This window comes from Solanum stenotomum, chromosome 11 (assembly GCF_019186545.1).
Source record: "Solanum stenotomum isolate F172 chromosome 11, ASM1918654v1, whole genome shotgun sequence".
Taxonomy (NCBI): Eukaryota; Viridiplantae; Streptophyta; class Magnoliopsida; order Solanales; family Solanaceae; genus Solanum; species Solanum stenotomum.
Window position 1 is genome coordinate 3,042,416 of NC_064292.1, and position 66,623 is coordinate 3,109,038.

At 32.9% G+C, this 66,623-nt stretch overlaps 4 protein-coding genes, 1 long non-coding RNA gene and 1 pseudogene across 11 annotated transcripts in view; 1 reads left to right on the top strand and 5 right to left on the bottom strand.

Annotated features, from left to right (window-relative positions):
- Positions 1 to 2,728, bottom strand: part of LOC125843836 (abscisic-aldehyde oxidase-like) — a 13,807-nt gene extending 11,079 nt beyond the window's left edge. Inside the window, exon 1 of the mRNA XM_049523050.1 lies at positions 2,560 to 2,728. Within this exon, the coding sequence (XP_049379007.1) occupies positions 2,560 to 2,707 (148 nt within the window). The 5' untranslated portion in view covers positions 2,708 to 2,728. The remainder of the gene's footprint in view (positions 1 to 2,559) is intronic.
- Positions 2,729 to 9,021: 6,293 nt separating this feature from the next.
- LOC125843847 (indole-3-acetaldehyde oxidase-like) lies at positions 9,022 to 9,775 on the bottom strand (annotated as a pseudogene).
- A 4,517-nt stretch (positions 9,776 to 14,292) lies between these two features.
- Positions 14,293 to 23,693, bottom strand: LOC125843835 (abscisic-aldehyde oxidase-like). Of its 4 annotated transcripts, none has more exons than XM_049523046.1 (11): positions 23,545 to 23,693; positions 22,093 to 22,255; positions 19,005 to 20,684; positions 18,103 to 18,356; positions 17,779 to 17,988; positions 17,312 to 17,530; positions 16,275 to 17,237; positions 15,917 to 16,006; positions 15,386 to 15,484; positions 15,038 to 15,227; positions 14,293 to 14,767 (listed from the first exon to the last, which is right to left on the bottom strand). In XM_049523046.1, the coding sequence occupies exons 2-11, from the start codon at positions 22,238 to 22,240 to the stop codon at positions 14,535 to 14,537; spliced, it is 4,086 nt and encodes a 1,361-aa protein (XP_049379003.1). In that variant the 5' UTR covers positions 22,241 to 22,255; positions 23,545 to 23,693; the 3' UTR covers positions 14,293 to 14,534. The 4 variants fall into 4 exon arrangements, with proteins under 4 accessions (XP_049379003.1, XP_049379004.1, XP_049379005.1 ...); XM_049523047.1 differs by lacking the exon at positions 23,545 to 23,693 and adding an exon at positions 23,367 to 23,410; XM_049523048.1 differs by lacking the exon at positions 23,545 to 23,693 and adding an exon at positions 23,257 to 23,329.
- A 13,745-nt stretch (positions 23,694 to 37,438) lies between these two features.
- LOC125843833 (abscisic-aldehyde oxidase-like) lies at positions 37,439 to 57,237 on the bottom strand. 4 transcript variants are annotated; one of them, XM_049523043.1, is made up of 11 exons: positions 56,923 to 57,163; positions 55,562 to 55,736; positions 42,655 to 44,165; positions 41,803 to 42,062; positions 41,480 to 41,689; positions 41,128 to 41,346; positions 39,898 to 40,860; positions 39,315 to 39,410; positions 38,754 to 38,852; positions 38,402 to 38,591; positions 37,439 to 37,970 (listed from the first exon to the last, which is right to left on the bottom strand). In XM_049523043.1, exons 1-11 carry the CDS (start codon positions 57,068 to 57,070, stop codon positions 37,747 to 37,749), a joined length of 4,095 nt encoding a protein of 1,364 aa, XP_049379000.1. In that variant the 5' UTR covers positions 57,071 to 57,163; the 3' UTR covers positions 37,439 to 37,746. The 4 variants fall into 4 exon arrangements, with proteins under 4 accessions (XP_049379000.1, XP_049378999.1, XP_049379002.1 ...); XM_049523042.1 differs by lacking the exon at positions 55,562 to 55,736 and adding an exon at positions 45,005 to 45,099 and having other exon boundaries at positions 42,655 to 44,340; positions 57,018 to 57,155; XM_049523045.1 differs by lacking the exon at positions 56,923 to 57,163 and adding an exon at positions 56,640 to 56,773 and having other exon boundaries at positions 42,655 to 43,671; positions 55,068 to 55,736.
- Positions 39,968 to 51,864, top strand: LOC125843849 (uncharacterized). Its single transcript, XR_007444066.1, has 2 exons — positions 39,968 to 40,098; positions 51,832 to 51,864. It is a non-coding gene; the product is annotated as an uncharacterized LOC125843849 (long non-coding RNA).
- Positions 57,238 to 63,028: 5,791 nt separating the features above from the next.
- Positions 63,029 to 66,623, bottom strand: part of LOC125844017 (uncharacterized) — a 20,807-nt gene continuing 17,212 nt past the window's right edge. The window contains exons 12-14 of the mRNA XM_049523239.1: positions 65,980 to 66,041; positions 64,581 to 64,683; positions 63,029 to 63,683 (exon numbers count right to left, since the gene is read on the bottom strand). Coding sequence (XP_049379196.1) covers positions 63,507 to 63,683; positions 64,581 to 64,683; positions 65,980 to 66,041 — 342 coding nt within the window. The 3' untranslated portion in view covers positions 63,029 to 63,506. The remainder of the gene's footprint in view (positions 63,684 to 64,580; positions 64,684 to 65,979; positions 66,042 to 66,623) is intronic.

The following is a 66,623-nucleotide window of genomic DNA, read 5'->3' on the forward strand; positions in this document are numbered from 1 at the left end:
GCCCCCTATACCAAAACAAATGTAAAAACAAGTTTCATTTAAAAAAAAAAAGAAGACTTTCTTACTACCTCACCTTTTATCACTTTTTCCTTTTTTTTGTGTGAATGCAAATCTTTTATCCATTTAACTACCACTTTTAAATGGATAATATGTGTATTATTCATTTTTATCCATTTTTAAATGAGTTGGATATCCAACCCATTTAAAATGGGTAAATATGAATGGATACCCATATTAATTATCCATTCTGACACCCCTAGTTGTATTGGTGGGAAATAACAAGGTACCCCGGAAACTAGTCGAGACACACAAATGGGGAAAAATTTTAACATGGTAGAGGCACAACCAACAAAAGGTGGGTGAGGCTCCATTAACTTTTTGACACATGGATAAGTGAGCCATTTATCTACTTTAAAGATATAATGCTACCACTAACAAGAGAGAGAAAGTATATTTACACAATAAATTGAGTTGAACATATATAAAATATGCAATAGAAATTAAAACGTGGGTTTACTTCTTCTTTGTTTTAATATTTTGAGATTATATTGAATATGTTACGTAGTTATATGTTAGTTTGACAAATTTATTTTGATATGGTATCTTTTCTATGTAATATAATTTGTATTTTTGTTTTCATTGCAGTTACTTTTCTACTTTAATTTTTTTTTTTTTTGATAAAATAGTACTTAAAATTTTGTGGAATATGTTTAATTTATTTTATTTTTAAAAAATATTTTACTTTTTTGTGAATTTTTTAAACTAATGATTTATTTAAGTTAAAGATGGCTAACTTTAGAGAGAAATCAAGATCTGAAAAATTAATCTTTATTTCTTTTCAACATTGGTGCAACTTTTTTTCTAACATCAGCAAAAATATTTATAAAAAATTACAGATTCAGTTTGAATGTCAAAATATGTAGTTTTGATTTACCATCCTTTGATTTTATAAAAATATTAGGAAAGAAAATTCAAAATTTAATTTTTCAACAAGTATAAAATGTGGATCCACAATCATTTTTTATTTTATTATTATATATTTAGTGAAATATATTATTTCTGATGGGATTGAGATTAATTATAAAATTTATTTTACTCTTGTTATTTTTGTTCTAGGTTTATAAAAATTCTTCAAACTAACATAAACTACAATAATAATAATAATATATCCAATGTAATCTCAAAATTAATATAATATTAAAAATTAAAATAGAAAAGCAGCAAATGCACGTATTATTTCTCTTGCATTTTTAAATATTTTTTCAACTCAATATATTGTGTAAATATATTTTCTCTCTCTTGTTGGTGGTAGCATTTTTGCTTTAAGTAGATAAATGACCCACTTATCCATATGTCAAAAAGTTAATGGAGCCTCACACAACTTTTGTTGGTTGGGCTTCTACCATGATAAAAAAATTTGTGAGTAGAATCTTATCTTTTTAGAAAAAAAGTTACACCAATGTTGAAAAGAAATAAAGATTAATTTTTCAGATCTTGATTTTCTCTCTAAAGTTAGCCCTCTTTAACTTAAATAAATCATTATTTTAAAAAATTAACAAAACAATAAAATATTTTTTTAAAATAAAACAAATTAAACATATTCCACAAAATTTTAAGTACTATTTTATCAAAAAAAAAATTAAAAGTAGAAAAATAACTGCGATGAAAACAAAAATACAAATTATATTATGTAGAAAAGATACTATATCAAAATAAATTTGTCAAACCAACATATAACTACGTAACATATTCAATATAATCTCAAAATATTAAAACAAAGAAGAAGTAAACCCACATTTTAATTTATCTTGCATTTTTTATATATGTTCAACTCAATTTATTGTGTAAATATATTTTCTCTCTCTTGTTAGTGGTAGTATTATAGCTTTAAAGTAGATAAATGACCCACTTATCCATGTGTCAAAAAGTTAATGGAGTCTCATCCACTTTTTGTTGGTTGTGCCTCTACCATGTTAAAAATTTTCAAGATGGGCTTGGACACCACAATTGTTCAAAAAGAAAAACGTATTTATACATGTAATCAAAGGCGAATCTAGAATTTCAAGAAGACGGGTGCACCATTATCAGGGGCGGCTCTGTCCCTTTAAGAAAAAAGGCAACTAATTTAGCTTTCAAATTTAAAGGGCCTTATTTATTTTAGCAATAATAAATATAAATTTTTCATAAAAAAAAATAAAAAAAATATTAAATACATTTGCAAAATAAATAAATTTTATTCTAAGAAAAAGTCATTAGAAGAAGTTTTAAAAAGGTTGAATGCAGACACTCTTTTATGAATAAAATAAAATGCAAGGTTGTGAAAATGCAGCATCTGGGAATTGATCCCTCAACCTCAAAGTGGAAAACTGACACTCAAACCTGTGAACCATCCAGTTGTTTATGTCATGGGTTCCTTCAGTTGCTATTTGATATATTTTAAGAATTATACAAGTAATACATCGAGTTTTGTCGGATGACCACGGGTTCAAATAACCCATTTTTTAAGCTTAAATTCTCCCCTGCATGTAACAGAGTGGTGAAAGAAAAGAAGAGCATTACCTTCACCACAACCAAGCTTAGGACTCTTGAAACAAGTCTCAGAGCGCAAGAACTCAAGCAAAGTTGTTGAAGGATCCACATATGGCAGCTCAAACCTCTCTCCATTAACTGCAAACACCAAATTCCCCTTTTTCTGTGTTTCCTCCATTAATACAATAGCCTCCAACTTGACTTTTAACAAAAAATAACTTTATGCTACATTATAAAGGGAAAATGAGGCTCACAGTTATGTAAAATGTGATGATTATTTTAAGAGATAAGAGTCTGAAAAATATCCAAACTTTGATCGAATTTGCTATTGCGATACTAAACTTTCATAAGGACCTATTACCTTCCTAGACTATTTAATACCGTATTTTTTACCCCATGAATTATTTAAGAGTGTATTTTAAAGGTATATATGTGCCCACGTGGACACATTACTATTTATAATTTTGCATTATTTTTTTATGTCCACGTGGGCAAATATATATGTTTAAAATACGGTATTAAATAGTCTAGGGAGGGAATAGGTCCTCATGAAAGTTTAGTATCGCAACAACAAATCCGACCAAAGTTGGAGTATTTTTTAGACCATTATCCCTTATTTTAAAAGAAAATATTTCCAAGTTATAATAGGGATAATAGAGAAACAGATTCAATCATTTTGAACCACTCATGCCACAATTATATTACTCGGAAGATATGCATTGTGTGTTCGGAAGATATTCAATATATTTTTACAGTGGATCTTTACTTGCCTTATTATATGGTGAGAATCGAAATAAAAAACTTATGGATATTTCATATAGGTTGTGTCCTTTTTATGTAGGGCTCACACCCCTATCCCCCACTTCCGTACCTTCTAATTGCTTTCAAAAATTAAATGGCTATTTTGTTCTTTAAAATCATTATATTAAGAACATTTAAATGCAAAGGTGTAATTATACAATTTATGTAAACATAACAAATGAAAATTTCAATTAGAAAAAAAAAAAAAGTCAAATGATTGTATTTTATTTACTTCAATCTTTTCAATTCATTTGAATATTTTTATCTTCCATTGTTTATTCAATGATCTTCCGTCTCAATTTCCAATTGTTTATTTAATAAGACATTTCAAATCAAGTTTTTTTTTACTTCTTATATACTTTCCTTTGACTTTTATGTATAAAACATAAATATTACTTTAACTTATTTTTAGATTAATAAAGTCACTTTACTTAAATCTTATATCCTACTAATCACTCCAACCGACAGAATTTAAAAATGGAGGGATCACATTCCGTCCACTATACCTCTTTATGATGTTTAATATTACTGGTCCAACTAATTTAGGTTATCATTACATCCATAGTGGAAAAACCAATACTTTCTATAAAAAAAAAATCTCAATTTTTGAATTTTAAATTCGAGACATCTGAATATATATCTAATAAAAAAATCAAATCTCGCCCACCACACCTTCTAAACGTGTGAAATTTCATTGAATACTACAGCTCATGGAATTGTTGTGGTCATAATAAGCTCAACCATTGGACTGAAAATCTTTATTATATTCAGTAAAAAACACGTGGGATGAATATTTTAAATTTTTTAAAAAAATCTCTTCCTTTTTTTAAAGAGATTTATTTATTTATCACTAAAGCTACCTTCAAATATAGCTTCTAATTCACTCAATCATCTTAATTTCTCTACTAATCATCTATAATTCAACTAATACAATAGTCCCCTATCCTAATTTATATATTACTCACTTTTGTTTTTAATTTCCGTCCGAATAAAAGACGTATGTTTATGTTTAGTACCAATTTAACTTTAAAATATCTATGATTTATGTAATGAAATGATTTATAGCTACATAAATATCTATGATTTATTTTAAATCACGACTTTCAAGTCTTTCTTTTTTTCTTGAACACCGTATCAAGTCAAACTGCCTCGTATAAATTGAGACGGAGGGAGTACTATCATTTTATTGCAATACAATCTAAATTTACACTGTCACGACCCAAAAATGGACGTGATGGCACTCGTCTTAACCCACCAAGACAAGTCAGCCTAAAACTCAACCATTACAATAAAATGCAGAAATTTTATAATAAACTCAAATATACCCCCAAAATCTGGTTATCACGTGTACAAGCCTCTAAAGTATTACAATTGATTCAAAAGAACAACACAAGTCTCATATGACATTGTTTCTAGAGTAGAACAAGATCATAAACAGGAGTAAGAAGGTCTGTTGAGTTGACAAACAGCTATCTCACAAATCTCCAAGAAGCCTCGGAAAAGAAGGGAATAACAAGTACCACAAAAATCCAGGCTCGTAACCTACAAAAATTTGTAGAAGCAAGGGGTGAGTACCAAACCACACGGTACTCAGCAAGTAAACCTCTAAACACGAGCTAAGGGGATAGAATACAAGTACTCCTTACACCCCAACCGAACCTTCACAACTACAATCTGTATAAAACCAACCCAACCTCACAATTCACAATTTACAAAGCACATAGCTTAACACAACACTCTAACAATTGCATATCCTCAACAACAACACTCTAACAATTGCATATCTTCAATAACAAGCTCAATATTCATTAGTCACAAGTTCCATAGAAAGGCACTCACAAGATCAGCAACATACAAGATCAAGTTCACCAATAATAAAGAAGTGCAATGCAATGAAATGCAATGTCAAGTATATTGATGCATGTCTGACCTAGTGATACACACCCGCTGTCTCTCAGTCCGGGACCCATGGGGGACATATCTGTCCATGCATCCATCGCGGCGCGCGATACGACCCTCGATAATAGTAACCATCGCGGCGCGCGATACGTCCCTCGAAATATAGTATCCGTCGCGGCGCGCGACACGTCCCTCGAAATATAGTATTTGTCGCGGCGCGCGATACGTCCCTCGAAATGGTACATCCTTTTTATTTTCTTATTCTTTCTCAATGCACATAACACTTGTCACAACCATGTCTCAGAACAATACAAATGACATGTTCACACAAATAATGAGGAGATGACCATTTTGATAACATTGCACAATTCACAACAAGACAATCAGGATACAACATCAACAATGATTCAACAAACCTTTCAAACAATTTTCAACATATCACACAAACAATTGATCACATTGCCTTTTATTATCCCTTTTTCACCATTAGAATTAATCAATGTGGACAAGTCAACCCATCACCAAGCCTCGTTACCCTAAACACATATTACAAGGAAATACATGAATTCCATACACTTAACAAGGGTTTAGAAATCCACTTGCCTCAAATTAATTGAACAATCACTCCGGGTCTCGAGTCTTCCCATCTCGTTGAACTTCCAACTCAAAGCAATCTATTCAAATAAGTAACCACGATAAGATTATGAAATTAACAACACCCACATTACTATGTGTTTAGCCTTGAACTAACAATTCACCTAAATTTATAATCAAGTTTGTAAATCTTGATGTCAATCGACATTTCAACTATCATATTTCCAAGTTTCAAGTCTAGAGTTAAGTCCTAACTCCTCCAATACCATAATCTAATGGTATTCATATAATATAATATATCTATTATTCAATTATGTATATTAATATGCAAACTTAAATCATAAGATAATGACCAAATTTAGAGACGTAATCAGCATCCTTAACTATTGAAAACTTTACAAAAATCTAAATCTCGTCATTAATTTATTTAATTTATCACAGTGTATTCATAATGGCAATCATTGGCCAGCATCACATGAAGAATGGTCACTTACAATCCTTTGTTCTTAAAAATTTCCAACACTACAATACATGACCAAAACCTTTAACCAATCCACAACTCCAACAACCAACATGCTACAGTGCATCGGCGTGCACTCCAATTTCTTCATCCAACATTATTTAATATATAAAATGGGTACAGATTGAGACAATTGATATTTAATGGCTTTCCCACAACCCCAAAACCAATTAACATACTACAATTCGGTCAACTATATATACATATTTAGTATATATTTGTACAAGGATAAAAAATTAATTTGATAGATTTTGTTCCTACCTAATACTCGTTGTTTCCCTTGTTGAGGTCGCATAAGTTCTTCACGAACTTCTCAGTTTTTGCTTTCGTCCGCATAGGTGAGTTTCTACCTCTCTTTTTCTCTTTCTCAAATTGTGGACTAATATGTTAAACCCTACTAACTTATTTTATCATGGGTCAAATAGCATAGGGTCTTAAATAAATTATCACTTTAGCCCATTAACTGTCAATTATCTACAATTACCCATCAATTAATTAACTCAAGTTAAACGAATAATCCAAATTTCCAAAAATGATTTTTCGGGTCATTACATACACCGAGGTTGATATAGACAGAATAACAAATAAACTTTAAATCACACATTTTCTATTAAACAAAACAGTTCAAATTCTTTATGAGGATATACATAAAAACAAGTATTCAGTATCTATGTTGCTCGGACTTTTTAAAAATACCCCCAAGTGCCTGTTGGCTCGTCCTTAAATAGTGCATTTTTTGAGCAACCGACACGGCTGAGGCAAACAGTTTTGGGAGTCTGAGAAACATAGTTTCAGTACAAGAAAAACTCAAATTATATGGGAATTTTCTTGGGAATTTTGAGTCAAAATCTGCATGTATTGAAGTTTGTTGCGGATTTTCCTATCAATCAAAATCCATTGGAAATAAGCTCGTAGGTAATTATTACCTGTGAATTTTAAAATTCCTAAGTATATTACTTGGGGATATTAATTTCGCGTGTAATTTACCTACGAATTTTTTCACAAGAAATTAATTCTAAAAATTCGCAGTAATTTTTGGTAAAAATTGGTAAAAAATTGTGAGACTCGAAGGAATTTATTTATTCTATTTTGCCTTTCGTTTTTCTTTATATTTTGTTTTTCCCTGTTCTTTTTCTCTCTCTCTATATTTAATATGTTTTCCTTCCCAATTTTGTTTAATTAATATAATAGTGCACCTATTTGTTTTTTTTTTTATGTTTAATTTGTTTTCACCCCTAATTTAATTACTTGAACTAGCAGACTGCCATATTAATTACTAATCTAGGAGGAAACCTTGTATGGCCAAACTTTTTATCCTTATCCACCGATGTGGTATAGACTACAGAAGTAGTGATTCACAAATATTACATTTTAATTTTATCCAATTTTCCTTCAATAAATCAAATATGTAAAGATAATAATATTTATTCTCTATTTCTAATATTTCTAAATAAAGTATTTCATCTATTTCAACTTACATTCTTTTTAATATACGTAAATAAAGTAGTTCCTTCGTCTCATGTGGCATCTTGAGATCCAAATATATTTTTCTTTGACCGTATTTTTTTCATTTATCTTTTTAAAATATATGAATAAATTATTATTATTATTTATAGTACTTTTACGTAGTTTTCAAATATGTAAATTTTATTTCACAGTATTTAAAGATTTTTTATGCTTACGATAAAAAAATAATAATAATTAAAAAAATAAAAAAAAAAAATAAAAATATATATATATATATTCAAAAATATTTTTCATTTAATAAAGATTTATCTATCGTACAAGACAATTAAACTTTATGCTAATAACAAATATAAATAAAATATCCTCTTCTAAAAACATATATTTAATTACTCAGTAATACATAATTTATTGAAATGTAGTAAGCCATATTTCAAAATTATAGCTGAGTTTTTAGTTTTATTTAAATTAGACGATAATTCAATGAATAATGAAAATTCAACAATGAGTGCTTTTTCTTTCAAGAAGAAAATTATGAATATAATTATGAGAATTATATGTTTTAAATAATAAAGAAAATGAAACTAAGACATTTATTATTATGACTCTAATAACACATTAAACATCTGTTAACAAAATCATTGGTATATGATGATTGGTAAAATTATTTCACCAATTTTACCCCATTAAGTAAAAGAGTGTTTTCAATTAAAGCACTCCCCAGCTAATCCGCATACCGCAGTGACAAGACTTTGAATAATTCCTTCGGTATGTAATTTTCGTGTAAAATCTCATTAAATAAATCCATATCTAAATTCATAGAACCAAACTCTCAAGTAATTCTCTAACTTAAAGAGTTCAATTTTTTAATATCCCCAACAAAATCCGTATGTAGTCTTTACTTGGGATTCTTCTGCCAAATAATAAAGGAATTTATTTTTGTTCATTTACTTGTGGATTTACCTACGAAAATATTACGTGCAAATTAATTTCCCCAGCTAATTCTCCAAGTAATATTTTGCGCCAAATTTACTTGTGGATTTTCCTTCAAAAAAAATTTCACAGGTAAAATATTGTAAAACTTAGGAATTTTATAATTTTGCATGTAAATTCGTAGGAAATTCCTGTGGATAGCATTCCTAGGAAAAATTCCCAAGTAATTCATAGTTTTCTTGTAGTGTTTAGTATAACTCGAGATGCATGTTGAAACACTTTTAGTTAGATTTCTGAGCCAAGATACTTTCCAAGTATTTTTCCACATAATCCAGGCCACACTGTGACTTCACAACGGGTATTATTATAGATAGAATTCTGAAACAGACCCATCAAGCTTGCCCCATAGTTTGAGCTGTTCACGTGCTGCTATAACAGTTGCACAGTGGACCGAAGCTGCCAGAAGCAGTGGCGGTTCACCAGATGCTGCAAAAAGAGTAATCAAGTTAAGATTCAACAGACATTGGATATGTTGATGACATTGGACTTAGTCTAGTACGTAGAAGTAAATGAAAGTATGAAGGGAATTCCTCTATCTCACAGAAAGTATATTCTTGATCTACTTTTAGAAACTGGAAAGTTGCCAACTAGACGTAGCAGTACTCGACTGAATCCTCATGTCATGTGGACGTATGATCAATATCTATGCTCCAACTTGAGGGGGAGAGTTACAACCTAATGTTGGAATAAGATATTGACTTGCATTCGCATTACATATTTCTTTGTACGATTTTCAAGAATCAGTTGAAACATGTTTGCAACATTTTCCACTAAACTGAGTGAAGAATTGATTTCAAGAACCTTTCATGATGTTCATTCACAGTTATATGCAAATAACTTGTTTGACAGAATAATACCTTTAGACGAGAGAACACGTTTTCAATGACGTCCACTATTTAGCACATGAACATTGAAATTCTGAGGTATAGTGTCAATTGTCGGGATCTTGTATTTCCAAGTGCTATTCGAGACCATTAATCCGTCTTCGTTGGTGAGATATTATTCGTGCATATTTTTTATCTGTAACACCCCGTATCCGAAAATAGACCAAATTGCAGATTTCTAGTGTTGCAGGTGGCACCCATGGGCACCATCCATAGACCGTAGGAGGACCCACAGTCTGTGGTTCGTGTCAGCAACCTCCCCCAGAACTCAGCCTAAAAATTCAGCCAAGTGTTGACCCACAGCCGAACCTACGGTCCGTAGGTCAGGTCACGGACCGTGGTTCGTGTCCGTGGATCGATGCCCCAAAAGCCCAACTTCAGTCCCGATTGACGGTTGACTAGCACAGACCGTCAGTTGATCGACGGTCCGTCGGTGACCCCAACAACAGTTAAGTCAGGGGTCTTTTGGTCTTTTCCTATTCCGTTGGACCCCTAAACTAAGACCCTAAATTATGAGATTTTAGTCAGTTTAAGCCTAGAAACATAACTAGAACTCACCTAAGTCACATCATTCATCAAAACTTAGAAAAAATTAGAGCGTAAGAGGAGAAGAGAGGTCAAGAACCCTAGTTCAAGAACGCAACAAGGTTCCATCAGTTCCATCCCCAAAATCGAAAGATTTCTCCATGAAATTCGTTGCTAGGTATGTGAGATTTCACTAGTGGGTTCCTTTCGCCCATTAGGTCCCTAGTTTTCCATCAGATTCTTGATTCCCTTATTATGACTAGACCTAGGGTTTTCTATAACTTCAGCATATTATCATGAATTAGTTATCTAAATGTTCCAAATCAGATTATCATGTTATTATTCAGATTATTGCATGAATTTCAGAGCCCTAGCTATGTAGTTCTTTAGTTCTAGAATTGCACATGCTAGGCCAGATATTTCAGATATACATGCCTCAATTTTTGAATGTGTCATTATTAGTTTATTAATGTGCATTCTTAGTTGCATGTCAATTTTGAGCTATCCAGTATATCACAGTAAATCAGTCATAATATGTTGTTAATCATTAAATCTATTGGGAGTAGCATAATACCGAGTTGGACTAGGGTCAGCTACCCATATAGTCCCAGAACTACGAGCCACGTAGGTTGTAAGTCCCATTTGTGGGCATCATTTTAGTGATCATGCCAACATGCCTCTACACCTTTAGCCATGTGTATTGGGTCCTCTCGATGAGGCGTGTATATATCGGACCCCACATTTGGTTTTATTGTCGGTTATTAGTAGCTCCCACAGTTCAGTCAAATTCCATTGCATTGACCATATTTCAGTATAGTCAGTATTTAGTCTTAGCATGTTATAAATTGGTCATTGCATTCAGTTAGCTCAATATTCAGTATCTATATCATGTTCATATTATACTCTTGCTTTATTGCTCGTTCAGTTATATGTTTATTTCAGCTTTACTCTATCTTGCATGCTCAATACATTTTAAGTACTGACGCATACTATGCGCTACATCTTCTCGTGATGTAGGTCCAGGTCCTCAGCATCCAGATCAAGCTTAGATCGGTTCCCGATCTCCAGTTCAGCAACATCAATGGTGAGTCCTTATTTTTCGAGGACAATAGTCGTGTTATCTTTCAGTTTTCAGTCTTTAGTTTTAGTTTTGCTAGATTTAGCTGGGCATGTCCCAACACTTTTAGTCAGTTAGAGGCTATTTTCAAACATAGTTAGATTCAGCTTAGTGTTTGAGTTTGATATTTCTTTTGTATTAAACTCTTAGATTTGATATATTCATTTTTAGTATATGGGTATTCCCCATTATTTCAAATTTGCTTATAATTAGCTTCCGCATCAGTTATTATTATTTTTAGTATGCTCATGTCATGCAGTAGGGTTAGCTTGGGGTCACTTGTGATCCTAGGTCCCATGTCTGCGTCCAAGGGTAGCTCGGGGCGTGACAAACTTGGTATCAGAGCACTAGGTTTAAGTGTCCTAGGATGTCTGAAAGATCGCGCTAGGTAGAGTCATTTTCATGGGTGTGTAATGAGCACCATATATAATAAGAGGGAGGCTACAAAGTGTTTTAGGAAAAATCTTCATTTTTTTGTTACTCTTATCATGCGTAAGGTATGATCTAATTACGTTCTAACTTGATGTTCTACATTTCAGATCATGCCTCATCGTAGAGCTAACACCAGGAATGTGAATGCCAAGAACGCAAACGCAACTCCTCCAGTCCCAGATCAAGAAGTTTCGAATGCAGAATTCCGGAACGCCATTTAGATGTTGGCTCAGAGTGTGGCCAATCAGAACAATCAGTGGGTTCCAGGTCAGGCAAATGCAAAGGTTGGATTAGCTGCAGCTAGAGTGCAGGATTTTGTTAGGATGAATCCGCCAGAGTTCTTAAGATCGCAAGTTGGTGAGGATCCCCAAAACTTTATTGATGAGGTCAAGAAGATCTTTAAAGTGATGCAAGTAACTGGGAATGATCGGGTTGAGTTAGCATCGTACCAACTCAAAGTTGTGGCTCATATCTGGTATACTCAGTGGAAAGAGAATAGAGGTACAGATGTTACTCCTATCACTTAGGCTTGCTTCAGTGAAACTTTTCTGGACAAGTTCTTCCCAAGAGAGCTAAGGGAGGCAAAAGCCTAGGAGTTTATGAACTTGAGGCAAGGTAACATGACAGTCCAAGAGTATGAACTCAAGTTCACCCAACTCTCCAGGTATGCTCCGCACATGATTGCTGATTCCAGGGCTCAGATGAATAAGTTTTTATATGGAGTATCAGACTTGGTGAAAACAGAGTGTAGGAATGCCATGTTACTTGAAGATATGAACATCTCTAGGCTCATGACTCATGCTCAGCAGGTGGAGGGTGATAAGCTTAGGGAGCAGGCCAAGGAGAATAAGAAAGCAAGGACATGCAACTATGACTATTCCCAACAGAAATCAGGTGGTGGAAATCGCTCGCAATATAAGTAGAAGTCTTTAACTCTAGCACCTTCATCAGCAATGTTCCATCTTCCAAGTTCCGGAATGATAAAACAGGTGGAGCATCAGGCTCTAAGACTCAAGGTAGTGTTTTAGGCACCAAAACCTACCCAACTTGTCCAAAGTGTGGTAAAAATCATCCGGGCGAGTGTCTTGGAATTGTATTGGGGTGTCCCCAAATAACTAAACTTTTATTATCTCAAAATAGTCAACAAATAATATGATAATAATACTACATAACATTCAACATTTTCTTGCATATCCTAATGAGCTCAACTATGCCTATTATGGATGGTATCGAGGTAATTAATTCCTAACTAATTATAATTTAATCTTAATTTTATGTCTAATGATTTACTCGAATGTTTGTTGACATGACTCGATATACACGTGTAACACACGTGCATATTTTCTGAAAAATCTAAACAATATAACGTTTATCTATGTGTGAAATGTATTTTTATTTTATTGAATATTTTTTTTCGATTACTTGGCAACAAAAAAGCTTCGATCGATGGGGATTACTACGATGATTGTGGGAATAACAACTCCAGATGATAGTGAAGAATATCGCAAAAAAAGTATGGAAATTGGACTTGATGAATGCTATGAGAAGCCATTAACAAAAGAGATACTTCAGAGTCTTGTTGGGAAAATTTCTAACAAAGTTTAATATTATAGATGAAATAAATCATCTTATTATAAGATAAGTTATATAATATAGTTTTTTAGTCATGTACTTGAGTGACTTGACCTATATAAGTATTATTTTCAAATTTGGTGAGTATTAAAGATGTACTGGTAGACATATGATTATGATGCTATATATCCCTATTATTATGAACTAGAATACTTCTTTTTGTTGGTTTTCATTCGGAGTTTCATATCTATCTTGAGGTCAGACTAATTTGAAATAATTAGAAAATTTATTTTGAGGGATAAAGTTTTTATTTTCTTATTTTTCATTCAATGTTCAAGTTTATTGTCGGAACAACAAATGTAGGCATATTTCATTTAATTTGATTTGCTATTATTAATTTTCCAATAATAAATTTTGGTAAATGTCATATATAAAAACTTCTCATGAAGCTCCAATAGATTTAAATGGATATCAATAATTTTTCTAGTATAATGTGCGTTCTAATTTCTAAGTACTGTTTGTTTCAAAGACAACGAAAGGTATATGTACTGGTAATTTATTCTTCATTCTATGCATAATTGTTTACTCGAAATTTTGTTTTAATAATATGAATTCTATTTAAAAAAATTATGACATAACTCGACATACATGTGTAACACACGTGCATGTGGTTAAGCTAGTACTATTGTTGCTTGAATCCTTCAAAAATATTGTCTCATTCGCAATGGATCCTTTCAAGAATGCATTGCCTTTGAAGGATCCGACATATACTCATATTTTCTGAAGAATCCAAACAACATAACTTTTGTCTACGTGCGAACCGTGTTTCCATTTTTAACATGATATAGTTGATTTTTTTTATTCTTTTTCGATTTATAGGCAACAAAAAAGCTTCGATCAAAGTTTTTTTAAAAAAGGGTCAGAAAATAAAATGATCATTATTATTATAGCAAACACAAATGTTATAAAATATTTACAATGATCATATATCAATATTTTAGAAGAAATAAATCACCTTATTATATGACTAAAACCATATATAGCTCTTTAGTCATGTACTTGAAATTTGGTGAATATTAAAGATGTAGTAGACATGATCACGACTCTTTGAAAATGCCTGCGGGTGCATGTCAGATCCTCAAAAAGTAATGTGTATTTTTGGAGGAATCAACACATGTACAACAACATTCTGGATAGTTTAGTATCATTTGAAGCATGCTGATTTCCGAGCCAGCAAAGTTTCTACGAACTTCTCTGCATAATCCAGGCCACACTGTGTCTTCACAACTGGTAATATTGCAGGGACATCTAGATAGAATTCTGAGACAGACTCGTCGAGCTTGTCCCAACGTTTGAGCTGTTCACGTGCTGCTTTAATGGCTGCTCTTGTTGCACAATGGACCGAAGCTGCCAGAAACAACGGTGGTTCACCAGATGCTGCAAAAAAAGTTAATTATAATAAGATTCAACGGTTTGTATGAATTGAAGCAAATTCAGAATTTGAAGTTTATACATTCCTTCATTGAGCTCAAGTTAGTATATAATAATAACATAGCTCACTAAAAAGTATTTATAGATATTTAGTGGATTTTTCAATATATCTATACAAAGTCTGGACAAAAGTTACTGTGTTCCTGTGAACTCAAGAACATGGAGAACTCATATGACACATGGTAAAGCTAAAGGAAATGAAGAAAAGAGTTATACTTTTGGACGAAAGAACACGTTGTTCGTGATGTCCACTGTTTACGAGATGAACATTGAAATTCTGGGGTATGGTGTCAATAGTTGGGATCTTGTATGTCCAAGTGCTATTTGAGACCATTAACCCATCTTCATTTGTAAGATATTCTTCGTTCATGAAAAATCCGATTCCTTGTACGAAAGCACCTTCAATCTGTAGCAAGGAAAAGAAAAACAATCACCACAATTATGAACAATCTTGGGATCAAGAATCAGATAGATCTGAAGTTTGATTAACGGTTTGAGTGCATGATGCATCTCTGAATCGTATTAAGCGAATTCTAGTTACAAAATTATGATGAAGGAAAGAACCTGTCCCAAATCAACAGCTGGATTCAAGCTCTGTCCGCAGTCGTAAATAACATCCGACTGCAGAATGGTAGTCTCTCCAGTCAGAACATCTATCTCCACCTGCAAAAAGAGTACTATTGTTAGTTATCCATATGAAGATATATTGGCTGCAAAATGATCCACAACCGGAGTTCCCTGCCGAGTGTTGTGTACTCATATATTGAAAATTGATAGTCATTGCATACGATTCACTTTCAAGATATCTTGGTGGTTAAATGATACACACGAGACTCAAAGTCTCATGCTTAAGAGGGTGGAGGTTCGAGTCCTCTTCAAGGCATAATATATGAGCATTCTCAATAAGAGAGCTTGATCGGATCAGTATTGATATTCCAATCAGTATTGATATTCCGATATACTGATTCGAACTAAGCTCTTGGAATAAATTCAGTAAAATTTGGTGATCTTCTCTACGTATTGAAAAGGGAATCTGCTTTAAAGTAGCAGACTGAGGCAGGGAACAAGAAAATCTGACAGGAGTAACAAGTTTACCTCACTGACAGCAGCGCCGAAGGTCAAATACCTCAAGAATTCTGGCACATAATAAGAATTTGCTGCCAAGTTTATTGATTGTGTTTGTGCCTGCAAAAGAAGCAAAATGATTTCAAATATGACTTCAGAGTATTTTATCTTCTGACTAATTCAAATTTAGCATCTTTGGCATCACGAGTTCTGTTTGGATATGGCGAAATGTTTATAAGAACAAGGTAATCATTGATGATAAGGCGTCTCTTGCAACGAGAACATCTTAAGAATACAAGTTCACAGTGATTTCAAAAACCAATCCAGAAAACCGAAAGTACTGATTGGGAGAAGTGTGACTTGCAGTGTTGAAATGTTGAAAACAAACCTGGCGAATCAGCGTTGGCCAATCAACAGAACCATTTTTTTCCTGCAACTGTTTCTTCAGAGGGGTGAGTCTTTCAACCAAGATATTACAGCAAAGTTTAACAGCTGCACAGCTTGATTCCGATGTAGTGCTTCCAGCCGTTAACCCACCTTGCACTACACTTAAGGTGTCTGCTTGTATGACTCGTACTTTCTCCACAAGGTCTTCGGCCCAACTACTTTCGATTGAACTGAGAGCATAGGCAGTCATCTGTCTAACCTTTGTCCATAGCCCTTGGCCAACTTCAACTCCTCCAACCTCCACAACAATTGATCCATCTTGCAGAATACTGACTTTTCCTGGTGTCGGTCGTTGCGAAGCATTGTACACAGCTGGCACACGAGAAATACCCCTTTTCTTCCATGTGTTTTTCTGGTTGAACTGTTCTATCATCTTGCTTCGTTGAAAAAAGCTCGACGACACTGCCAACTTATCCATGATACTAGGCAATGTATATTCTCCTTCTGCTACAACGTTACCATAGAATAAGTTAAGGCTTTCAAATGAATGAACATTCTCATTTCTGACAGAGTCCACCTCAATCGACAGTAAACTTGCGACGTGTTCTATTATAGCTTCGGCGATATAAGATCCTTGCAACTCCCCAGGGCCCCGCATGATCGTTTTGCTGGTGAGATTTGTCTTGCATAGTTGTATATCAAAAGATAAGGCACCCCAATTATATTTTTTTAGTGTATTCATCAGATATGATGGTATGATGGGGCTCATATCATCTGTGATCCCAGCATTTATCAGTATATCAAGATGTAATGCTGTGATCTTTCCGCTAGACTTGAATCCTACACTGTATGTTACTTTCATCGGGTGTCGTCCTCCTGTCATTATCATGTCACTGTTCCGGTTGACATATATCCTGACAGGTCTTCTTAACTTGTATGCTGCTAGTGCACAGGCCGTGGAAACCTAAAATTATTCATAAACTTTAACATCAGTGTCAGAGAATTGTTATTATTACTATTTCTTTTTCGTATACTCACATGCATTGCTTTGGAAAACTTGCCCCCAAAGGCACCTCCAAGCCTTCTTGTAATTACGCGGATGTTGTGTGCAGGAACACCAAGACAACTGGCAATCACACTCTGTGCATTCTCAGGGCACTGGCTTGAAGTATAAACAACCATGCAGTTGTCTTCATCTGGAATTGCGAGGGCAGTCTGTGTCTCCATATAAAAATGGTACTCGGAACCCAATCTTAACTGGAAAATGATTATTAAAAGAAATGATAAGTAATATGTTTGAACCTTTAGCATACATCACCATACAGGAATCAAATTTAGGAAACCATTGAAACAATGCTATGTTCTCAGTCTCTTCAAAAATGCCACCAGGTGCATGCCGAATCCTCCAATAGTGCATTTTGGAGGATCCACTATGGGTACGGCAATAATTTTGGAGAATCCGAGCAACAAAAATCAAATATGAACAGTAGAGAAAACAAAAGTACCTCAGCAGAGAGAATTTTTTGATCAGCTTCAGCCATTCCTTTTGAGAAATCGCCAATCTGTGCAGGCTGAAAAGGTGGAGGGACTTGAATAAAGCTAGCTTTCTCAACAGCTTCCTCAACAGTTAAAATGGGAGAATCTACAGTTGTAGTGTCGTATTCAATGAGGGCTGTCGTTGCAGCCAGATCAGCAGATCTCTGACTGTCAGCAACCTATGGTGTTTCAACAACATAAGGAAACAAGTTCAAAATTTCAATGGACTTAGTGCATGAGAAATTAACATTTCATTAAAGCAATCTCAGAAGAAGGAAACTTGAAGTGCTCACCACAAATGCAATTCTGTCGCCAGCACAACGGGAGAGATCTTCTGCAAATAAGGGCTCGGAGCCAAACGGTGTAACAACTCCTGCATTTGCCCCTCCTGCTGGGATATCTTTGTAAGTAATTATGGTGGTGTCTGTTAAATGAGTAGGCTCAAGCTGGATTCCCTTGACACCAGCTAGTGGTTTTGTACTGTAGATAAATGCTCCATTCAAGCAGTTTGGTGGTGAAGGAATATCATCTACATAAACTGCTTCACCTGAAAAATATTATGTAAACCAGCACACCTAAAGTTCAGAATGTTGCAGACTCAAAGTTATAGTTAAACTGGTGTGCAGATAAACTATTTTGTGTTAAAAAAAAAACAAAAACATGGCAAGAGGAATACATGACAACAAGGGAAACAAAAAAGGAGAAGAATGACCAATTGGTAACACCTGAAAACGGAATCTCAAGCTTCGTCTCCTTACACAATGTTTTATCCAAATCACACTACAAAGTTCGGTAAAAATATGTATTAACACCCCAAAGAATGGTACCTATAGTTGTACCAGAGGTGTCGAATGATTCCTAACGCAATGCTTTATCCAAAGCTAAGACAGAGTAAACTATTTCCTCGATCTCATATCTCTTATTATAGACTTTCCCTCCTGTACTTGCTATTTCTTTAATTGTGTATTTTCACTTTAAATACCAGATAACATTTTTAATATAACTATGTTGCTTGGACCCTCCAAAAATGTTGTCCACCCCTGTTGGATGCTAACATTTTTAAGTGTCTGAACAACATAGCTGCCTTAAAATTTAAATGTCAAAAAGCCAGCAGTCAAGGACAGGAAAAGTTGGTATGAGATTTTGGACTTAACATGCACAAGATGAAATAAAATATTAAAAGGGGATAACAAACCAGCAGCTTGCATGGCAGCTCCGATCTTCTTCAACGGTTCACCTACTGGAGAGTACTCTGTACTAAACTCCACTACCTGCTTAGAAGAAGATAGTAGTGTTTGTTTTTTCCCCTGACTAATGCAACCATTATTACTACTTTCCGAAGGTTCCTCATCTGTGATGTCATTAATTCCATCAAGTAAACCACCAGAAATAGAAGAATGAACATCAGTTAAGGGATAAAGAAACTCAAAAACATAACTGACGGCCAAGCTTGATCTGTACTCAGGGTGTAAAGTGCCATCTTCCGGTACCACCGCTAGTTTGACTAATTTAAGTGCTTCATACAAAACATGTACACTCAACATTTTCCCGGATAGGTATTCTTCTACCTTTTTAGCCCTTTTTGCATGTTTTGTGCCATACGCACCAAACGCCAAATGGATATTGTTTATCAGGATGCTGTTCTTGCAGTGAGAAACATCAGCCTGGAACGCAGCATTTACATATGCCAATGCATTCCCATGAGGTCGTGGAGCAGCTCGATAGGTTTCAAACAAAAATCTAGAATGAGTTTGGTGAGAACTTCGATCTTTCTTAAATGGGATGCAAACACTTAGAAGCACAGTCTTTGAGTCTAGTGGTGGTCTTGATAATAACTCCTCCCATGTGAGGTTTTCAGGTCCATGACTGGTCATCAAGCTAACAGTAGCAGAAAGCCCGAGAAGTAATGTAGCGATATCAGAAGGAAAACCATTCTTCTGTGCCATAACCAAATTTCCTCCCACACTAGCAGAGTTTCTAACAAATGGTGAAGCAATCTTCTCCATGTGGTCAGCCAATTTTTGGGATACCAACTTCCCATATGAACCCAAATTGATATTACTTTCCTCTTTCAAGACTGAAATGAATTTAGAGATAGTCACAGTTGCTCCAACTTCAATGCCTGTCTGATCTCTTTTGATGATTGAGAGTTCAGGAATGTGTCTGAGATCAACATAATGATCATATCGCTGAGTTTCCTTATAATAACCTGTGCCAGTATTACCAACGACGAGTTTAAAGCTTGCACGATTTAGTGTCACATTGAAGTTCAACAAGTTCCATAGCTCCTTAATGGAAACAGGACTGTACCAAGGGTACTTTGAGGAGTCCAAATTCGTGGCGGATTCACTTTTCAAGAACTCAGGATATGTACTAAAATTCTTGGTTGGATCATAGGGAGGTAATTTACTTACTTTCATTTCCTTGGAGTCTCCCTTTTTCCAAAAAGAATTGAACCCCAAATCCTCTATATCAATATCAGCAGCAAAAGTCTTGCAGGCATCAGCAATGGGCCGGTAGCCAGTGCACCGACAAAGGTTTCCCGCTATGGCATTTTCAGCTTCAGATGAAGTTAGCTTAGAGAATCCTGGTGGAGGATCGGGTTTGTTTCCTTTATCGGCGTTGACGAGAGCTGAGAAAAGTGACATACACAGGCCAGGAGTACAAAAGCCACATTGAGAAGCATAGAAACCGGCAAACCTTTCATGAATAGAGTGAAAACCATCTCTGGTGTTCCCAAGGCCTTCACTTGTAGTAATTGAACGACCGTTTAAACTACAAAGAAGTGTAAGGCACGAACTTACACTAAAATCTTCCACCTTTTTAAACTTCGGATCATACTTTGAGATCAGAACAACACAAGCCCCACAACCACCTGTAACCATACAAATAAGTTATGTTCCTTCTGAAACCAAAATTGTGCATTTGTTACCACATACTTAATCAGATTATAGATGGACGATGAAGAGATATACCCCTCTAAAAGACTTAAGAAGCAGTATTTCATAGTCTAAATGATGTCAGCAAACAAGGAATACGATATCTCACTTAACGTGTATTCTACATTGAAAAACTATAAAAGCTAGTCATTTTACTTCATTGTACAACAAAATTAATTCTACTCTCCGAAGCTGCTGAAGTTAGCTTCGTATGTAAATCAATTACATATGGTGAAACCTAAAACTTCATTTTTGCTATTGTAAAAATATGACACTTGAGCCTAACCGCCATCCGTTCCCCAAAAGCTAGCTCATGAGAGGAAGTTTGTGCAAGTCCATATAAGCCAATGCGAGACTCTATCCCCCATCCCAAAGAAAAAAAAAATTCACATAATACGTAAGATATGGCACCTAGGTCTAACTCAACCCCAAAAGCTAGCTCATGAGGGATGGTTGCTCAAGTCTATATAAGCAGACCACCAATCAATTCCCTAACCAATGTGGAACTTTAATCCACACTAGCACCCCCTTCACGCCCAAGCCCAACTGAAGCGTGGGCTAGGAGCCCAAACAGGGATGAACCTGACTCTACCCTGATACCATGTAAAGATATGACACCTAGGCTTAATTCAACCCAAGAAGCTATCTTATGAGGGGAGGATTGCGCAAGTCTATATAAGCAAATCACCGATCCATTCCTCAACCAATATGAGGCTTGTAACCCCCTCTAACATAATAAAAGATTTCATTGCCTGAAAACAATTAAGCATACAGTGTCCCACTCCCAACACTTGAAACCCGAGACTTTTGTTTAGAGGTGAAAGAATCTTTACCGTTCCATCACACCCTTTAATGGACATAGAAGGCTTAAAGAGCACAGAAATGCAGAGATGTAAAAAAGCATCAAAGGAAAGCCTAGTAAGTTATCATAAACTTTCTGCAGATGACTGGTGAATAAGAGAAGTACACTAGAATTTATCAAATTCCATGAACATTTGCCATAAGAAAACCAATTTAAGGAAATCCAAAGATTCTAACATTCCTTATGTACTAGCACCAAAAACAAACGTATAGTATACACTAGGAAGATTGAGATCATGAGATCTCAGGTTCAAGGTTCAAATTTCAACAGAATAAAAAACAATAGATATTTCTTCTTATTTGTCCAAGCCTTGACATACAGAGTTACTCATTGTTGGTTGGTGGGATGGTGGGAGATAACAAGGTACCCCTGAGACTAGTCGAGACGCACAAACAGGCTTGGACACCACGGTTCACGGTTGTTCAAAATAAAAAACATATTGATACATGTAACAGAGTGGTGAAAGAAAAGAAGAGCATTACCTTCACCACAACCAAGCTTAGGACTCTTGAAACAAGTCTCAGAGCGCAAGAACTCAAGCAAAGTTGTCGAAGGATCGACAGATGGCAGCTCAAACCTCTCTCCATTAACTGCAAACACCAAATTCCCCTTTTTCTGTCTTTCCTCCATTAATACAATAGCCTCCTTAAAATCAAAATTCTAAGGTTAGCTCTTTCACAAAAAAATTAGTCTTTTTTCTACTTTCAGTTGAAAAATATCAGAAGTGAAAGAAGAAACATGAATCTTGAATTTAATTAGGTGTCCAAAAACTTGACTTTTAAACACAAAAAGATTCTTGAATAAAAAATTCTTGGCTAGCTGAAATACTGAAGCAGTTAACTTTGACACATACCCTTTACCAATAATCTAGTCTTTCTCAACTTTTTTTGTACTTACAGAGCTGAAAAATTACCAGAACTGGAAAAAAAACAAAAATCTTGAATTGGGGGTCCAAAGCTCGACTTTTTAATACAAAATACCCTTTATCACAAATCTTGTCTTTTTCAACTTTTTTTCTACTTACAGAGCTAAAAAACTACCAGAACTGGAAAAAAAAAAACAAGAATCTTGAATTGGGTGTCCAAAGCTTGACTTTTTAACACAAAAGCTTCTTAGATCAATATTCTTGGCTAGCTGAAGCAATGACACATACCCTTGATAAAAAATCTAGTCTTTTTCAACTTTTTTCTCTTACTGAGCTGAAAAATTACCAGAACTGGAAAAAAAAACAAGAATCTTGAATTATATATATTTGGTATCCAAAAGCTTGACTTTTTAATACAAAAGCTTCTTGAATCATAATTCTTATCTAGCTGAAACACTAAAAGCAGTTGACTTTGACACATACCCTTTATCAAAAATCTTATCTTTTTCAAATTTTTTCTACCTACTGAGCTGAAATATTACCAGAACTGGGAAAAAAAAGAATCATGAATTGGATGTCTAAAAGTTTCTTCAATCAAGATTCTTGGCTAGCTGAAACACTGAAGCAGTTAACTTTGACACATACCCTTTATCAAAAATCTCATCTTTTTCAACTTTTTCTCAACCTACTGAGCTGAAAAATAACAGAACTGAAAGAAAAAGCAAGAATCTTGAATAGTATAAGTCCATAGCTAGCTGAAACAGTTAACCTTGACACATACCCTTTATAAAAAATCTTATCTTTTTCAACTTTTTTTCTACATACTGAGCTGAAAAATATCACAACTGAAAGAAATATCAAGAATCTTGAATTGGGTGTCCAAATGCTTACTTTATAACACTAGCGTTTCTTAAATCAAGATTCTTGGATAGCTGAAATACTAAAGCAGTTAACTTTGACACATACTATCAAAAATGTGATCTTTTTCAACTTTTTTTTCTACCTACTCAGATGAAAAATATCAGAACTGAAAGAAAAAGCTAGAATCTTGAATTGGGTGTCCAAATGCTTGTTAACACAAATGCCTCTTAAATCAAGATTCTTAGCTAGCTGAAACACTGAAGCAGTTAACTTTGACACATACCCTTTATCAAAAATGTGATCTTTTTCAACTTTTCTTCTACCAACTGAGCTGAAAAATATCACAACTAAAAGAAAAAGCAAGAATCTTGAATTATATAAATTAGGTATCCCCACAACTTGACTTTTAACACAAATAACTTTATGCTACATTATAAAGGGAAAATGTAGCACACAATTATGTGAAATGTGATGGTTATTTTGAAAGAAGAAAATATTTCAAAGTTTTAATAGTAATGATGGAGAAAAAGATTCAATCATTTTGAACCACTCAAGTCACAAGTGTATTTATTAGGCAAAGGACTTTATTACTAATTTAAGATACTATTTCCACACTTCTGTCTCTCTATTTATAGGTAAAAGATAAACGAGAGATCTTTTTTATGCCCTGACATGTGCTTTACATGTTGTGATGTTATCTTTCTTCCCACCAACTCCTTTTATTTAGGGAAAATGCCTAAATATATTATTGAACTTTGACAAAAAGTTTATTTATATCATGTGTTAAAAGTTTGACTTAACAATATATTGTTGTTTGAGAAAAGACTCAAGATAGAATATTTTTTTTCATGTGGAATGTCATATAATAATCACACTCTCAATAGTTTAGGTATGAAACTAAAAAAAACAAATAGTTCAATGTGTTTTTGACACTTACCTCTAAAAATTGTGTCCTTTCTAATTATACTTATGTAACACTCATACCTCTATTCCCCACCTCTGCCTTGTATTATTATTTTTTTTTCGTACTAAACACATCCTCTAATTAGTAACTTTCAAAATTGAAAGATTATTTTTTAAAAAAATCATTATTTTAATAACACTCAAATGCAAAATTGTAATTATAAAATCTATGCAAATATAACTAATGAAAATTTCAATATAAAAAAATCAACAGATATCTTTTATTAAAAATCTTATCTTTTTCGAAATTACTGAAATTACTCATGTAAAATGTGATGATTATTTTGAAGAAAATATTTTAAGGATGATTGAGAAAAATTCAACCAATTTAAAGGTCATGTCATAATTATAGTAGGTCTACTTATTATAATTTAAGGCAATTACTTTCCCACTTCTCTCTATCTTTTTATAGATTATTGATAAAAGAGAAATCTTATTTACATGTGCCTTACATGTTGTGATGTTATCTTTCTTCCCACTAAATCTTTTTATTTCACGGAAAGAATTTAAATATGTTACCGAACTTTGAAAAAAGATATATTTATATCATTCTTTAAAAGTTTGATTTATACATATCATTTTTGTTTGAGAAATATTCATTATCCATGCTATTATTTTCGAACGAAAAAATAATTCCAATTTTGCAAAATCATTTTTTATACGTGGTCAATTATGATTCGGACACGTCATTAGTTAATTTTTATTTAAAAGGAAACAGACTTAAATATGCCACCAAACTTTGAGAAAGACTCATCTATGTCATCCTTAAAAGTTTAGCTCATCTATGACATTTGAGTTAAGATTTTTTTTATTTTTTTATTTTTTATTTTTTTTTTTTTTACAGCATCCAACGTTTCATTAAAACTGAACAAAACAGTAAGCTCAAACATCAAGTCTACGCTTAAAAGTCATAACATTTATTTCCCAACTTTCTAAAAACACAAACTATAAACAAGGAAAACTATCCCCATTTATCGAAGCCCTAATTTGACAATCCAAAAAAAAATAACCATCACATTTGACATTTGAGTTAAGAAATAATAGCATGGATGAATATTTTTCCAAACGAAAATGGCATAGATAAGTCAAATATTTAACAGATGACACAAATAAGACTTCATTATATTACTCGGGAGATATGCATTGCGTGTTAGGAAGATATTCAATATATTTTTAGAGTGGGTCTTTACTTGTCTGATTATTTAGTGAAATTTTTTTTTTGGACTCAAATAAATCGAAATAAAAAACTTATTGATATTTCATATAGGTTGTGTCCTTTTATGTAGGGCTCACACCCCTATCCCTCACTTCAACCATGTATTATTTTTCTGAAAAATATTTTCTTTCGTACTGAACACACCTTTTAATAGCTTTCAAAAATTAAATGACTTTTAACACAAATAACTTTATGCTACATTATAAAGGGAAAATGTAGCTCACAATTATGTGAAATGTAATGGTTATTTTGAAAGAAGAAGAAAATATTTCCAAGTTTTAATAAGGATGATGGAGAAAAAGATTCAATCATTTTGAACCACTCAGGTCACATTTATATTTATTAGAAAAGGAGAGATCTTTTTTGTGCCCTCACATGTGCTTTACATGTTGTGATGTTATCAATCTTCCCAACAAGTCCTTTTGTTTTAAGGAAAATGCTCAAATATATTATTGAACTTTGAAAAAAATTTATTTATGTCATATGTTAAAAGTTGACTTATCAATACATTGTCGTTTGAGAAAAACTCAGGATGGAATATTTTATTCATGTGGAATGTCATATGATAAGGTTTTTGCAAATAAAAGAGAGTGTATAGTACACACACCACTGAAGTGTGTTTCTCAAACTAATAAGTGATAGTTTAGATATAAAACTCACACCCTCAATAGTTTAGGTATGAAATTAAAAAAAAAATAGTTTAATGTGTTTTTGACACTCGTCTCTAAAAATGGTGTCCTTTCTATTTATTTTAAAGAAAATATTTCCAAGGATGATGAAAAAAATTCAATCAGTTCAAACCGTTCATGTCATAATTATAGTTGGGTCTACTTAATAATTTAAGGCAATTATTTTCCCACTTTCTCTATCTATCTATAGATTATAGATAAAAGAGAAATATTATGTATGTCCTTACATGTGCTTTATGATGTTATTTTTTCTTCCCACCAAATCTTTTTATCTCAAGGAAATAATTTAAATATGTTATCAAACTTTGAAAAGAGATATATTCATGTCATTCTTTTAAAGTTTGACTCATCTATACTATTTTTATTTGAGAACGACTCATTATCCATGCTATTATTTCCAAATGACAAAAAATTCAATTTTGCAAAATCGTTTTTTATACGTGTGGTCAATTATAATTCGAACACGTCATTAATTAATTATTTTTTAAACTAAAAAATGTTCAAATATGCCATCAAACTTTGAGAAAGGCTCATCTATGTCATCCTTGAAAATTTAGCTCATTTATGTCATTTCAGTTAAGAAATAATAGCATGGATGAACATTTTCTCAAACGAAAAATGGCATAGACAAGCTAAATTTTCAACCGATGACATAAATAAGCCTTCATTATATTACTCGGAAGATATGCATTGCGTGTTCGGAAGATATTCAATATAGGTTGTGTCCTTTTATGTAGGGCTCACACCCCTATCCCCCACTTTCACCATGTATTATTTTTTTGAAAAATATTTTCTTTCGTACTGAACACACCTTTTAATAGCTTATAAAAATTAAATGACTATTTTGTTCTTTAAAATCATTATTTTAAGAACAATTAAATGCAAAGATGTAATTATACAATCAAAACATAACAAATGAAAATTTCAATAGTAGAAAAAAGAAGAAGAAGAAGTCAAATGGTTGTATTTTCTTTTCTTTTCAATTCATTTGAATATTTTTCATCTTCCATTGCTTATTCAATGATCTTCCATTTCAATTTCCAACTGTTTATTTAATAAGACATTTCAAATCATTTCAATTTAAGTTTCTTTACTTCTTATCTACTTTCCTTTGACTTTTATATATGAATAAATATCACTTTAACTTATTTTTCTATCACTCTACTTAAATCTTATATCTTACTAGTCAATCCAACCATCAAAATTTAAAAGTGGAGGGATCACATCATATCCCGCACAATATACCTCTTTATGATGTTTAATAGTATTGGTCCAACTAATTTAGATTATCATTATGTCCATAGTGGAAAAAATAATACTTCCTATCAAAAATTTCTCAATTTTTTAATTTTAAATCCGAGATATCTGTATATCTAATAAAAAAATAAAAAGATCAAATCTCACCCACCACATCTACTAAACGTGTGAAATTTCATTCAATACTACAGCTCATGGAATTGATTGTGATCATAATAAGCTCAATTATTGTACTGAAAATCTTTATTATATTCAGTAAACACGTGGGGTTAATATTTTAATTTTTCTAAAAAATTAAAAAAAAATCTCTTCCTTTTTTCAAAGGGATTTATGTAACTTCTAAAGCTACCTTCAAATGTAACTTCTAATTCACTCAATCCTCTTAATTTCTCTATTATTCATCTATAATTCAACTAATACAATAGTCATCTGTCGTAATTTATATTATGCCACAGTGGGATTGAATCTCCTTAAAGAGAGCAAAATATTCGTGTCTCGGCCTAAAGATTTGTTTAAGCATTTTTTGTCATTTTATTTCAACTGTAATTTATTATATTTGTGGTATATTACACCAACAATTTAAAGGAGAATCATGTTTTTGTTGCAGTTTGAAAAGGTGTGGCTATCAAGATTAGGATCTCAACATAATTCCGCTCAAACGTCGCTCTCTTCAAGAGANTATTTATCACTAAAGCAACCTTTAAATGTAGCTTCTAATTCACTCAATCCTCTTAATTTCTCTATTATTCATCTACAATTCAACTAATACAATAGTCATCTGTCCTAATTTATATTATGTCGTAGTGAGCTTGAATCTCCTTAAAGAGAGCGAGATATCCGTGCCTCAGCCAAAAGATTTGTTTATGCATTTTTTGTCATTTTATTTCAAATGTAATTTATTATATTGGTGGTATATTACACCGACAATTTAAAGGAGAATCATGTTTTTGTTACAGTTTGAAAAGGTTGGATATCAAGATTAGGATCTCAACATAATTCCGCTCAAACGTCGCTCTCTTCAAGAGATGGAAGTGAAGAGATGTACGGGTAAAGTATTTTTCTACTTGCTCAATTGAAGCGGAGAAAAAAGTAAAGAAAAAACTTTTTACCTAGTACTTTCATGAATAAAGTAATACTACTTTTCATGAAAAAAATTATGTTTAAAATTTTAAAATAGTGGGGGTTCATGAAATGAGAAAAAAAATAATAAAAGATCATTGTGAAATTGTGATTTTTGCATCTTTGAGAAATGCTCTAAAAAAGAGTATTAAGAATGCATATATTTATTGTGGAATAAATCACATGTTGTTGTTTGACTGTAATGAGATGATTTTTAGCGCTAACATGAGAGTTATAAATGAATTATGAAAAACATGTTGAGTAACCATTTTGTTAGCATGATGGACAGCTAAATGATTGTATATATTAATGTAATTATATAGTGATAGAATAGCTGATTTGGAGGGATAACATGAGAGTTATAAAACGATTTGTTTTTCTGATGCCCAAGACAAGAGAATGATTTTATTTATCAATGCTACTTATGTGATTTAGATTGTCAGGAATTTGCTTCAAAATAGTTGTTACTATGTAAACATTGACCTTTTGTTTTACTAATTTACTATTTCTTAATATTTCAATATTTTCGACGAAGAAAAGTTCATATGACTTCTAATAACACAACGTTGAAGTCTGTATAAGTTTAATTTTTATTATTTATTTAATAGTTAATTTTTATGAGATATATATTTTCATTAATATATATATTTGGGTAGGTATTTATTTATGTCACGAATGCATTATCAAGTTAACAAGATCTTCTAACTTCAAAATATATTATTTTTAAAAAAATTTGAGTTTTTTTTTATTTAAAAAATAATAACTCACAAAAAATGTGAATATATATGAATCATTTAAAATTTATCATTAACAAAATAAATTTTATATTTAGTAATATGGAATAAACATTTTCATTTGTCCCTACACTAAATTAAAATCTAATAACTATAAAAAAATTAGTAACATTAATTAAAAGTCGTATTTATTTATGTAAGCATAAAATTTATTAGAAATTCATCTATTGCACATTAATTCTTTAGTTGTAACATTATAAATTCTCTTAGTTATTACTAATTATTGCAAATGTTATTCATACTCTTTAGTTATAATATTATGTATTCTCATAGTTATAACATTAATTATTTCTGTCTTTCATTTTTCGTTATATTAACTTTTGACCAAAAATTTTTCATATTATTATACCACCCCTATATATGTGATAACACATCGTTGTTATTCTTCCTTGGACGAATCATGCTTGTTTGAATAAATTGAAAATTGTTTGCAAGTATATGAACTATATTTTTGTTAGGTGTAAGATAAACAGGTGATTATATATATGATTTCACAGATAGAATATATTCTTTAATTTTAATTTTTAGTTTTTTCGGTAAAAAAAAAAAGAGAAAACCTTTCTCAGTTAACTATGCACAGTCAGATAACTGTCTTTGATTTATGTACAAAGTCAATCGATAAGTCAAATATGAGAGCCAACAAAAAGAATGTCATATATTATGTTATAACTTATAAAATAAAAATTGATATACAAAAATAGTTCTAATAAATAAAATATAGTTGTTTTCCACATGTTCATATGACATCTAAACAGATTAAGGGGAATACACGTGCAAAGCACATCTGGTTAGATGACAAGAAAAATACACAACAAATATCGTGTATAAGGTAATATTAGTGAGATATGACTAATTACATAATTGAACCTCATCAAATTGAAATAAATATATATATTATTGCATTTAACTAATAAAATTTTTCATTGACCATCTTCATAGGTTCATGTGAATAAGAGATATATATGATGATCCACATTGAACATTACAAAAGAATCTGCAATATTATTTTATGTAAAGCTTTTTATTCAAATATTCGCTTAAATTTTCTTAATTGATAATCATGTGCAACGCACGTGTCGAAAAACTAGTATATATATATATATATATATATATATTAAGGCCTAAAATTTATTTACTTTCTTTATTGTTTTTTTTCTTCGTTTTTTTATAATTTTTTAATTTTAAAAAACTTAAAATTTTACTTTCAAATTTTAGTGAATATCAAATTGACTAAATTTAATTCCATTCATCATCAATAATATTATTTTTTCTTACTTCATCTTGATTATTACTTTCATTTATATCATTTCCTTAGTGCTCTTTTTTTTAATAAATTTTTTTACCTTTTTTAATTTATTTTTTACAAGAAATTAGTTGTTATAACATGGTAAGAATCACATATATATTTTTTATGAAATTTAACTTTTTTAATTTATATCACTTCTTTGGCTAAAGATTCATATATATGAGTAATAATAAAATTAAAATTAGAAAAAGATGACAACCTTCTTATTTAAGATATTTGTTTATTTTAATAAAAAAAAAATTGACATTTTCTCTTATATTTTCCTTACTAATTGTTAAAAATTATGTGGAAGTTTATTTATTATTTTTCTATTTTTTTTATACTTTTCCAAATTTTGAAAAGACTAAAAATTCTACCTCAAAACCTTATTGAATTATCAAATACACCCATATTTAAATCATTTCATTATTGATGCTATTAATTTTTTAAATTTCTTTCCTTAAATTCATCAATAATGTTATGTGTATCATTTCTTAAATCATTTCTTTTCCTTTCTTTTTTCTTTTTACTTTTTTATTTATTTATTTATTTCAAAACTTAATTGTCATAAACTGCATAAAAAATGTATTTTTTTAATATATAAATAGAATTTGATTTGTCATTTTATTTTGAATTCTTAGATTATTTCTTCTACTAAAGATCGATATCTATATGTTATAATTATATCAATGTTGTTCTTAAATGTCTATTGAAATATAAAAATAAAAATAAAAGTATAATAATGCTATGAATGACCCAATATCAACTAAGAACAACATTGATACTGGGTCCTTCATAGATTATTTCTTATTGTAACGACCTAGTTGGTCGTTTTGAGTACTAGAACTTTTTATTTCATAAAAGACTTTCCGATAGATTCTAAATGAGTATTTCGGACTATTCGTAACTATATTATGAAATACGTGGGGCAGTTTTAATAATTAATTTAGTTGGTGGTTAAAAAAAAAGATAACATTAAAATTTGTAGTGGACCAGTTTTTACCACTTTTATAATTAGTTACAGATAATAATAATTAGGGTAGTAGAAGAAAGGAAGACAAAAATAGAGGCACGAGCGTAAAAACAAATTTGAGAATAGGGTTTACCTGTGCGGCGACTACAAGGATATCAACTGTGTATTTGTTGTAAATGAGAAGAATTATGAGAAATTTTCTCTGTGTATTTTATTGATCAGTGCTCCATTCCATTTATACAAGTAGAAGAGAAGAAAAACAGCTATATTCTATACAGGTGTCCCTATACTATAGGCTAGGTTCTAACAAACTTAAAACAAACTTGTAAGAGAGAATATTCCTATGTACACGTATTGTTATCATCAGCTGGGCCTTTAACAAATGAGCCCAAATTCCTTTTGTCCAATTCATTAGTTGGGCCTGATATTCCTGATATTCCAACAGTATTCTTTTGTTGGTAAGTTTCTTCATTATTAGCTATTACTTCTGTGAAAGTTTAATTGTTAAAGTGTATCTTGGGCTGCTACGAGATTTTGGTGAATTCTATGCATTTGGGGGACATAACTTAATGGACAATTGTCAGGCAATCATTACAATAATTATGCGGTAATGATTAGGAGATGTTAATTAAGTAATTGAATGATATTAAAAAGGATATCAAGTTTTGCTCATAAGTTGCTTATTGCTCGGTGATTAGCAGTATAGGTTAGGTGGTTTTTGTTATTATTGAGGTTATCAAAAATTGGGTTGAAATCTTGTTTGGCATGCACGTGAGTTTTAGTTCTTGGCATTATCGTAGGACCTCTTAATAGCTACTCCCTCCGTCCACAATTGTTTGTCAGGGTAAGGTCACGCACATCCCTCAAGGAAAATTTAATACAAGGTGTAATTTGACTAATATAACTCTACAATACCAAGAATATCAAAAGTCCACATAACTTTTCAATTGAACTACATTATCATTAAGGGCAGAATTGGAAAAAAATGACTAATTATTTCTTGATTGTTTAAATTGACAATTAATCTTGGACATCTATTTTTAGTATACCTGCCAAACAATTGTGGACGGAGGGAGTAATTAATGATTCGCAGTGGACCAATTTATTACAATCATATAGTATGTGTTATAACTTGATTGGAAAGGGAGGGTGGTAATTACTTAATTGCACGGATAGTTGGTAGTGAATTAATGAAATTATGAAGGGGAAAGATATAGTGGTAATATGCATGAATTTGTATCACTGATTGGTTGGGACTTTGGATGAAAGTGAGGAAGTTAATAATTTAACATTAATGGTGATTAAGGATATAAAAGTGTGTGGATATATTGTTGAAGTGTTCGCTGCCACTGGTTGTGTAACCAGACGCTTTAACTTTTAAACATTACAACTTTGCTATTATGTTATAAACTATATTTTGATATATTGAGATAGGTAATTAAATATTAAGTGTATCGAATTATTTGAATTCCACTAAAGATAGGCTAATTAGAGGAATTAAGACTTACCCTTAAGTTTGAATTTTAGGAAATTGATTATAGAATTAGGTGAGTTTTTGGATCAACGCTAGACAAAGAATAATATGACTCTTTATAAACTCGCTAACTTACAAATTATGCATATATACTTGATAGATTGGAAAGGTTCGGAGGCATTGAGGAAAGGAAATGCATTGGAGAAGTAGTTTGCTTGACTTCGGTTCTTCGGTGGAGGTAGATTATGGTTTATTCTATTTGATAGACTCTTAATAGTGATTGATATGCATTGAGTGATATTGTGAAGTTTTCTATGAACTTTATTGTGTGGCTTAGTTGTGTGGTTTGTGATTGGTCTGAAATCCTGAGACCGTGAAATTTATAATCTTGAACCCTCTCTATCGAAGTGATGCCTTGAATAAAGAAGGCTTGATGAAATATTGTTAATAAATTGAAAAGTGGTGATAATAAATGATAAATTAATAATATTATTGGATCGGAGTGTCACGTTTCAACACGGTATTTTTGGATTGGAGTGTCACGTTCCGACACGATATTATTGGATCGGAGTGTCACGTTCCGACACGATATTTCTGGATCGGAGTGTCACGTTCCGACACGGTATTATTGGATCGGAGTGTCATGTTCCGACACAGTATTTTTGGATCGGAGTGTCACGTTCCGACACGATACAATTGGATCGGAGTGTCACGTTTGACACGGTAACATTAAAGGAAAAAGATATTGAATTAACTTAATGTACTCAATCTCAAAGAACCCATTTCCCAAATGAGTGTGGCGTGGAGGCATGAGTCCCCATATGTGTGTTTGATTGCGTACTTACTTTAGTGTTGTTGTCACTGGTTCATGTTATTTGTTGCTTGCCACCTGTTAAGTGTCATAGTTGATTTTATACTATTATTCATTGTATATTAGTTTCTATTTTTGGTTGATCGATGATACCTACTCAGTACATGTTGCCCCATACTGAGTCCTACTTGTGTTTTTCTTTGTTTTCCTTTTATGGAGTGCAGTGAGTGTACCAACGACTTTGACTCGCCCTTAGCTCTACCCAGTCTCAGCATATCAGGTTCAAGGGTGAGCTATTCATTCGAGCTTGTGTTGGATTCTCTCGGTCATGATATGATGTCCTTAGTTTGCGGACACAAATTACTTTATTTCATTTATTTCGGTGTTTTTGATACTCTTAGACTTAGTATTTGGAGATTAGATGTCCTTGATGTGATGACTTTCAGGTTTTGGGGATGATGTGTAATAGATTTTAGAGGTTGATTTGATTGGTTACTTTAATAAGTTTTGAGCTTCCGCATTTTATTGTTATTCGTAATTGAATTATTGATATATGTTGGGGTTTAGATTCCTTGGTTCTCCCACTTAGGAGGTTAAGTGTGGGTGCCACTCACAACTCGATTTGGGTCGTGACACTTATTATTTGATCTGAGCAAATTAATATCAATGTTGCTTTTAGTCGATACTGAGTCATTAATAGTATTATTATACTTTTAGTTTTATTTTTATTTTTCAATAAAAGTTGATGACCTACAAAATTCAAGCTTTATTCATATTGTATTATAGATTTAAAAGTAATCACTTTTAGATTGTTAAATTATTTCTGATTCATTAATTTTCTATTTTGCTAACATAATATATTAAAATATTAATTCCGTTCTTATTACTGATTAATTATTATAACTTATGAATCTAAGGGTTTCAGCAAAAAATCATATGAACTTGAAGTATTGCAACTTATATTTCATGAATACGTAATTTATAAAAAGTTTATTTTAAATTATTGTTATACCGCGCGAATCGCGGATAAGTTTCCTAATTTATTATATTTGTGGTATATTACACAAACAATTTTAAGGAGAATCATGTTTTTGTTACAGTTTGAAAATCTTAAAATAGTGGGGGTTCATGAAATGAGAAAAAAAAAAAAAAACAAAAGATCATTGTGAAATTGTGATTTTTGCATCTTTGAGAAATGCTCTAAAAAAGAGTATTAAGAATGCATATATTTATTGTGGAATAAATCACATGTTGTTGTTTGGCTATAATGAGATGATTTTTAGCTCTAACATGAGAGTTATAAATAAATTATGAAAAACATGTTGAGTAGCCATTTAACATGGAATGTTTTGGAAGAGAAAAAAATCATTCTTGGAATGAAAAAATATCATAAACATATGATGAAATTTTACTTGTCAAGTCACATAATATTGAAAATTTTGTGAAATACAATTTTGTTGATTGTGTGAGTCTTGAAACTCCTTTTGATTCAATTGTGTGAGAAAGTTGTGGCAAATTTAATAAAAAAGGAATTTGCTAGCCTAATAAAAATATGAGCTATGTGACTAACAACTTGACTTAATGTTGTGTTTGCAGTAAAGTACTTTGAAGATAAAAGCAAACTAGATGAGAAAGATTTGGTGTTATTTGGTGGGATGAAAAAAGCAAATTATTTTTTGCTAACTCTATTGTGGAGGTTGAAGTAAAATATATTAAACTTCAACTACTGAAAAAAGTGAATTGAACCACTTTATTTTGATAAAATAATTTTTCTAATTTTGATTAATTGTAATAGCACCAATATAATGGTTGAATACAAAATCGTTATTATAACGGTAAATTCAGACTCATGTGACGAAAACACAATATTGTGAGATCATATTGATCACTGGTATACCATCAATATTAATTGTGCTAAAATTTGTGATAATCTTGCAGAATTATAATCTAAGGCCTTAGCAAGATAAAGAGTTTGAAGGACATCGAGAGGGATGAAATTGAAGCTAAAAATGTTCTGAGTCATATATGAGGAAACCCAACCTGGGGACTAGAGATCCTATAACCAGGTTCAATGGGAAGAATAAATCATATGTTGACTTGTTGTGAAATGCACTATTCTTAATTTTACTCAATCCCTATGATGTAAGTGCATTTATCCTATAATGACTTGTGGAGGTTGAGTCTTGAACTCTTAATGAAATTATGTATCTCGTATGAGTGAGGTGTCAAATTATAGGAGCACCCTTGACAGATTTCACCTATGTGAGTGTGAAAGTAGGTCGCTTTCTATGAAAATGAGCTTGTTCTCAAAAACACTCATGAAACCGGGATAGCACAAGACCGTAATGTGTTGACTATTAAAGCTTATGTCAACACCTTGATTGTTATGTGTAAACAGTGATACTTTATTTCCCTTAAGCAGTCATAGTTCAAGTCTAAGACCACTACTGACTCTGGAGTAAAGATTATTGTTTTACTAAGTGAATGTTCAATACAGAGCACACCTTCATTATGCATAGTAGTCTCCCTTCAACTAAGTTGTGAAGAATCCTCTTATCTTATTATTAAAATGAGTGGGGGATTGTTGGTGTGACATTTTAATATTAATTAAAATATATTATATGTCACATTATATATCATGTTATGTCTATTGGTGGACATTACATTTGTTCTCTTTGCTCTCATCAATAGTGGAAGAAAGTGGTCATTAGTTGTTAGTAACTTATGTAACCACAACTCTTCGTTTCACCCATTATTCTATCTTTAAGTCTTGTAACTTATGTAACATTTGGGCCATTCATTTGACAAATTTACTACTCACTATCTTCCTATTCATTGCAAGGAAGAATTCATCACCTATAAATAGTGTGGTCTTCCTTTGTGTTGAGAGAATAAGAAACAAGAGAAGTACAAGAAAATATAGAATGAAAACGATGAGTAGTATTTTATTGTGTTTATATTGAGATTAGTGTAGTAGTGAAAGAGAGAGTTGAAACAAAAAATAATATTCTAAGTCTTCAATTATATTCACTATATACAAAAGAGAATATTTAAATATTGAAGGAAGGTGTTCTTATGTGGAGCTTTAGACTCTTCAACTAATCCGGAGTTGCTTGAGTTGTACATGTTGTTGGGCTGTTATATCCTGGAGGGAACAAGTCAAGAGTATTACTGCTGGATCGGTGTAGATTATGCCGCAGTGGGCTTGAATATCCTTAAAGAGAGCCAGATATCCGTGCCTCAGCCTAAAGATTTGTTTATGCATTTTTTGTCATTTTATTTCAACTGTAATTTATTATATTTGTGGTATATTACACCAACAATATATTACTCATTTTCTTTTTTAGTCCGTCCAAAAAAAAAGACATATTTTTATGTTTAGTAACAATTTAACTTTAAAATACATATTTTACCTGTAATGAATTGATTTATAGCTACACAAATATCTATGATTTATTTTAAACCATGAGTTTCAAAAGTCTTTCTTTTTTTTCTTGAACACCGTATCAAGTCAAATTGCCTCATATAAATTGAGACGGAGGGACTACTATCACTTTATTGCTATACAATCTAAATGTACACTGAGATTGAAATAGACAGAATAACAAATAAACTTTAAATCACACATTTTCTATTAAACAGAACAGTTCAAATTCTTTAAGAGGATTCAATATCTATGTTGCTCGGACTTTTCAAAAATACGCTCAAGTGCCTGTCGGATTGTCCAAAAATAGTGCATTTTTTGAGGAACCAACATGGCTGAGGCAAACAGTTTTGAGAGTCTGAGCAACATAGTTCAGTATCGTTCGAGATGCATGTTGAAGCACTTTTAGTTAGATTTCTGAGCCAAGATACTTTCCAAATATTTCTCTACATAATCCAGGCCACACTGTGTCTTCACAACTGGTATTATGGCAGGGATGTCCAGATAGAATTCTGAAACAGACCCGTCAAGCTTGCCCCATAGTTTGAGCTGTTCCCGTGCTGCTTTAACAGCTGCTCTTGTTGCACAGTGGACCGAAGCTGCCAGAAGCAGTGGCGGTTCACCAGATGCTGCAAAAAGAGTAATCAAGTTGTGATTCAACAGACATTGGATATGTTGATGACATTGGACTTAGTCTAGTTGAAAGCATGAAGGGACTTCTTCTGTCTCACAGAAAGTATATTCTTGATCTACTTTTAGAAACTGGAAAGTTGCAAACTAGACCTAGCGGTACTTGACTGGTTCCTCGTGTGGACGCATGATTAATATCTATGCTCCAACTCGAGGGGGAGAGTTACAAAATGTATATAGACATCATGCTTACCTAATGTTGGAATAAGATATTGGCTTGCATTCGATTACATATTTCTTTGTCCGATTTTCAAGAATCAGTTGAAACATATTTGCAACATTTTCCACTAAACTGAGTGAAGAACTGAGTTCAAGAACCTTTCATGATGTTCACAGTTATAAGCAAAGAACTTGTTTGACAGAATAATACCTTTAGATGAGAGAACACGTTTTTCATGATGTCCACTGTTTAGCACATGTACATTGAAATTCTGAGGTATAGTGTCTATTGTCGGGATCTTGTATTTCCAAGTGCTATTCGAGACCATTAGTCCGTCTTCGTTGGTGAGATATTCTTCGTGCATGAAAAATCCAATTCCTTGAACGAAAGCCCCTTCAATCTGAAGCAAGGAAAAGAAAGGCAATCGCCACAAATATGAACAGTCTTGTAATAAAGAATCAGATAGTTCTGAAGTTTGAATAACAGATCACATTCATGATGCATCTCTCGAAATAAGCAAATTCCAATTACAGAATCCAAAATCTAAGATGAAGGGAAGAACCTGTCCCAAATCAACGGCTGGATTCAAGCTCTGCCCACAGTCGTATATAATATCTGACTGCAAAATGGCAGTCTCTCCAGTCAGAATATCGATCTCCACCTGTAAAAAAAAAAAGCTTTATTGTTACTTTGCCAAATCAAGGTGCTGCAGAAGATATATTGACGTCAAAATGTTCTCTCTGTTTCAATTTCTTTGTCTTACTTTTCCTTTTTAGTCCGTTTAAAAAAGAATGTCTCTTTCCTTTTTTGACAGCTCTTTAGTTCCAATTTCCACGTGACATATTTAAGACCATAAGATTAAAAGTCATTTTGGTACATTCTACGTATCTTTAGCTTAAGCCCACAAGATTCAAGTCTTCTTTACGTTCTTAAACTCCGTGTCAAGTCAAAACCAGAAAAACAAATTGAAACGGAGGGAGTATTTCACAATCAGAGATCCCTGCTGAGTGTCATGCACTCATATATATTGTAAAATGATAATCCATGAAGCAGACTGAAGCGGGGAATGTTACCTCTACATGGATGACAGAACCAGAAAAACAGACAGAAACAACAAGTTTACCTCACTGACAGCACCGCCAAAGTTCAAATAACTCATGGAACCGGATTGTGGTACATAATAAGAATTTGCTGCTAAGTTTACTGATTGCGTTTGTGCCTGCAAAATAAGGGGCGAGCAGGAGACAACTGCAAACTCAGATATTTAACACAATATGGATAATTGTTTTAAAATATAAATTTTTCCTGAGCTACACGCAAATAGAAGCAATTACAAGCAATTATATATGTTACTTTTAAGTGAATTACTTTGTTATGGTCTTCAAATTGAATTCAATACTCAAAATTTCATTGTGACTGACCCCATGACTTCCAGAATTGAAACGTAGAAAAAAAAATATGAAGGTGGTTATTTATGTTGGTATGATGGACAGATCATAAAATATCTTGTATGATCTACATTAACATATTCTTGATATGGTAAATATGCAAGAGATATTCTAGATACAACATTTAGTTTACAATATTGAGTAGCACTAGTTGTAGCATATATAAGTACCGATGTATTCTTATGTATTTTGATCAATGAATGAAGACAATTTCTCTTGTTTTTTCTCTGTTTATGACAATATAGTGGGAAAACAAACCTGGCGAATCAGCATTGGCCAATCAACAGAGCCATTTTGTTCCTGCAGCTGTTTCTTCAAAGGGGTCAGTCTTTCAACCAATACATCACAGCAAAGTCTAACAGCTTCACAGCTTGATTCTGATGTAGTGCTTCCAGCTGTAAGCCCGGCTTGCACTAAGCTTAAGGTGTCTGCTTGTATGACTCGTACTTTCTCCACGAGGTCTTCGGCCCAACTACTATCAATCAAACCAAGAGCATAGGCAGTCATCTGTCTAACCTTTGTCCATAGCCCTTGGCCAATTTCAATCCCTCCAACCTCTACTATGATCGATCCATCTTGCAGAATACTGACTTTTCCTGAGGTTGGTCGTTGCATAACTTCATACACGACTGGCACTCGAGAAATACCCCTTTTCTTCCATGTGTTATTCTGGTTGAACTGTTCTATCACCTTGCTTCGTTGGAAAAAACTCGAGGACACTGCCAACTTATCCATGATACTAGGCAATGTATATTCTCCTTCTGATACAATGTTACCATAGAATAAATTAAGGCTTTCAAATGTATGAAAATTTTTGTTTCTGACTGAGTCCACCTCTATCGAGAGTGAACTTGCTACGTGCTCGATTATAGCTTCAGCAATATAAGATCCTTGCACCTCCCCAGGGGCCCGCATAGCTGATTTGCTGGTAAGATTTGTCTTGCACAGTTTTACATTGAAAGATAAGGCACCCCAATCATATTTTTTTAGTGCTTTTATCACATTTGATGGTACAATGGGGCTTACATCTTCCGTGATCCCGGCATTTATCAATATATCAAGATGTAATGCTGTGATCTTTCCGCTTGATTTGAATCCTACACTGTACGTTACTTTCATCGGGTGTCGTCCTCCTGTCATTATCATGTCACTGTTCCGGTTGACGTATATCCTGACAGGTCGTCTTAACTTGTATGCTGCTAGTGCACAGGCTGCGGAAACCTGAAATCATGCATAAACTTTAACATCAGATTCAGAGATTTGTTGCAATTACTACTCCCTCCATTTTTAGTCCATTTCAAAAATATGTATCTTTCCTTTTTTGGCAAACTTTTAGTTTCAAGTTTCTCCACGACATATTTAAGACCACAAGATTAAAGAACATTTTGATACATTCTACATATCTTTTAACTTTCTTAAATTCCATGCCCAGTCAAAAACAAACAAGCAAATAGAAACGGAGGGAGTATTTCTTTTTCAAATACTCACAGGCATTGCTCTGATTGCCTTGCCCCCATAGCCACCTCCAACCCTTCTTGTAATTACACGGATATTGTGTTCAGGAACACCAAGACAACTGGCAATAACACGATGCGAATACTCAGGGTACTGACTTGAAGTATAAACAACCATGCAGTTGTCTTCATCTGGAATTGCAAGGGCAGTCTGTGTCTCCATATAAAAATAGTATTCGGAACCAAGCCTTATCTGGAAATGATTATGAAAAGAGCTAATCAGTAATACATGTAAGCCTTTAGCATACATCTATGGCTAGACATGCAAGATCACCATCCAGGAAACCATTCGAATGAATGAAACATTACAGAGAAATCAAAAGTACCTCAGCAGAGAGAATCTTGTGATCAGCCTCAGCCATTCCTTTGGAGAAATCACCGACCTGTTTTGGATATAGACGTGGTGGGATTTGGAAAAAGCTTGATTTCTCAACAGCCTCCTCAACGGTTAAGATGGGAGAATCTATATTTTCAGTGTCGTATTCAACGAGGGCTGTTCTTGCCGCCACATCAGCAGACCTCTGACTGTCAGCAACCTATAATGTTTCAACAACATAAAGAAATTGTTCAAAATTGCTTTGGATTAAAATGCATGAGAAGTTAATGTTTCATAAACTGAATCCAGCTGGCAGAAGCTTGAAGTACTCACCACAACAGCAATTCTGTCGCCAGCATATCGGGTGAGATCATCTGCAAATAAGGGCTCAGTACCGAACGTTGTAAGAACTCCTATATTTTCCCCTCCGCTTGGGATATCTTTAAAAGTAATAACAGTAGTGACTCCATCTGTTAATCGATTTGAGTCGAGTTGGATTCCATTTACACCTGCCAATGGTTTTGTACTATAGATAAATGATCCATGCAGGCAGTTTGGTGGTGAAGGAATGTCATCTACATAAACAGCTTCACCTGCAAAAATGTATATAAACAAACACATGATTTGAAGTTTGGAACATTGCAGAAAAAAAGTTATGTATCATTAACATAATATGCAGATAAATATATTGAGTTAAGAAATAAAAGCATGGCAAGATGAATACATGACAATGAAGATACAGAAAAGGAGAAGAAATGATAAAAACAACTGACCTAGAAAAATACTGAACAGGAAAAAAACTTCAAAACGAAAGATCAAGCCTCGTCTCAGATGTAAAATAAATGACAAGGGAGAAGGAAAGACTGATGAGAAAATTTATAACCAAAATACAAGTTCCGCTGAATATGCATTAACACCAAAGAACCAGTCTAAAACTGTACCAGAGGCGTCGAATCAACCTTACAGTATTTCACTTGAAGTATCAGTTATCAATTTCACAGAATATAAGCTCAATCATAAAAACGGAAACTGTTATTGCAGGAAACTAAACTCCTTGAAGGATAGAATGAAACTGGCATGTTCAGGAAAGATTTGTCACATGGAAACAATTTTTTCATTGTTTCAAGGCTCCCCTTCACTAAACATGCACAAGATTAAATAAACTATTTAAATGAGAGAACTAACCAGCACCTTGCATGGCAGCTCCAACCTTCTTCATCGGTTCACCGACTGGATAGTACTCAGTGCTTGAATATTCCACGACTTGCTTAGCAGAAGACAGTAGTGTTTGTTCTCTCCCCTGACTAATGCGACCATCATTACAACTTTTGGAAAATTCCTCAACTGAGATGTCACTAATTCCACTGAGTAAACCACCAGAAATAGCAGAATGAACATCAGTGAAGGGATAAAGAAACTCGAAAACATAACTGACAGCCAAGCTTGATCTGTACTCGGGGTGTAAAGTGCCATCTTCCGGTATCACTGCTAGTTTGACTAATTTAAGTGCTTCATATAAAACATGTACATTTAATATCTTCCCGTCTAGATATTCCTCTACTTTTTTAGCCCTTGTTGCATGTTTTGTGCCATAAGCACCAAACGCCAATTGGATATTGTTTATCAGGACGCCGTTCTTGCAGTGAGAAACATCAGCATGGAAAGCAGCGTTTACATATGCCAATGCATTCCCATGAGGTCTTGGAGAAGCTCGAAAGGTTTCAAACAACAATTTAGAGTGAGTTTGGAGAGAACTTTGAGCATTCTTAAATGGGATGCAAACACTTAGAAGCACAGTCTTTGAGTCTAGCGGTGGTCTCGATAATAACTCCTCCCATGTGAGCTTTTCAAATCCATGACTGGTCATCAATCTAACAGTAGCACCAAGTCCAAGAAATAATGTAGCAATATCTGAAGGAAAACCATTCTTCTGTGCCATAACCAAATTTCCTCCCACACTAGCAGAGTTTCTAACAAATGGTGAAGCAATCTTCTCCATGTGGTTAGCCAGTTTTTGGGACACCAACGTCCCGTATGAACCAAGATTGACTTTGTTTTCCTCTTTCAAGAATGAAATCAGTTTAGAGATAGTCACAGTTGCTCCAACTTCAATCCCATTCTGATCTCTTTCGATGATTGAGGATTCAGGAATGTACCTGAGATCAACATAATGATCATATGGCTGAGTTTCCTTATAATAACCTGTACCGGTATTTCCAACGACAAGTTTAAATCTTGCACCATTTTCCATCACATTGGAGTACAACAAGTTCCGTAGCTCTTCAATCGAAACAGGATTGTACCAAGGGTACCTCCTTGAGGAGTCCGAATTCGTAGTGGATTCACTTTTCAAGAACTCAGGATATGTACTAAAATTCTTGGTTGGATCATAGGGAGGTAACTTACTTACTTTCAATTCCTTGGAATCTCCCTTTTTCCAAAAAGAATTGAACCCCAAATCCTCTATATCAACATCAGCAGCAAAACTCTTGCAGGCATCAGCAATGGGCCGGTATCCAGTGCATCGACAAAGGTTCCCTGTGATGGCCTTTTCAGCTTCAGATGAAGTAAGCTTAGAGAATCCTGGTGGAGGATTGGGTTTGTTTCCTTTATCGGCGTTAACGAGAGCTGAGAAAAATGACATACACATGCCAGGAGTGCAAAAGCCGCATTGAGAAGCATGGAAACCGGCAAATCTTTCATGAATAGAGTGAAAACCATCTCTGGTGTTCCCAAGGCCTTCACTTGTCGTAATTGAACAACCATTTAAACTGCAAAGAAGTGTAAGACACGAACTCATGCTAAAATCTTCAACCTTTTCAAGATTGGGATCATACTTCGACACCAGAACGACACAAGCTCCACAACCACCTGTAACAACACAAATAAGTTACGTTTTTTCTGAAGCCAAAATATAGAATTTGTTACAAAAACATAAATCAGATGATGAGATGATACCTCTTTACAAGACTATGAAGAAATAAGTGTTTCCATATAATCTAAAGTTAGCCATTTTATTCCATTGTACTTCCAATTAACAAGAAACAGAGAAAAAGGACAAGGAATTACATAAAGTAGTTCACTATGAAACAAAAAACTCCATCTTAAGAGAACTAATTCTTGTAAATGACTGATTTTCATTGCCTGAAAACCGTCACGCATCTGTACTTAAGAGGACCTCATTCTCAAGACACGAACTCAAGACTCTTTACCGTTCCACACCCTTAGATTGTCAAAAAACACTTAGAGAGTACAGAATTTAAGCACATAACCAAAAAATCTCAAAAAGGAATTCCTAATAAGTTATCATGTACTTTCTGCAAGATCACTGGTGAACAAGAAAAGTACAGCAGAAGTTATCATATCAGCATAGGCAAAAACTCTACAAGATTTCTTCCTATATGTCCAAATCTTGATGACAGAGTTACCCTATAAGTAGGTATCTGCGGGCAAGCTGACCTGAGCACAACATTTATCTAAAAAATTATATAGTATACATGTAACAGAGTGGTAAAAATATATTTAGGATAATTACCTTCACCACAACCAAGCTTGGGACTCTTGAAACAAGTCTCAGAGCGCAAGAACTGAAGCAGAGTTGTAGAAGGATCAACACATGGCAACTCAAACCTCTCTCCATTAACTGCCAAAACCAAACTCACATTCTTTTGTCTTTCTTCCATTAATGTAATAGCAGTTGACTCCACACAGACCCTTTATCAAAAATCTTGTCTTTTTCTACTTTTTAAACTGAAAGTTAACAGAAGTGAAAGAAGAAACAAGAATCTTGAATTCAAAATCTTACTTTTAAACACAAAAACTTACTTTAATTTGACACACACCCTTTATCAAAAATCTTATCTTTTTTCTTTTTTCTTTTTTCCTTCCTATTCTTGGTAACTCGAACCCATAATCTTAGAACCCACAACACTGTTATCTATTAAAATCTTATCTTTTGCAACTTCCTAAGCTGAAAACATCAGAACTTAAAGAAAAAAATCATGAATCTTGAATAGGGTGTTCAAAGATTGAGTTTTTAACACAAAAGCTTTCCAAATCAAGATTATTGGCTAGCTGAAACACTAAAGCAGTTAACTTTGACACATACCCTTCATCAAAAATCTTGTCTTTTTCAACTTTTTGAGCTGAAAAAATAACAGAAACTGAAAGAAAAACCAAGAATCTTGGAATTGTATTGGGGTGTCCCCAAATAATTAAACTTTATTATCTCAAAATATTCAACAAACAATATGATAATAATACTACATAACATTCAACATTCTCTTGCATATCTTAACATGATTGGTTAAATTATAGCCTTAAATTTTTAAGTTATATGAGATTTCATGGTGCCCTATGGGCCCATACTATATATGACAGCCATTTTGTGGTGCCACAAAATGTACATTTTTTGTTTTGTGTGTGTGGACTTTTCAAGAAATATATATTGAGAACAGAATGTCTTCAGTTTTATTTGTCCACTAACTTGGATCCTTTTGAAAAATTATTTATTGAAGATTTATTTTATTAAATTATTCATATTAATAATAATAATATTTTAAATTTTTTAATTTAATTACAAGGAGGAATATTTTATATAGTTATTAAAAAAATAATAATAAAAAGGAATAAAAATNGTCAACAAACAATATGATAATAATACTACATAACATTCAACATTTTCTCGCATAGCTTAATATGATTGGTTAAATTATAGCCTTAAACAATATGACCGCCATTTTGTGGTGCCACAAAATGTACTTTTTTTTGTTTTGTGTGTGTGGACTTTTTCAAGAAATATATATTGAGGACAGAATGTCTTCAGTTTTATTTGTCCACTAACTTGGATCCTTTTGAAAAATTATTTATTGAAGATTTATTTTATTAAATTATTCATATTAATAATATTTTAAATTTTTTAATTTAATTACAAGGAGGAATATTTTATATAGTTATTAAAAAGGAATAAAAATTAAATTAGCATAATTCGCAAAATTAAAAGCCTTTACATTTTTTTTTTGCATCTGATCTCAATAAAGTTATTCAGAATCAATTTACAAGAAGTCAACGATTAGGTGGAACATGTTCGAGTGATCTCATATATTGATGATTAATCCACTTAGGAAAGGAGATTTTCGTACGTGAGATCTGGAGAGGATAATATGTAGGCAACCTTATGTCTACCTTGTGAAGGTAGGGAGGTGATTTTTGATAGACCCTCGGCTCGAGTAAGCATAACAAAAATCAAGAATGTAAAATAAATATAATGGCAAAGAACTCATGCTAAAAACAGTTAAGAAAACAACATGTAGCTACAACAATAATATAATAACTGAAGCAAAGGAAACAACAATATTGATAAGGGAACCAAACATCGCTCAATTAGCCACTGACCTTCTACCTTAATTCTTAACCTCTATGTTTTTCTATCTAGCATCATGTCCAACTGCAGGCATGTCATGCTCTATTTAATCACATCTCCCAAAAACTTTTCTTCTCTTCTTCTACGTCTCGTTATATCCACTGTAGCCAACCAGGATCTCAAACATCCTTATTGGAGCACTTAACGAATCATCTCAGTCTTGTCTCCCTTATCTTGTCTAGGCCACTTTCAAGTTCCACCTTATTCATTTATGTTAACATACTTCTTGTACATATTCAAAAAATTATTTTAAATGTGATTTTGAAAAAGTCATACACAGATATGATTTTCTAAATAATAGTTTATAGTTATTGGACAGTCACTTCAATATTACTTGATAAAAATGAATAAAAAAGATTTCTTTCTTTTTCAAAAAGAAGATAACAGACTAAAGTATTTATTTTGTTTTTTTTGTTTAATGTTAAGGGGTCCAAGTTTTAATTTTAAATGTGTTAAAAGGGTGGGCCGGTTAAATTCTGGAGACGTAGAACCTCTAATAAAAGGCCACGTGGAATTGCAAAATAATTTATATTTTTTTGTTAAAAAATAATGTCATGAATAGACACTTTGTTGAATGACATAAATGAGCTCAATTTAATTCTATATAAGTGAGATCTAGAGAAGGTAATGTGCCGACAGCCTTATCTCTACCTTCACGTGGTTTACGATAAGACCCTCCGGTCGAGTAAGCATATTAAAAATCAAGTATGTAAAATAAATATCATAGCAAAGAGCTGATGCTGAAAACAATTAAGAAAAGAACAAGTAACTACAACAAATAATATGTTAATTTAAGCATTTGTATATCTTCTTCTCACATATACAAATCATCTCAATTTTGTCTTCCTTATCTTGTCCATCACAAAAATTACTTTCAAGTTTTATCATATTGAATTTCTCCTAGTATGTCACACATCTATGTTCACATCCTTTTTTGTACTTATCCAAAAAATATATATATATTCTAATGTGATTTGAAAAGTCAATACACAAAATATGATTTTCTGAATAATAGTTTATAGATATTGGACAGTCACTTCAATGTTTTAAAAGTGACGATCATCTTATGATTTTATTAGGGTATGTGATTGTTAGAGAAAATGACATAAATAGTCATTTAACTATATGAGTAGGTCTAAAATGGTTCCTTAATTATGTATTTAATGGATTTAGTCTTTTAACTATACATTTACCGATTTTAGTCTCTTAACTATAAACTTATCGATTTTAGTCCTTTAAGTATTCAAAAACTTATCAAGTTTGGTCTTTGTCCATTTTTTAAATACAAATAGCTTAGGTTTATATTAACGGAAATCTTCATAAAATTAAATCTTTAACCCATTTTTTAAGTTGTTTCTCTATTCCCGCCCTTTTTTCTTCAAACTACTCTTATGAAAAGAACAATAACGTCAATGATTCAAAATAAAATTAATGAGGTAAGAAGATATAAGTCCTAATTTTATTCAATGAGGATAAAATTAAGCTTATTGAATAGCACTTGAATATGCTAATCAGTGTGGATTTTATTTAATTTAAGCAAATTTCTTTACGTAAATAAAATGAATAGAATAATAAAATTGATCTATTTAAAAAAACTACAAATCTATCATTTTATAAATTTCAATTTCCAAAAAATTAAACAAATTTCGTTCAATGAAGTCGTTGGAGTACAAACTTTGGATTTAACGGGTAATAATTTTTTTCTTTTTTATAATAAAGTTAAGCATATTGATCAAGTCATTAGTAGCAATAATATGCTTCATTTTATCCTCCGTTGAATAAAATTACGACATATATTTTCTTTCCTCATGAATTTTATTTTAAATCGTTGAGGTTAAGGTTCTTCGCATAAGGTTAATTTGAAGAAAAGTAGCGGAGAGAGAGAAACAATAGAAAAAATTGCTAAAGGATTTAATTTCTCGGGACATGGATTCCGTTAATATAAACCTAACCTATTTGTATTAAAAAAAATAGACAAAGACCAAACCTGATAAGTTTTTGAATACTTAAAGGACTAAAATCGGTAAGTTTATAGTTAAGAGACTAAAACCGATAAGTGTATAGTTAAGAGACCAAAACTGATAAATTTTTGAATAATTAAAGGACTAAATCCGTTAAGTGTATACTTAAGAGACCATTTTAAACATACTCCTTTAGTTAAGAGACTATTTATGTCATTTTCTCCTGATAGTTACATAATGAAACGTCAAAAGTTCCCAATTATTACTTGATATAATTGGAAAAAAAAATCAAAAAAATTCAAAAAGATAACAACTAAAGTATTTATTTTCTTTTTTTGCTTAATGTTAAGGGGTCCAAGTTTTAATTAAAAATGTGTTGAAGGGTGGGGCCTGTTTAATTTTGGAGACGTAGATCTCTAATAAGAGGCCGTATGAAAAAAATTATTATTATAAAATCATTTATTTTTTCTATTAAAAGATAGTATCATGAATAGACACTTCCCTTTGGGTGCGCACAGGGTAAAATTCCCGCTCCTATGCAATAGCCCGCAAACCACATAGGAGAGGTAATCCGCACTAAGCATGCCTGGTGCGACGAGCTCGATCCAGAAGGCAAACCCCTTGCTTTCGTTGGCAAGGGGTTTCGAACTTGAGACCTCCAACATGGAAGTCCCAAGCCCAAACCACTGGACCACCCCGAAGGGTTAAATCACACATTTTCTATGCAAAAAAAAAAAAAAAACAGTTCAAATTCTGTATGAGGATATACATAAAAACAAGTATTCAGTATCTATGTTGCTCTAACTTTTCAAAAATGCCCCAAGTGTCTGTCGGGTCATCCAAAAATAGTGTATTTTTTGAGGAACCAACACGGCATAGGCAACATTTTTGAGAGTTTGAGCAACATAGTTCAGTATCATTTGAGATGCATGTTGAAGCACTTTTAGTTAGATTTCTGAGCCAGCAAACTTTCCAAGTATTTTTCCACATAATCCAGGCCACACTGTGTCTTCACAACGGGTAATATGGCGGGGACGTCTAGATAGAATTCTGAAGCAGACCCGTCAAGCTTGCCCCATAGTTTGAGCTGTTCACGTGCTGCTTTAACGGCTGCTCTTGCTGCACAGTGGACTGAAGCTGCCAGAAGCAACGGCGGTTCACCAGATGCTTCAAAAAGAGTAATCAAGCTAAGATTCAGCGGTTTGTATGAATAAAGGCAAATTCAGAATTTGATGATGTAATTCACAGTTATAAGCGAAAAAGCAAAGAACTTGTTTGGCAGAATGGGTGGGAAAACAAATGAAAACAGAATAATACCTTTAGATGAGAGAACGCGTTTTTCGTGATGTCCACTGTTTACCACATGAACATTGAAATTCTGAGGTATGGTGTCAATAGTTGGGATCTTGTATGTCCAAGTGCTATTTGAGACCATTAACCCGTCTTTGTTTGTAAGATATTCTTCGTGCATGAAAAATCCGATTCCATGTACAAAAGCCCCTTCAATCTGCAGCAAAGGAAAAGAAAAGCAATCTCACATTTATGAACAATATGGAAGAACAGATCATAGCATGATGTATTTCTCAATCTATAAGCAAATTCTAGTTACAAAATTTAAAATCTACGACGAAGGGAAGAACCTGTCCCAAATCAACGGCTGGATTCAAGCTCTGCCCGCAGTCGTAAATGATATCCGACTGCAAAATGGCAGTCTCTCCAGTCAGAATATTAATCTCCACCTGCATAAAAGCTTTATTATTACTTATCCAAATGAAGGTGCTGCAGAACATATATTGGCTGCAAAACACTCCCTCCGTTTCAATTTCTGTCTTACTTTCCTTTTTAGTCCGTTTGAAAACAAATGACTCTTTCCTTTCTATTCAGCTCTTTTATTCCAATTTTCCACATGACATGTTTAAGACCACAATATTCAAAAGTTCTTTACTTTTGTGTCAAGTTGAATCAGACAAACAAATTGAAACGGAGGGAGTATTCCACAATCAGAGATCCCTGCCGAGTGTTGTCACTCATATATATTGAAAATTGATAAGCCATGAAGCAGACTGAAGCAGGGAACGTTACCGAAAGGGAACCAGAAGAACAGACAGAAACAACAAGTTACCTCACTGACAGCAGCGCCAAAGTTCAAATAACTCATGGAACCGGATTCTGGTACATAATAGGAATTTGCTGCTAAGCTTACTGATTGCGCTTGTGCCTGCAAAATAAGGGGCAAGTGGGAGACAACTGCAAACTAAGATATTTAACAAACTATGGCTAATTGTTTTACAAGAATAAATTGTTCCTGAACTACACGCATACGATTAGTTCACTTATCGTTCCAAACAATATACAAGCAATTAGTTCCTTTTAAGTGAATTACTTTGTTATGGTCTTCATATTGAATTCAAGACTAATTTTTTTTATTGTGAGTGACCCCATGACTTCCAGAGTTGAAATGTCGGAAAAAATGAGAAGGTGGTTATACATGTTAGTATGATCAACAGATCATAGAGTATTTTGTATGATCTACTTTAAGATATTCTCGATATGGTAACTATACAAGAGATATTCTAGATACAACATTTGGCTTAGAATATATGTAAGAGATATTTAAGAAGTGTAGAATATTATATAGCTTTAGCTGTAGAACATTATGCACACAATTTGTAGGATTTACATTAAGTTCCGAATATTTCTCTTGTGTATAAATATCGATGTATTCTTATGTTTCTCTAGTTTTTTCTCTGTTTATTACAATACAGTAGGAAAACAAACCTGGCGAATCAGCATTGGCCAATAAACAGAGCCATTTTGTTCCTGCATCTGTTTCTTCAAAGGGGTCAGTCTTTCAACCAAGGTATCACAGCAAAGTCTAACAGCTTCACAGCTTGTTTCCGATGTAGTGCTTCCAGCTGTAAACCCGGCTTGCACTAAGCTCAAGGTGTCTGCTTGTATGACTCGAACTTTCTCCACGAGGTCTTCGGCCCAACTACTATCAATTAAACCAAGTGCATAGGCAGTCATCTGTCTAACCTTTGTCCATAGCCCTTGGCCAATTTCAATCCCTCCAACCTCTACTACGATCGATCCATCTTGCAGAATGCTGACTTTTCCTGAGGTTGGTCGTTGCATAACTTCATACACAATAGGCACTCGAGAAATACCCCTTTTCTTCCATGTGTTATGCTGGTTGAATTGTTCTATCATCTTGCTTCGTTGGAAAAAGCTCGACGACACTGCCAACTTATCCACGATACTAGGTAATGTATATTCTCCTTCTGCTACAATGTTACCATAGAATAAATTAAGGCTTTCAAATGTATGGAAATTTTTGTTTCTGACTGAGTCCACCTCCATCGAGAGTAAACTTGCCACGTGCTCGATTATAGCTTCAGCTATATAAGATCCTTGCACCTCCCCAGGGGCCCGCATAGCTGACTTGCTGGTAAGATTTGTCTTGCACAGTTTTACATTGAAAGATAAGGCACCCCAATCATATTTTTTTAATGCTTTAATCACATTTGATGGTAAGAGTGGGCTTATATCTTCTGTGATCCCGGCATTCATCAATATATCAAGATGTAATGCTGTGATCTTTCCGCTCGATTTGAATCCTACACTGTATGTTACTTTCATCGGGTGTCGTCCTCCTGTCATTATCATGTCACTGTTCCGGTTGACGCATATCCTGACAGGTCGTCTTAACTTGTATGCTGCTAGTGCACAGGCTGTGGAAACCTAAAATCATGCATCAACTTTAACATCAGATTCAGAGAATTGTTATTATTACTATCTCTGTAAGAAATACTCACAGGCATTGATCTAACTCCCTTGCCCCCAAAGCCACCTCCAACCCTTCTTGTAATTACACAGATATTGTGTTCGGGAACACCAAGACAACTGGCAATAACATGTTGCATGTTCTCAGGGCACTGGCTTGAAGTATAAACAACCATGCAGTTGTCTTCATCTGGAATTGCAAGGGCAGTCTGTGTCTCCATATAAAAATAGTACTCCGAACCGAGTCTTATCTGGAAATGATTATGAAAAGAGACAATCAGTAACATAATTGAACCTTTAGCAAACATCACCAATCGGGAAACCATTCAAATGAATGGAACAGTAGAGAAATTGTAAGTACCTCAGCAGAGAGAATCTTATGATCTGCTTCAGACATTCCTTTTGAGAAATCACCAACTTGTTTTGGATTCATATATGGCGGGATTTGGAAAAAGCTAGATTTCTCAACAGCTTCCTCAACGGTTAAAATGGGAGAATATATATTTTCAGTGTCATATTCAACGAGGGCTGTTCTTGCAGCCACATCAGCAGACCTCTGACTGTCAGCAACCTATGATGTTTCAACAACATAAAGAAATTGTTCAAAATAGCTTTGGATTAAAAATGCATGAGAAATTAATGTTTCATAAACCTAATACAGCAGGCGGAAACTTGAAGTGCTCACCACAAGAGCAATTCTGTCACCAGCGCATCGGGCGAGATCATCTGCAAATAAGGGCTCGGGATCAGACATTGTAATAACTCCTACATTTTCCCCTCCACTTGGAATATCTTTAGAAGTAATAATGGTGCTGACTCCATCTGTTGATTGATTCGACTCAAGCTGGACTCCCTTTACACCTGCTAATGGTTTTGTACTATAGATAAATGCTCCATGCAGGCAATTTGGTGGTGAAGGAATGTCATCTACATAAACAGCTTCACCTGAAAAATAGTATATAAGCGAACACATTTGAAGTTTGAACTAATGCAACGGGCTTATGTTCATCTGCCATCAGGTGAAGTGAAACAGAGATAATAAGAAGATGTTAGAAAATGAACAATAGAGAGTGTAACTAGAAAGTTAATTATTGTAANACATAAACAGCTTCGCCTGAAAATAGTATATAAGCGAACACATTTGAAGTTTGAACTAATGCAACGGGCTAATGTTCATCTGCCATCAGGTGAAGTGAAACAGAGATAATAAGAAGATGTTAGAAAATGAACAATAGAGAGTGTAACTAGAAAGTTAATTATTGTAATACTCCTGATGCAAAAATTAATGGCTGATTCCACAACTCGAAGTCGTGACCTATAGGTCACATCACACATGCAAACAATTTTATCTTTGCTTCAAACCCCCCTTCGCTTAACATGCATAAGATGAAATAAACTATATAAATGAGAGAACAAACCAGAAGCTTGCATGGCAGCTCCAACCTTCTTCATCGGTTCACCTACTGGATAGTACTCGGTGCTTAATTCCACGACTTGCTTTGCAGAAGACAGTAGTGTTTGTTCTCTCCCCTGACTAATGCAACCATCATTACAACTTTTGGAAAATTCCTCAACTGAGATGTCACTAATTCCACTGAGTAAACCACCAGAAATAGCAGAATGAACATCAGTGAAGGGATAAAGAAACTCGTAAACATAACTGACAGCCAAGCTTGATCTGTACTCGGGGTGTAAAGTGCCATCTTCCGGTACCACTTCTACTTTGACTAATTTAAGTGCTTCATATAAAACATGTATATTTAATATCTTCCTGGTTAGATATTCCTCTACCTTTTTAGCCCTTGTTGCATGTTTTGTGCCATAAGCACCAAACGCCAACTGTATATTGTTTATCAAGAGGCCCTTCTGGCAGAGAGAAACATCAGCCTGGAAAGCGGCATTTATATATGCCAATGCACTCCCATGAGGTCGTGGAGCAGTTCGAAAGGTTTCAAACAAAACTTTAGAATGAATTTGTAAAGAACTTTGATCTTGCTTAAATGGGATACAAACACTTAGAAGCACAGTCCTTGAGTCTAGCGGTGGTCTTGATAATAACTCCTCCCATGTGAGCTTTTCAACTCCATGACTGGTCATTAAGCTAACAGTAGCACAAAGTCCAAGAAATAATGTAGCAATATCTGAAGGAAAACCATTCTTCTGTGCCATAACCAAATTTCCTCCCACACTAGCTGAGTTTCTAACAAATGGTGAAGCAATCTTCTCCATGTGGTTAGCTAGTTTTTGGGACACCAACGTCCCGTATGAACCCAAATTGACTTTGTTTTCCTCTTTCAAGAATGAAATCAGTTTAGAGATAGTCACAGCTGCTCCAACTTCAATGCCAGTCTGATCTCTTTTGATGATTGAGGGTTCAGGAATGTACCTGAGATCAATGTAATGATCATATCGCTGAGTTTCCTTATAATAACCTGTGCCGGTATTTCCAACGATAAGTTTGAAGCTTGCACCATTTTCCGTCACATTGGAGTACAACAAGCTCCGTAGCTCCTCAATGGAAACAGGACTGTACCAAGGGTACCTCCTTGAGGATTCCAAATTCGTGGCAGATTCACTTTTCAAGAACTCGGGATACATACTGAAATTCTTGGTTGGATCATAGGGAGGTAACTTACTTACTTTCACTTCCTTGGAATCTCCTTTTTTCCAAAAAGAATTGAACCCCAAATCCTCGATATCAACGTCAGAAGCAAAACTCTTGCAGGCATCAGCAATAGGCCGGTATCCAGTGCATCGACAAAGGTTCCCTGCTATGGCCTTTTCAGCTTCAGATGAAGTAAGCTTAGAGAATCCTGGTGGAGGATCGGGTTTGTTTCCTTTATCGGCATTGACGAGAGCTGAAAAAAATGACATACACATGCCAGGAGTGCAAAAACCGCATTGAGAAGCATGGAAACCGGCAAACCTTTCATGAATAGAGTGAAAACCATCTCTGGTGTTCCCAAGGCCTTCACTTGTCGTAATTGAACAACCATTTAAACTGCAAAGAAGTGTAAGGCATGAACTCACGCTAAAATCTTCGATCTTTTTAAGATTGGGATCATACTTCGACACCAGAACAACACAAGCCCCACAACCACCTGTAACAATACAAATAAGTTATGTTCTTTCTGATGCCAAAATATAGAATTTGTTACAAATACAATAAATCAGATGAAGAGATGATACCTCTCTAAAAGACTTGTGAAGAAAAAAGGACTTCCATGTAATCTAAAGTCAGCAAAGGAATGAAACATCTCATTTAACATGTAATCTATGTTGAAAATCCATGGAAGTTGGCCATTTTATTTCATTGTACAGGAAAAGTAGTTCTTTATAGGGAAACTGCACAAGATAGCTGAGTATGTAAATCAGTTACATATGGTGATACTTAAACTCCTTTTTTGTGAACTCTTAATATTCAGACTTATTGAAACAAAAAGATGTATAGTTTGGAGAACCCATTGTTTTAACTTCCAATTAACCAGAAGAAAAAAAGGAAAAGGAATTACATAAAGTAGTTCACTATGAAACTAAAAACTCCATTTTAAGAGAAACCAATTCATGTAAATGACTGATTTCATTGCCTGAAAACCTTCAAGCATCTGGAATCCAATGGCCTGATTAGTCCACTATAGCTCTCTGTACTTAACTCAAGACCTCCGGGTAAGAGTGAAAGAATCTTTACCGTCCCACCGCTTAGATTGTCACTTAAGAGTACAGAATTAAGCACAGAAGCCTAAAAACCTCCAAAAGGAGTTCCTAATATGCTATCCACTGGTAAACAAGAAAAGTACAGCAGAAGTCGTCAATTTCCATGAAAAGCACAGAATCAAAGCAAAATGAAGATTTACATAAGAACACCAATTTAAGTAAATCCACAGCTTTTAACATTCCTTATGTATCAGCAGTTAAACACTTTGTTGCTCAGACACTCCAAAAATGTAATCGCACTGTGTAAGATCCTCAAAAAATGCTCTAATTTTTCAAGTATCCGCACACACCTATCACCAGTTTTGTAGAGTCCGAGCAACATAGCCAAAACAAACATATAGTGTACACTAGGTGGATTAAGAACCATGAAATCTCAGGTTCAAATCATCAAAGGCAAAAACACAACATGATTTCTTTCTATCTGTCCAAACCTTTCTTGATAAAGTTACCCAATAAGTAGGTATCTGCATAATTAGCCGAAGTGCGAGCAAGCTGATCCGGACCGCAGACAGTACGTTTATAAAAAAAAACATTTACTGTAGTATGAATGGTAAAAAAAAATAGTAGAATTACCTTCTCCACAACCAAGCTTGGGACTCTTGAAACAAGTCTCAGAGCGCAAGAAGTGAAGCAAAGTTGTAGAAGGATCAACACATGGCAACTCAAACCTTTCTCCATTAACTGCCAAAACCAAACTCACATTTTTTTGTCTTTCATCCATTAATGTAATAGCAGTTGACTTCACACAGACCCTTTATCAAAAATCTTACCTTTTTTCTACTTTCTAAGCTAAAAGTTACCAGAACTGAAAGAGCAAACAAGAATCTACTTTCCAGGTAAGATCATGTACTCAGTAAGCTGCAAGTATGTCACGTTCTGTCTAATCACGTCTCCCGAAAAACTTCTTTTGTCTTCCTCTACCTCTCTCTCACACCTCCTTATTGGAAAATTTGTGCATCTTCTCTTTAGATATCTGAATTATCTCGTGTCTCCCTCATCTTGTCCACCACGAAAATCACTTCTAAGTTCCTCCTTCCCCAAATAGTTTTATTGTTAATATCACTACTAGTATGTCACGTACTTTTTGTACATATTCAAAAATGAGATTTGAAGAAGTCAAAATTATACATACAGATATGATTTTCTAAATAATAGTTTATAGATAATGGATCGGACAGTCACTTCAATATTAAAATAGTGACGATTATTTAATGTCTTCAATTATTTGAATCTAAATAATTTATCTATATGCATACTTTAGGGACATAAATTTTAAATTAAGGAACTAACAAGATGGGAAAGAGAAGACTAACTTCAATTTTAAAATTGAAAATTATTAGTGAATTATTTAAAAAACTTAATCATCATATCATATCATTCATATATTACTATAAATGGAAAAAAAAAAGTTAAAAGTTGAATTACGATTTTACCCCTATTATAAATTAAAATGTTATAAAAATATTTAATTATTTAATTTAAATATTCAATTGTATCATTTTAATAAAATTGTTAATGACTTTTACACTTCTTTAGATTAATTTCTAATTAAAATATCTAATTTAATACTTTATCATCTATAATCTATATGTATATTTAATTTAATCATCCTCATCATATCATATAATCATCATATTATATTATCATAATAATAATAATTATTATTATTATTATTTATATTTATATCATATATTATTAAAAGTGGAAAGTTCCAAAGTGAAAAATTGAATTACCATTTTACTCTTAAACTTAATAAAAAAAATTAAAATTTAATCTTAAGATCTTAATAAATAATAATATTTTAATTGTATAAAGGTAGCATTAAAAGTCCAACAACTACAATTTTAAAATTATAAAATTTATTAATAATTATTAAACCAAGTGAATAATATTATTATCCAAAAAAAAAAAAATGAATAATATTAGATGCACTGAAACCGAGCAAGTAATAGATGGTTCATTTGCTAGTAATTATTATAGTAGCATATTTCTTAATACCAAGTAAAATACAACCTTTTCTCAGTCCAACATTTATTAGTTTGAAGCTTCTACCTGTTATATGGATGATTGGTTCATCAACCAATAATTATTATAACATATTTTTAATACATAGTAATTTAGATTACAATCCTTTCTCAACATTTCTTGGTTTGAAGTTACAGTCGATTACACAATTTATTCATAATCATTAATCCTTCGTTATTTGACACCATAGTGTCAAATCACATAATCTTTGTCCAATCTTCTTCTTTTGTCGGGCAAAACATATTCTTCTGCAATTTTTATTTTTTTTTTTCTAAGTTTTTTTTTTTTTTTTTTACTTTCAATGTATGAACCTCAAAATATTTTTGGATGTTCTTTTGAAATTTGATTAACGATTTGAAATTTTGTAGATGGAATAGATCGTTTGCAGTCTAAAGGTATTGATATTTTCCTTCCGTCAAAGACGATGTCGCCAGAGGTTTTTCTTCTCTACTCAAAGTATATCTACTCTGTTTTTAATTTTTTAACAAGAAATTAAAATAGTAGTATAAGAAATACACGATCTAGCACTCACAATTAGTTTTAAGGGATATTTAAATTTATGTTCCCTATTTTGTCGTTACAAATAACAATAGAATATACATCTTTTTTATGATTTTGAAGGAAAATATCGATGTTAGGATGTAAAACGTTAAAAAATGAATGTAATTGAAAAAGATACAAATATGAATGTAATTGAAAAAGATACAAATATATGTTAGGTAGGGGCACAAAACACAAAAACTTCTTCCTACTTTTAAGTTATTGTTGATCAATTGGTATAGTACCAGCTTCACTATATTTGTAGTCCGATCCAATCATATTTCCATGTTTGTCATGATTTAAATACTACAATCATTTTCTTTTTTAAAAAAAATTGATAACAATTTCTTGTGTCGTTATAATGAATCACACATAGAGTAGTTCAAGAATCACTAAAAATTCTTTGAAAAATAAAAGAACTCAGTATGTACTTTGGTTTTAGAGTATGATTGTAAAGAAATATTCACAAAACATTCTACTCTCTTCCTTTGTCCCATTCAAAATCTGTAAATTGTAAAATGTTTTATTTTAATAATTTGGAATACACGTGCGTTGCACGTGTCCAGAACTAGTATTATTATAAGTGAAAAGATCTAAAGTGCAAAGTTGAATTACCATTTTACCCCTATACTAAATCAAAATATTAATTTTAAAAAATAAATTAATTAAATATTAAACATTAAATACTAATTATATCATATTATATACTTAAAAGTGGAAGTTGTTAAGTCAAAAGTTGAAAAATGAAAATATCAATAAAAAGTCTAAATTAGATATTTTTATCCTTTTAACAACTAAATTTAATTATATTTTTAAAACCTTTTTCTTTTCTATAGTCTCCAATTGCATTTATCATTTTTTTCCCTTTTTTGTTTGAATTTTTCAAGCTAATTTTATAATTACGAAGGAAATTAAGAATTGCAGTAAATGAGATAGTGAAGAGTCATAGCATGACATGATACAATCAATTCCTATTCTTTTTGGGGTGAAACTGTCAAATGACTATAAAGCTTCTAACATTTAGTATTTTATTTATAAATATGGACTCAAAACGTATGAATACAAAAGCAACATCATTGGTGGACTGAAAAAAGGTATGATATGTTTTTTGCGTGTTACTCCCTCCGTTTCATTTTATGCGAGGTACTTTGACTCGGCACGAAGTTTAAGAAAGAAAAGAAGATTTTTAAAATTTATGGTCTAAAATGAATGATATAAATTTGTTTGGCTGGAAATCATTTCATTAAGGGTAAAATGGACATTTTATAGTTAAATTGTTACTTTATATAGAAATGTGTCATTCTTTTTGGGATTAGCTAAAAAGGAAAGTAAATCATATAAATTGGGACAGATGGAGTAATTGATTTCCATGAAAAACTTAGAAGAGATGATACCTTAAATGGCAGGTATCGATTTTTTTTTTATTGAAGTATATGTCTAATTTGAAAATTGTATTGCAGAGACTGTTTCAGAAAGTACAACACCAACAAATAAAAAAACCATAGGTATTTTTATTTATTATTATCTTTTCTTATTTTTGTATTTTTGACTCATTAAGTACTTTTCCTCATTATTTTTATGTTCCCTTTTCCATTTAATGAAAATTATAATCGGCACATAGAAACACTATCGGTCATTTTGTTGGCTTTTCTACTCCTCCATTGAATAATTTGACTGATGAAAAATGAGCATACAAATAATCATAGCAATCCATTTTAACTTTGTCTTTCTCATATGGGTATTATTTCGTTGAGTCTACTATCTCTTCTCTAACACTTGAAAACACAGGCCAATCTATAACAATTAAATCTGGTCAATTTATTTAGTATTTAAGTAATACTTTTCTCTTTTATTTGCTCTAAATATTAATCTTCATATCTTATATACAATTACTCATTCAATTGATATATTTAATGTTCATAACTCTCATATATTTTATATTCATAACCTATATCTTTTGATATTCCTTAATTTTTATATATATAAATTCATTTTTTTTGTTTCAACGGCTACCTAAGATTATTATTGTTTTCATTCTATAGTTAAAATGGTGAATCATTGTATTATTTTATTTAAGTCATACTTTAGTTTGACTCTATGAAGACAACTCTTAAATTTATATTGGTGATGATTTCAAGTTTTCTTATATGCAATTCATTTGTTTTTTAGGTTGGTCCATAAGTCTATATATATTGCACCATGTAATTTTTGGTTTATATTATTTTCTTTTTTCTATATCTCACAAATGATTGTGTTGTATTTCATAATTCAATTATATGTATGTAACTTGACAAAAAAATTGTCAAAATTTACAGATGCCAGAATTAATAATTTTGAATGAGCCAAAGAAGACGAAGGGTACATATACATGTAATTATTATTTATATCTGTCAATTAAATATTTAAACAATGATTATTTTATAACAAATAAATACTTTTATTTTGTAGGTGTAGAGTATGAAATTGTTAATGATCTACTAGCCATCCTAAGGAAGACATATGTTGATCGAATTTCTTTACAACTATTACAAAACACCACTCTCCTTCGACGACAAGTTCTCGATATGTATGCATCTGTAAAAAAGTGGAGGGTATTATTCCTTAAAAAGGCGGAAGCTTTAAGGCATTAAATGTTTTGTAACTATAATGTTGACATTTAAATTATGTGTTGTAACATATTAAAAAAAGAACTTTTAACAAGTTAAATACTTGATATATTATAAGAATTGTATAATTCAAGTCGTTATAGTATTAGTTTTCACAACAATTCACTTGATAATAATATTTTTGAATGATGAGTCTTGCAATGATCATAATATCAGTTGAATATGTTGGTATTTTACACATCATACACTTATTATGATTAAAGTTTTATGAAGGATGTTTATGTTGTATATTTTGTATATCTTTGTGTTTTTTCTTTACTAGACTTTTTTGGTTTAATTTTTTATTAAATTCTTATTGTTGTGAGTCTATATTTTTATTGAGCTCAAATTTGACATTCATGACTTTATTAGAAGTTTGCTAACTACTACGCAAAGTTCAAAATTTGTAGTTGGTTCCTTAAAAGAATTGATTTTAAACATTAAAATATGTCCCTCATTTGTTATTTCTTGTCATGTTTTTTAAAGATTAATTTGTCATTGATATATTTTATTACTCATTACATACACACTTTCATAGAATTTTAATAGTTCTAACGTATCTATAAAAAAAATAACGTGGGACACACGTGCCTAAAACTAGTAGCTATATATACATCGAATACAAATATATTTTTATCTTGTTGGGAGTGTACTACATGAACAAACTATCAGAGATGTAGAATTTGATGCTTCTTCTTTAATAAACTTTACGCGATATAAATTTAAATTAGTCGAATACTGATGTAAAACCCAAAATAAAGCGTAACTTCTTTATAAAGACAATGCATAAATCGATAGTTTTTAAAATTGAATGGTCTATATAACTTAAATCCTATTACTAAGTTTAATCAATAACTTTGAGTATGTTGTGTAAATTTTCAATTTCTATTGTTTTAAAGGAGAGTCTTGGCGTAGCTGAAAAGGATGTTATTATGTGTCTTGAGATCACAGATTCAAGTTGTGGAAATAGATGAAGCTGTGGGAATAATCTCGTGTGAAAATCCAGGATAAAGATGCGTACAAGTCTGATCTTTCAATGAATCTCTTGCATGCAAAAGCTTAGTGCACCAAATTACCTTTTTTTATGTGCAAAATCCCAAACTAAGGGAGTTAATAAGTAATTTAAGCTGACAATCTTAAAATTATGGAAAAGGGAGAAAAATACATTCTTAATTTTGCAGTTCTTTTTGAGAAAAATTGATTACCTTAAGTTTCAGTAAGCTATGAAATATATCTCATTAAATTTAATCACTTCAACTTCAATTAGACAAAAAGTTAACTCTAATATAATTACGCCTCAATTTCAAGCAAGTTGGGCGGACAAAAAATTAACCTAAATCCGATGTCAAAATTTTCTTGTCAACAACAACCTACTTCGTGTAATTCCACAAATGAAGTATGAGAAAGGTAAGATGTACGCAGATCTCACCTCAATATTTACGAGGTAGAGAAGTTGCAAACCAAATACAACAGAAACCACTTGCCTTGCTCATAACAAATAGTGAACCACAATAAGTTACTTTTACATTTCACCTGAGTTATCAACAAATGCTAAAATTCACTTGTTCTATATTATACAACATATGAATATGTAATAACATGCCAAACTAACAAAAAGCATAAAGAATCACCTCATTGAAACCTAAATGGCATATCCTATAATGTTACAACCAAAAAGTTGCAAGTCTATATGAGCAAGATAGGAAAGCCTGATATCCACCTGAAGTAGATGATCACTTCTGAGGATCCTAAATAGACATGTGCGGCATTTAATGTATATGTGCTGTGCTCGCAGGGCTTGAGTGAACCTTTGAACAAAATGTGCCCGATGAAATGTCAAGATCGATGCTATTGCTCGTGGAAATCTGACCCTGTAATCATAACCAAGGTCCATCCTGAAACAAAATAATCCCCTTCTGCTTACAGTATCCTCCTTGATGGGTGGTTTTAGACTAGAAAGACCTGGTGTCCCATTTGTTTACCAATAACTTCTGAATAATGGTCGTTATAATTCAGACGCTCCCAGAAACTTGACAGGCCGAATTCTCCATGTTTGGGTGACTTAAGATAACATAGATACAACTCTTTGATGTTCTTCGAAAATGATTTCCTCATGTTAAGCACCTGCAAACATCAGATATTTATTTTGTACTTGGTTCCTTATCTTCACTCTCTCGGAAGAGGTAAAATACAACTTTTTCCACAGTAACTTGATTTATTTCCATATATGGCATTCCCCCAAAACAAAATAATCAAGATGCATGCAAGGCACAAGAACAGTTGCTGAAATTTGTACATACAATTTACTGTTTGAAAGAACTTGTATTAGATGTCCATTTAGAAGAAATGTAAATGATTGGGAATGAGAAAGAGTGTGAAATCTATAAGTTTTTGGGAAGTTGTCAGGGTTACACATCTATACTTTGATAGAGCGGTATTAGATCCTCTATTTTAGAACAAATATGAATCATTGGAAATGCCAGAGTATGGTTGATTGGTTTCTACAAGTTATTGGAAAGTTCTCGACATTGCACATCTACTGATGGAAAGTAGGTTTGCTTAACTATTGATAATCTCCAAACAAGAGGGCTACATCAATCATCTTGTTTTTGCATTGTCCTATTACCGACAAGCTATGACAGCTATTTCTCAATTTCGCTGGAATCAAATGGTCTATGCCTAGGAGTACACGAGATCTTTTGCATTGTTGGTATAGGCAGGGGCTGGACAAAGCAAGAAATTGCTGGTGGTACACGATTCCATCATGTATCTAGTGGGTGATTTGGAGAGCCAGGAACTCCAGAGGTTTAAAAGAGAAGCAAAAATCAGTTGAAGATTAAGTTAGACTGTAGCTTGTTATTTCACTTTTGGTCTCAAAAGGAATATGCAAAAGAGGCAGAAACTTTACTAGATTTTATTTTGTCCCTAAGATTAGCGAAGGGCTAATTGTTTAGGCTTTTTCCCCTCACTTGTATAGGATCTCCAGCACTACCTTTGTGTTATTTATGAATACACTATTACCTGAGAAATGTCTCCTTTCAGACAAGATCGAAAATCCACCGCAGATTGCAAGATACTTCGTATAATGCTGGCAATATGTTGAGTTTCCTCTGACAAGAAACATCTGCAAAGGTTCATATTGAAAATAATCATAAATACATCAGACAGAACAATTTTAATTATCACTGACAAAACTGAAAAGTGAAGTTAGGGACTTGTGTCTAGAATAGGTCACGGTCACGAGCAAACCATTCTTAACTCTTTAAGGCAATTCTATGACAAGTGGAAAACCTTCAATTAATGGGGAATTCACTTTAGCAGTATGAACTTAAAGCTGTTTTCTTTATTTTTATTTGTGTGCGCACGTGGGCAGGGGGAGGGGGAGAGGGAGGGGGGTGGGGTGGGGGGGGTTATAGCTTCATAACTACACATATCTATACCAAATTTACTTTGACTAAATTAACTTTAGGAGGTCAAAACAGAAGCTTTGGGACAGAAGGAGCCAGTCAATTTCATCAACAATCTGTCAGCTAGTCTTTATCTGGAGAACTACTTTTCTTTTCATTTTTACCCAACAACAAGGTCAAGAACATACCGTGTAGTCCCACAATATATTGTTGTTCACTCCATTTTAACTGGTTGCTCATTTAATTGGAACAATTGGACAAAAGAAAGGTTACAAGTATAAGCTAGATAATTGTAGTAGCCTACGTGTCCTGCTACTAGAAGAGTACAATAGGGTCTCTGAAGAAGATAAATGACAATATATCATAACAAAACCATTAGTGCTGTTCAGCTTCAGATGTATTTTTTTCTTTTCTCCATTTATAATTTAGTTATAAGAAATAAAGATACATTAGCCAAAAGAAGATTTAAGCTTCTTAAAAAGAAAAAATGGAAAAATTAGAAATGTCTGACAACTTTTTCATACTAAAGTAGAAGAACACAAAATACCCTTGTCCATCCTTTTAGTCCTCATTAATCACAGAAGTGGAGAACTACAAACAGAGTTCAATGTCTCAACCAACAATGATCAAGTGAAATGTAAATACACTCTAAATATTCATCTTTCTGACTCGCCCTCGCAAATATTTCCTTCCGCTCTCTGCACCCTCCCTCCCCCCTTATGCACAAATAGCCACCTGATATTCTCAAGGTCACTGCTAACTGTCATTTACACTGGTCACATCATCTTATACCCGCCGGGACTCCTACTCAATCACAGGTCATAATCACTTTTTTCCATTAGCTTCAAACTGTGGCAAAATGACAAATCTATAGTGCAACAACTTGATGATTATATCCCAGAGTGTTGTGCTACAAAATTAAGCACCAAAATATCCCATATTTCAAAAGTATTTCCATACCCTGTTTGTGTACGTGAGAGAGAATAAGAAAAGTGACCACAAGTCGATCTTACATGTGCAAGGAGTCGTTCAGATAAGCCATATGTGCAGAATGAAGATCCATCATATCTTTGACCTGATGACCAAAGAATGTATCACAAGTGTGGAGTAACATCTTGAACAATGTCAAAATGACAGAAATCTCAGAATCGAATTAATAAGAGTTTTTTTGAATTATTTAGAATTACTATCAGCAGCATTAATAATGATACATTAAGGGCTTAAAACCTGTTTGAACCAGAGAGACATATTAGAAATATATCACCGAGAAAATAAAAGCAGAACTGTATTTCTGCAGAAGAGAAAATATAGCTTGCATTGCTTAACAAATAAAATGAGAACAACTTGACACTTCTGTATGGTAAGTTCTGAATGAGTGACCCAGTCATAGAAAAAGGCATGGAAGCACGTTCACAAGGATTGGTCAATATGCTCATTTAACTTCTAAATTAAGCTACCAGAAGATGAGATATATATATATATATATGTTCATAAAGCTTTCAAACTTGCAAGCCTTCACAAATTCATGGATGCTAAATCTCAAAATTAATATTTATTATTGACCAACACCATGTTGAAGAGACCAACTCAACTGGCAAAGTCCTATAACCAAGACTACACTACCAGGGTTTTTTTTTAAGAAAAAAAAAAGTGTGTG

Bases quoted from the DNA above. Each gene is read 5' to 3' on its own strand.
- LOC125843833 (XM_049523043.1), bottom strand. From the start codon at position 57,070: ATGGATGAAAGACAAAAAAATGTGAGTTTGGTTTTGGCAGTTAATGGA. The intron at 44,166-55,561 runs GTTTGCCGGTTT...TATTCATGAAAG, and splicing joins TTTCACTCTATTCATGAAAG to ATTTGCCGGTTTCCATGCTT. The intron at 38,853-39,314 runs GTAAACTTGTTG...TTTTTTTTACAG, and splicing joins TTGGCGGTGCTGTCAGTGAG to GTGGAGATCGATATTCTGAC.
- LOC125843835 (XM_049523046.1), bottom strand. From the start codon at position 22,240: ATGGAGGAAAGACAGAAAAAGGGGAATTTGGTGTTTGCAGTTAATGGA. The intron at 18,357-19,004 runs GTTTGTTATCCC...AATATTTTTCAG, and splicing joins AGCTGCCATGCAAGCTGCTG to GTGAAGCAGTTTATGTAGAT. The intron at 15,228-15,385 runs GTTCTTTCCTTC...TCCTTGCTACAG, and splicing joins CAGCTGTTGATTTGGGACAG to ATTGAAGGTGCTTTCGTACA.